Source organism: Lontra canadensis, unplaced genomic scaffold, assembly GCF_010015895.1.
Source record: "Lontra canadensis isolate GAN:19392208 unplaced genomic scaffold, GSC_riverotter_1.0 scaffold13, whole genome shotgun sequence".
Classification (NCBI taxonomy): Eukaryota; Metazoa; Chordata; class Mammalia; order Carnivora; family Mustelidae; genus Lontra; species Lontra canadensis.
This window is the reverse complement of record NW_022631007.1, coordinates 17895583-17956279: the sequence shown is the minus strand read 5'-3', so window position 1 is coordinate 17956279 and position 60697 is coordinate 17895583. Positions and strand designations below refer to the sequence as shown.

Below are 60697 nucleotides of genomic sequence, written 5' to 3'. Positions count from 1 at the left end.
TGGGAGAGGAGAGTTCATCAGGGCCGAGTGGTTGGGATGGGTGGTAGATGTTCGTGGAAAGACTCTTGTCCTGGCTGCTCCCTGATCCTGTGGAGCTGGCCTTGGCTGACAGCCCTCCCACCTGTGTCCCCATCAGCACAAGGGTCAGGATGGGCTGAGCTCCAGGCCCCCGGCACAGGGCTCTATCCCAAGGAGAGGCGGCTGCCGACAGGGCTCCACAAGGAATATCTGTGTTTCCTTCCACAGCAGGGCCTTTCACGTCCGCCTTCTTCAACCCTGCCCTGGCTGCCTCAGTCACCTTCCAGTGCTCGGGGTCCACCCTGCTGGAGTATGCCCAGGTGTACTGGCTGGGTCCTCTGACAGGTAAGGGTCACTGCGGATAGTTGGCAAGGCCATCCATGGATGGTGGCTTGGGAGGACACTCGAAGCATTCCTAGTTGACATGCCTGTGGTCCGGCTCACAGGTGGGGAGTCGATTCAGGGATGGCCAGCTCTGGGGTCCCTGATGTAGGTGAGGGAGACGCGGGGATCCTTCTCAGTTCCTGTTAGGGACATCAGGGGTGGGGCCAAGTGGCCCGTCTTGGTTTAGATGCGGTCATGAGGGTCTGGAACCAGGAAGGATGGGGGCAGGCCAGGGAGGGTAGCCTCATGGATGCGCCTGGGGGTGTTTCACAGATCCTGAGCTGGGGTGCCCATGGTGGGAACTACCAGAGCCCGTCCAGGCCACCCTGGCCCTGGGGTCTGCCAGCACCTGGTCTTAGCCCCTGGGCTTCCCGCCCACTCGCCATACTTAATGGATGGGTCTGTGGGGTCCATGGAGCTCTGGAAGGTTCCTCCACTTCCCTCTCAGGGAGCACAGCCCTGGCCTCCCCAGGGGATCCCAGGCAGCCGGCGATCCCTGGAGTGATGAGAAGGCTGGGGTTATGATTGGTAACTTCACGGTCCACTTGAGCGAGGTCTGAGACATAGCAGTCTCCCCCTGGGCCACACATCACCCCAGAGGTCCCTGAGAGCGGCCTGACTCGCCCCAGTGTCTCTACATCGCGGGTAGGAGGAATGCACTCTCCACCCTCCCTGTGGGGGAGCCACAAAGGTCTCTGCGCACACTGGATGAGAACGCGGGGGGTCTGAGAGTCCCACACAGCCCGCCCCCCACAGCTCTGTGGGCCTGGGGCCTCCTGGGGTCCCAAGGCTTGTTCCCCTGGTCAGGGACGTCTCCATCTCTCGTGCTCAGTCACGAATCCGACAGCAGGGTTTGCGTGGCTCTAGGGCTGTAGATGACTCAGGAATTCCTGGACAGCTCCCTCTTGGGGGACATTTTCCGTTTCTGGTCCCGAGTGACTCCTTCGTGGTGGAGCACGGCTCTGGGGGCCCTGAGAAGCGGTCCTGGCCACAATCTTGGAGACCTCAGTGTCGGAAATACGTGTCTCTCTGACCCAGCTTGATGGCGTGTCGGGCCATGGATTAAAGTCAGGGTGGGGGTCCCTCTCCTGCATGTGGGGGCCTGTGGCCTCTGCATTTGTCTCCTGGTGCCCATAGCCCCAAAGTGCTCGGCACGCAGTCCAGGTGAGCACTCAGACACGCGGGTGTGAGGTCCTGCTCTCTAAGGGCTAATGGGGCCCCTCCCTGACCTCCCGGTCTCTGGCAGTGGCCATCAGTCCCCTGTCCTGTGGCTGCACCTCTCCCCTCTCTGCCTGTCCTCACGTGGCATCTGCTGTGAGTCTGTCTTTGCGGCTCCTCGTGGTAGGACGCCAACCACACTGGGGTTTGGTCCACGTTTCTCCAGTGTGACCTCATCAGTTCAATCGCTTAAGGATACAAAGATGCTTCTTCTTCTTCTTCTTTTTTTTTAAGATTTTATTTATTTATTTGACAGAGAGAGAGAGAGATCACAAGTAGGCAGAGAGATAGGGGGAAGCAGGCTCCCTGCTGAGTAGAGAGCCTGACGTGGGGCTCCATCCCAGAACCCTGGGGTAATTACCCGAGCCGAAGCCAGAGGCTTTAACCCACTGAGCCACCCAGGTGCCCCAAGATGCTGTTTTAAATAAGGTCAGATTTGGAGGCTTGGGGAAGGACATGAATTCGGGGGGGACGCCATTCAACCCAATAGAGCCTCAGACTCCATAACTGCCGCTGTGAAGTCCAAAGCCACGAGGGTTTCCTCTGGAGGCCTCGTGGCGGGAGCAGGGAGGAGGCTGGGAGGGAAGCACCCTCTGTGCACATGCCCGCTTTGTCCTGTCCAGGGAGGGGACTCCCACGCTGGGGTGCTCCTGCTGCCCCAAGACCACAGCCTCTCTCTGCCTCCCTCCAGGGTTGGGATGGGAACTGCCATAGGAACAGGGCTCCGGGCCACTGAGCTTGTCACACACCATACAGCATGCCCTGCAGGTCAGCATGGGGTGTGTCCACATCCAGGGTACCTGGGCTGTGCCCTGCTGGAACTTGGGGGTTCTGTGGAATGAAGCGGGTTGCCTTCCAGCCTTCTGCATTGCCGGCTGGGGATTCTGCTCCCTGGGTCCCACTCACGTGTTGTTGTCCCCTTGCTTTTCGACCTCCCCTGTGGCATTGGTCTTTCCCCGCTGGTGGGCTAGTGCCCTTTACTGAATCCCTGTCCGTTTGGAGCAGCTGGGCCACCAGTGATGAGGCACGGGAAGTGGGGGTGGCTTCCTGGGCTGTGACTCTCCATGGACACATGTGCCCAGGGGACCCTGAGCTCATCACTCACCTCCCTGGGCTGTCTCTCCTCTGTAGCAGGGGTGGTCCCAGCATCCCACTGAAGGTAAGAGAGACGCGGTGAGTGAAGCATGGACGTGTGCAGGCCCGGGACCATTCTTGGGAGCCACGGTGGCTGGGCGTCCATGGAGCCCGGTCCTGGCCAGGCCACCCCTGACCTTCTCGGGGCCCACACACCACAGTTTGTGTCCTTAACGGGTTCACATGAAACTTCAAATGTGCTCCCCTCTCCTGCCATGGCCAACACCTTGCCCGTGACCGGGCCGGCCATTCGGGAATCCAGGATTCTCTGTCTGCAAGTTCTGGGAAGAACCTGGGAACCAGGGGCCAGGCCCTACTCCTGTCCTCAGCCCCCCTGCTTTTCCCCTCCTTGGTCCTCACCCCCATCTTGCCCACACCCCCAAAACAGCCATCCCCACAGATGACAGATCACTCTCAGGAGGCAGTCCTGGGAGGAAAGAGGTCAAGCAGGCCATGCATGTGGCTCAGGACATTGGTGCAGGGAATGCTGGGCCTGGGTCCCCAGAGGGTTGTCTGGAAGGACACGGGCTCCTGAAGGGCTGTCCCCTCCGCTGGGGAAGAGCCAGAGCAGACCAGGGCTCCCAGACAGAGACATGCAGGCTGGCCGAGGTCCCGATCTGTAGGATCTCCTGTCACACGGACAGTCTGGCTGGGAGGCCCCAGTGAGCCTCCCGGGCCAGTGGTCTGACCCTCGGTTTCTTGCAGGGATGGTGCTGGCGGTCCTACTGCACCATGGCTGCCTTCCTCGCCTTTTCCAGAGGAACCTGTTGTATAGTCAGAAGAACAAGTACCGGACTCCTAGAGGGAAGCTGGCCCCGGGACCGAGAGACACCCCGATGCCTGCAGGGGGGTGCAGAAGCCGGGAGATCACGCGTGGGGCGGGGCGGCAGCTACCAGGCTCCGGCTGAACCAGCATAGTTGACAGCATCCCTGGTGGGACCCTGGGGCCCCTCTGAGCTGAGGGGGCCCAGACCCACACCCCCCTCCTCCCTGGAAACTGTTTGTCAATAAACCGTTCATGAAACCTGCCTATCTCCCTAGTCTGACAGAGGCTTCTGGAAGGGCAAGCAGGGGTGAGACCAGTCCGCAAGAGAGCCTAGGCTGAGTCACCTCCGTGTCCCACAGGGTGTCTCTTGCCTCTTTTTTTCAGAATTAGAACCAAAGGTAAAAGCCGGGAGGGTAGGCAAGAGGTCCGGGGTGCGTCCCCCAGAGCCTGGGAAGACCCGAGGGGAGAAGTTTGCACAGAAGGTGCTGGCTGTCCTGGACACACCCCAGATCCCGCCGCTGGGGGAGGCTGGAGCAGCCTCCTCCCTCTGAGGCTGCAGGCGAGTGGGCTGGACACCCACTAGCACGCCACCCTCTCAGCAGCTTGGCCGTGGCTCTGCAAAGCCAGGCAGAGCCCTGCCCATGACGGGGGCTCCTTGCTAGGCTGAGAAGAGCCATCTCCTCTCTCAAAGACCAGGGCTAACCTGGAAATTTCCACCCCAAAAGGAGAACGTCCTCCTCAGCTAGGGCTTCCTGGAGCCCTATTCCGAAAGTGAGGCTGGCAGGGTCTCCAGCCCAAGGCTTTGCCCTCATCTCAGGCCAAGAAGGGCGAGAGACAGAAAACGGGGAGGTCCTGGGTGAGCTTTTCTCTCGTGAGGAGGCCATGTCTTCCTGCACTAGCTTCCCAGGGGATGGGAGAGAAAGAACCCCCTACTCCACTTCCTGTGGCTGCCCCTTCACTCCCTTTAAATCCTCTCCCCACCTACCCATCGGTCCGGACCCCAGCCTCCCCTGACCTTCCTCTGAGTGGCCGCCCTGGGAGGGGTCAGTAGGCCCCCTGGGCTAATCCTGACCGCCAGCCCAGTGTAGCTTCTGCAGGGCTTGATGGGGCTGCATGGAAGCTTCTAGAAGAAGGACCATGAGCACACAGGGGTGGTGCTGGGATGGGGACCAACCAGCTCCCCTCCAAGGGGATCTGTGTGGGATAGGGGTTTGGGGGGGCACAGCAAATGTCACAGCCCCAGGAAGGAGGAGAGGCTCCTCAGGGTACCTGAGACCAGAGGCCAATGGCACTTCTGTCCCCATAGAACAACCTTGCAGTCTCAGCACAAATACTTTCAGGTCAGAAGCTTCTTGTGCTCCCTCAGCAAATTCAACCAGTAAATTAGTACAAGACCAGCGAATGTGCAAACATTGCAATAAAGTATATCAGCAAATAATTAGAATTCTTGGAGTTCAGGATCTTTATTTTGGAAAGCATTGTAAAGCGAACTCCACAAGCTTGGAAGCATACATTAAATTTAAGGAACACTGCATTTGATGGAAAAGAACACAGTTTTTAATACGAAGCTTTGATGAACTGACAACTTAAAAATTACCGGAAAAAAAAAATGTTTAACAGGAAGGATGCAAGAGTGGTTCAATATTGGGCCATTTGTTCTTTAATATAATTCACCGTGTTAATTGACTGAGGAATGAAATCGTACAGTTATCTGCACCGACACTTAAAAGGCATCTGGGAAAAGAAAACATCCATTCCCTGTCCAAAAAGGAGGTGACAGATCATGTCTTAGTCACACACAGCACGTACACCCGACGCGGCACCCAGGACACGAGCTGATGCAACTGGATGAGAGGGAACAATGAGAGGAGTCGCATTCTTGTTGGCAGATCACACAACAGTGACACAGGAAACTGACGAGGCAAAATCTGACACGGGCTGTAAGAGATAGCTTGTTAATGTAGCAGAAGCCAACACTAACAGGCGAAAGACGTTCAGTAGGCTTCACAGAGCCAGCAATGAGCAGAAAATTAACAATGACAGCAAAGCTATAAAGTGCTTAGAAATTCATTTAATAAGGAAGGCACAAAGCCTGGGTCCAAAGGAAATTTTTAAAAATTTCTGAAAGACTTGAAAATAGGGAAATTCATTCTTTGTTCTAAGACATCCCAGATATCCAGGATATCCCAACATCCTAAAGATGTCCATTCTCCCCAAGTTAATATATACATGTTAATAAAACAATAATAATAAAGTTATTAGCATAAAATTATATAATATAGAATTATAAATATATAATAGTAATACTGTGAATTTTGTAAGACTGATGAATCACAGACCTATACCCCTGAAACAAATAATACATTGTATGTTAATAAAAAAATAAATATCTGTATTCCCAGGAAAAAAATAATGGAAAAAAAATAACAAATAATAAAGCCAAAGTTGTTTTTATGCGAAACACCAGTTCTTTTCCATCAAATGCAGTGTTACTTACCTGCAAAAACTTGAAAACAGAGTAAAGTTCTTTCTAAACTTGGGAGTAGGGGAGATCTTTCCAACCAGGACAGAAAATCCAGAAACAAGGAAAAGCATCGATTCCTCTAATGATACCCTAATAAAAAGGAGACTGGCGTAGGGCGCCACATCGTAACAAAGTCAAATGACAAATGGCAAACCAGGAAAAAACAGTTTGCAACCTTTGTCACAGACAAAGGGCAAAAATTAACATACAAAGAACTTTAAAATATATTTTCAAAGGGACGCCTGGGTGGCTCAGTGGATTAAGCCTCTGCCTTCAGCTCAGGTCATGATCTCAGGGTCCTGGGATGAGCCCCGCATCAGGCTCTCTGCTTGGCAGGGAGCCTGGTCCCAACCCCCCCCGCCTGCCTCTCTTCCTACTTGTGATCTCTGTCTCTCTGTCAAATAAATAAATAAAATCTTTTAAATTATTTTCAAAAACAGAAAGAAAATAAAAAAGCAAAACATGAACAGAGGGTTCACACAAAAAGGTACATGGGTGGACTTGGACACAGGGCTGCAGGCTCGAGATCGCTCATGGTGGAAGGAACGCAGGCCGTATTGGGTACCAGTTCTCCCTCCCACGTGGCTACAGTTGTAAAGCACCGAAGTTTCTCTGCATGGAGACGTCAGATCTCCGGGAGCACTCATGGTGGGCCTTGCAGGAGAGGCGAGAAGCTGCAGAGCAGCCTGGAATCTGGCAGGAGGATACAGCATCTGAATTCTGACAAAATCTTGTCCTCAGCCTGGTCATCATTTAGGAGCTATAGGACCTGACCCACCCTTCCCCGGGGCCCAGCCTGGGAGCAGGACTCTCTGTAGTGGAAGCTGGTCCCCAGCAGCTGAAGAGAGGCCCAGAGGGCTCCTGAGCATCCTTGAGGGGACAAACCAAAGCCCAGGTGGCCCTCAGCCCCTCCTGGCCCAAACTGGGAGTACGGTCCCAGCCCAGACCCCAGAGCTGGCATCTTGCCCAACCCTGTGGAGGCTGTGGCTTTCATGCAGGCCCTGAAGCCGCTGGGGCAGCCCCAAGACCTGTAGGCAGCTCTGGGCTGGACCCTGCAGGGCACAGTGGCACCAGCCCTGGGCCTGCCCCGGGGGACAGCCAGGCGGGCAGCTCTAGCCTGGGCACATGTTAGCACCTGAGGGTCACAGTGGCAGGGCCTCCCCCAGCACCAGCCCCTAGTGCTGAGTGCAGGCCATGTCCCCCACCACAGAGACCTTTCCTTGCCCACAGGGGCGGGCCCTCACGTTGAATGTGAGTGCACACCGGCCCTCCATGGCCGGGTCTCCCCACATTTCAGACAACCGACGTTTCACCCACCTGTTCCAACCCTCTATCAGACCATTACTCTGAGAAGTACGTTCTTCGGTCTGAAAAGATGAACTTGGCAGTGCACATCGATGTAGAACCTGCTCTCCTGCTGTCTTACTGCGCCCTGACCATCCAGCCCCCAGTAAGCAGAGCCCAGTCCAGGGTCAGGGTCTATCCTGGGCAGGACCCCCTGCAGCCTCCTTGGGGCCACCAGGCACCGATCTGCTTGTCAGCTCTGTGCCTGCAGTGCACCCCTCAGGGAACCCCGCAGCCATCTGCGGTCTTGGGCTGCCTCATTGGCAGACATTGTGGGGACTTTGTGAGGCTCAAGGGTACGAGGGGAGGGCGTCCAGCCTCTGACCCTCTCCGCGAGGTGGCAAAGCTCCCACATGCCCTCAGCTCACCGGCCAGGGACCGGGTCACGCAAGTGCACTGAGATTCGCACTTGCAGTTCCAATCACCTTCGGACACTGGAAGGGAGCTCTTCTATGAGCACCAACACGCCCTACTTGGATGAGGCCCGTAAACACCATAGATGTTTGCACAGAGCCATTTCTTTAACAGACCGGTTTTCCATCGTCCACCTGTCTGATCATATGGCCAGATCACCGGCCACCACCCATGAGTGAATAAAAACCCAAATAGAGAGGCCAACAGTGTGCAATTCTATTCATGGACTGACTCAATTTTACCTTCTTTGGTCAGAGTGGTGGCCCCAGATGCAGCCCGATCACCTTGGAACTGCTGTCCGCACACCGGGCAGCCCTTTGCTCACAGGGCCTGTGCACACGCAGCAGGGGAACCTCGCCACTCCTCAGGGGCTCCCTGCTCGCACATACGCATACCTGTTGGCATTCCCACAGTAGCACGCACCTGTCCAGATATGCAAGTTAAATGTCCACCTGGTGGACTCCTCTGGTCACTGGGCCCCCACTGCAGTGTTTCTGGGGCGTCACACAGGATGTTATGGGCATTTCGGGTTTCAAGATTCTGTCCTTCTGTCATTCGCCATCTTGATCACAACCCAGTAGCCTGTCTCTCAAATGGAAATTTTCTGGTCCGGTATCCCGGTGGTCGCCACTGGGTGGCGCTCACTGCCCTTGGCCGTAGTCGGTCGTCCTCCACCCAGGGCTGACTGGGAGAATCTGTCCTTCTGCACTCCAGCTTCTAAGGGGGCATTGATGACAGCGGCCATTCCCTTTTGGCCCACCAGGTGTCCTATATGCTTTCAAAGGAATGACCTCCATGGGCTTGGGCCATCTTACTGGCCCCCACCAAGCACACCCAATGAGTGTTGGCACAAGGGGGCATCGACATGCCTTTTGATTTTCCAGTATCCACGGGGCATCTGTCCCCACCGCACGCTCGGGGAGGCAGACACAAGCCGGTCACATCAACACTGCAGTATTCATCAGACGTCCACGTCAGTGCTAACCCCAACTTCCATTCTCAGACCCCCTCCCCACCCCATCTACCTCCAGCTGCTGTTGACCCTGCATCAGTCGGTTCTGGAATCAGTGCGTGGGGCTCCCGGGCCCACGAGCCCCAAAAGTGAGTCCCTCTGAGGGGCCCCACTTTCCCCTGAGTCCACTGCTGAAGACGCAGGACCATGGCCAGACCACTTCCTTTCTACTGAAACATCTTGATTTTTGCCTTCGGTGTCACTACTATTAAGTGACCACTTATGGCTCCCACCAGAACCTCGCAGCTTATAATTCTTGGACGATGTCCTCAAGCCACAAGTGACAGTTACGAGGGCTAGGGCATCATTCTGTCTGTGGGGAGTGAGTATTTTGTTTTTGTTTTGTTTTGTTTTTTTAAAGATTTTATTTATTTATTTGACAGACAGAGATCACAAGTAGGCAGAGAGGCAGGCAGAGAGAGAGGAGGAAGCAGGCTCCCTGCTGAGCAGAGAGCCTGATGCGGGGCTCAATCCCAGGACCCTGGGGTCATGACCTGAGCCGAAGGCAGAGGCTTTAACCCATTGAGCCACCCAGGTGCCCCTGGAATGAGTATTTTGTTGTTGCTAACACACATAATCTAACAACCCAGAAACACAGCCAGATTTTTATCCTCTTAAAGTAAATCCAATTTTTTTTTCTTTTTCAGTTTTATTGTTGTTATTAAGTGTACGATGTCCCAGAGACCCAATAAGATGATAATTCCAAGGTGGTGTTTTATAAATGTCTGTTCTACACGCGTGAATCTTAGTGAATAGTCTCCACCTTGGGTGGTTTCCAGACGACCCTAGAACCTGCTCTCACTGCTGTTGCGTGGTCTCTCCCACTGATCCAGAATCTGTGATACGCGGTCCCCAGGTAAAGCACGTCTGGTCGTCTCTCATTCGGACTCACTGCTGTGGTGAAGGGACTCTGCGAAGGCTCAAGGGGAGGCTGGACAGAACTGGAATTCTGGGGACAGCGGTGTGCACGCGGGGCGCCCTGTCCCTTCCCACAGTCCTGAGTCCAAGGACAGTATCTGGGGGCACCCGACCTTCAAGGCAGCAGACAGGAACTTGGATGTGGACTGATGGGTGCATTTGCTCCAGTCAGGAGACCGACAGTTTCAACCAACTAAATTTCCGTGAAAAAGCTGGGGAAACGCTGTCAGAGTGGGTCATCCTCGCCCTCAGCCTTCCTGGCGCAAGCATGTACGCAGCTGTGGGAGGCCTGCCCCGTGGCCCGGCCACCTCCCCCCTTTTGCCCCAGGATCCAGCTCCTGGTGAGGCTTGTCCTCCATGGGCAGCCCGCCTCCACCCTTGTTTCTGGGGGAACTCTTTCTCTGCCCCATTCTGACGGGACCCAGTGCCCCAGAGCACACTTCGGGGGTTCCCACAGGAATGAGGGGGCCCTGAGGGTGTCCAATGGGGACCTGAGGCCCGCCACGACCCCGAGGGCTCAAATGGGCTCGCTCTCCTCCAGCCCACCTCCCCTAGCCTCCTATGGGGACTCAGTCCCAACCTCACCAGGGAAGTGCCCCAGGCCGCCCTGAACAGAGGTCACAGGTCAAACCCGCCCCTCTTCAGCCAGGCCCACCTCAGGCAAACTGTGAAGGTCCCCAAGTTTTCCAGGACCCCTGACCCGCTTCCCTGCTCTCAGGTCTGGTGCTTGCATCAGTAAACCATCTTCCTGGTCTTCGGCTGCAGCCTCCATACCGGTGGCTGTTTTATCCACGGAACCCCGCTGCATATTGTGGGTGGCCAACCCTCCCTCTCAGCTTTTCCCGTCCAGCGCACTGTGGCAGCACTGTCACAGGGCCCTCCAGACCCCACCACACTTCCCCAAGTCTGAGGCAGAGCCGCCCCGGCATTTTAGCCCGGAGATGGTGAGCAGCTGGCCATCTTCTTGGACGGACCTCAGAGTCACAGACAGAGGGACGAGAGCCTGCAGTGCCTGGACCCACACGGCCTCCCAGGAAGCTCAGAGGCTGTTCCTCAGAGTCACTCAAAGGGAGAGAACGGGCAGGATGGGCCTGCCCTGTCCTCTGTTCATGTTAGCTGTTGGATGATTCCTCGAAAACCTGTGGGATGGCTAAAGGAGCACCCACGAAGGCCCCCCCCCACCATTGTCCATGGCTTGGGAGTCACCCAGGAGTCCTGGCCTCGTCCCACAGACGGCGCTATGGCTCAGACTCCCAGGGCTGGACCAGGAAGAGGACAGCTCCTCAGCCCTGTGATCTAGGGCTCGGGGCGGAGTTGGGGGTGGGGGGAAGGTACCTGGGACAGGCACCAACACCAGGCTTCAAAGGCACACATGTAAGCTTTAAATATCTAGACAAGCATGTGAGTCTCCACCTGTGGTCATGTCTGATGTGGGAAACAGAGGCAGAAGAAAAATTGTTAAATTTCCTTACTACCTACAGCCCACTGACAAGTCCTTGAAACGGGCAGAGTGACCTTCCCCTGGGAGCTCGGCTGCCTCCGTGTGGACACCTTCCTAAGGGCACAGGCAATCTTAGCCTGACCCCCAGGATCCTGTGAGTCTACTTTAACTATAGAAATTCCTTTGGAAACTTCCTTTATCACTACCCCCACAAGATACGTGTTGGCCATCACCCCCAAGCATATGACCCACCGATTACATCTGGAGGGTCTCATGACTGAGTTTTTACTAAACAGTAATAAATGACATTTCCCAGTAATAGTTAGCTCCCTCAGGATCCTGGAAACCTCATTGCCAAAATACCTGGGAGGCTTATGCTCTCCCTAACCCCCTCCCAACTTTACAGTATATAATGAGCCCCTCCTCAGAACCCTGGAGTAGCTCTTCCTGCCCACGGGCCCTGTCCCCAAGCTTTAATAAAACCACCTTTCGCACCAAAGACATCTCAAGATTTCTTTCTTGGCCGTGGGCTTCAAACTCTAATGTCTTTCCTACATCTATGTCCTAGTGCTAGGTGTGACCTTGGATCTGAGAGTCCTCAGGCTACAAGCGAGACCATTGAGGCAGAGAGGAAAACAGGCTGGTAACCACGCCCCCTGAATTTGCACTCCTGCTGCGGGGTGCAAGGACCACCTTCCTGACTGCTGGACCAAGGGCCATCCTGCACAGGCTCACTGGGCTCCTGGGCAGAGGCCAACAGACAGTGGCAGGCAGGCTTCCAGAGGCTGCCGGGGTCTGAGAAGGGGGCAGGTAGGGAGTAAAAATTGGAGGAGAGAGGGGTGTGGAAAGAAGTAGGAACCTCCTTGGTTAGCGTGTCCGGCGGCCAGCAGGGGGAGCTCGCCTGACCAGCACAGTTTGTTGATTGCAGACCAGCAAGTGACAATGCAAACTGACCAGAAAGAACACTAATAAAGGAAGAAAATAGTTTTATTCAAGCCCAGATTAGAACAGCTGCCCGGGAAACATGACCTTCACAGGGAAGAAAGGGTTCCAGAGAATGAACAGTTTTTACAAAGTTTATATACCTTTTTACATAAGGAGCCACAAATCGACAGGTCAGAGGTACATTCTTGTAAAAGTTCAAAAAGATTATAGCTTAACATATAGGCAGGAATCATGAGTTTTAAGGTCAAGGAATGCAGGGAGTACCAACATTGATCCCTATGTTAAGGACGAGATAGTTTTCCTTTAGGCCACTCATTTACAAAGCGAGTGTACAAAGTATGCTTGGCAAGCCATAAACCAGGTTTTTGGTTTAAACAAAGTTATCTTGAGGCACCCGGGGGGTTCAGTCGGGAAGCATCTGCCCATACCTTGGGGTGGGGGGTGAGGGGCATGTCCTTGAGAAAGACAGGATACAGCAGGCCACTTGGTTAGTCCCGCCCCCTTCTCCAGAGAGTGCTTCCCTGAGGGCAGATGGTCCCATCTGCCTCCTTGCTGCCTGGGTCCCTTTCTTCCTCCCCGCTGTCACACCCCTCTGCACCTGCACAGGGTCACCCTAATTCCTGGAAGCCCCCGCTTGCCCTCCTTAGCCCTGCTACTGCACAGTGCTGCACTGAGGCTTCCCGTGGCTGGCGGTCATCACGGTCCCACACTCCCGTGATGGCCTGGACACTCCATCCTAGTGCTGCAACCCATCACAGTCCCAGCCCCCACCACAGTGGCCCTGCAGGTGACAGGTGCAACCTGGGGTGCAGCCCGGAGGCCCTGCTGCTCTCATTCTGCCTGTGTGGCCGGAGACCTACCCCGAGGGCCCGCGGATTGGCCCTGCCAGGCAGATGGCTCTGAGGAGGCTGGGGCAGGTGGCAGGGGTGGGTGGGAGAGGGGAGAGGAGGAGGGTGGGGGGAAGGGGACAGGGGTCTGGGTCTCCCAATCTCCCTCTAGTCCCCTGAGGCTCTCAGGAGCATCCACATCTGCATCTTTGGGCCAAGTCTGGGGACCCCAGTCTCCAACATGAGCCTCTGGGGGCTATCTCTTACCTTGGCTTCTCAGTGGAGGTGTCTGTGCTGATCCTGTAGCTCCATTCCCAGGCAGGCCCTCGGGCTCCAGCCGGATGGGCACATCCTGATGGCCACAGCATTGAGGGAGAGCCCCTCCCGTCCTCCACTAACAGAGGGGGTCACCAGGCCTCTCAGCTTAGCCTGTGGGCGTCCCCGGGCCTGGCCCAGAGTGGAGAATGGGGCTGTGGGGTGGCAGCTGCTGCTGGTGCTAGGAGGTGTGATGTGTGTAGCAGAACAAGCGGCCCTGAGAAGCACCCCAAAGGTAGGGACTAGACCTCTTCGACATGCTTCCGGAACACAATTGAACATTTATTACAAAGGAATGTCTTTAAATTTAATTAGCTGTCTGTGTCTCTGTAAACGTGCGTCCCACAACCCTGGGATCCAGGCTTCTGGATCCTGGGCTTCTGTCTGCAGTGGTGTTACAGGCCTGAAGAGAGACCTTGGAACTTTGATAGATTTTGGTGTGTAATCATGATCTATGTGTGTTTTTTTAAACACCCTTCTCAGTACTTGCCAAGGAGTGCTACCTGGGTGCTCAGAGGGTCCTTCCCTTCCTGAGCACCTGCAGGGGTGGAGCACAGAGGTTGGAGGTCAGCCTAGCATAAGTCTGGGTCATTCTGGAGCTTGAGGGCTGGGGTTGGGGAGGGGGCGCATGCCGCAAAGGAAGCAGCCCAAGGGTCCAAGCCAGCAGAGCAGGGAGAACAAAGATCTGGGGGTGATCCTTAAATTCCTTGCTTAAATTCTACTTGCTGAGCAATAGTCCCCATCCCGAGGACTCATGAATTTGAAGCAGTACTGTGATCAGGGAGGCTGCTTCTTGTGGGTGCCATGGTCGGGGAGGGGACTGTTTCCTTGTGGGGGGCCTGTGCCGCCTGCTGCAGGGCCATGTGGGGTCCCTCCTGTGGGACTCTCCTTAGCTGCCCCACTGCAGACACCCAGGTCAGGTCAGGGTGGTCACCTGCAGGAGCGCCCCGCGTCCATTCCCGGAAAATCAAGGCCAGGCGGGCGGTCCCCCGCACAAGTCAGAGACGTGCTGGATGGTGGGGCAGGCTGCACTTGCCTGCTTGGCTGCAAGCTCGGCCACCAAGGCCACGTGCACTGGGAGGACACAGAGCACGAAGGTGGCCAGGTTGACAGCCATGATGTGGAGGGCTCTGGGGATGTGGTCGGCCCCCTGGGGCAGTGCCCGTGGAGCTGAGGCTGAGGGTGAGCAGTGAGATGGAGACCCAAGGCAGGGAGAAGGCAAAGGTCTTGATGGCCCGGGTATATCCCTGCCCGAAGTGGAAGTTCTCATCTGCAGGCAGCAGGGACACGACCAGGGCCACCGTCCCGGAGATCAGCAGCCAGAGGCCAGGCCGGTGAAGGTGGCCCGGCGGGGGCTGCGCCAGGCCTGAGCCTGCAGGGAGAGCAGGAGGTGGTGTCGCAGTCCGAGGGATGGCCACAGGGAGGCCCGTGCTCCGGTAGGGGTTGACATGGTAGAAGTCCCGTGGGACCCCACACAGCAGGCCTTCGAAGTCCCCTAGCTCCTGGCCCAGCGTGGGCAGGACTCTGGGCGGGCTCAGCAGCCACAGGAAGTCGGTCGCTGCTGGGTTGGCCATGTAGACACAGGTCTTCATCCACCCAGATGCAGAACGCCCAGAGCCCGAGCCCACTAAGGGGCAGCCCCAGCGCCGGATGAGCAGATGGAGACCCTGGTAACATGGGACGGCACACACCCAGCTGTGTCTGCTCTGCACCCATCGGAGCTGTTCCCCGACAGGTGGTGGGAAGCTAGTGACCAGCTTCACCTGGGGGCAGGGAGGGAAACGTCGCTGTCGCTGGTCCCCTCCTCCTTGACCTCCCCCCTCTCTCTCCCTCACCCACCACTTCCAGTAACAGCCCCAAGGGCTCCCTGTCTTGATCCCAAGAGGCTCCACTGAGGCCACCTCCCCTGCCCCACCCAGAGGGACTGGATGCCTGGATGAGGACAGTGGCCCCCGCCACAGAAGGGGGCTCCATGGGGGCTCCTCTCTGGGCTTCTCCACCAGCTCAGCCCAAGACCTTTGTGACTTTACTGTCCCTTCTACTCCCCAACATCCTGTGGCCCTGTCTGAGGACCATCAGCCCATGGCCCATGGAGCGGGGCCCCCACACTCCTCTGGCAGGGGCTACAGGCCAGTCTACAAAGAGGGAGGACCCCCCAGCCCATCAGGAGATCCGTGGGATCACCAGGCTGAGCTTGTCTTCTCTTCTGACTCTGTTGGTCTTCCTGCTTCTGTGTCTGCGTATCTCCCTCAACCCAGCCACCCCGCTCGGCCCTCCCACTCACTGTCCACCGTCCTCCTTGGGGCCCTCCCACTCACTGTCCACCGTCCTCCTTGGGGCCCTCCTTTCCCCTCCCTCCCACCAAAGGCTCTCTCCCAACCCCCATCTCCCCCATCTCCCCCATTCTCTCTCCTCCCCCTCCTCTCAGCCTCTGTCCCCCACTGACCCCCACTGTCTTTCCCTCTCTCTCCCCCAGCTCTATCTCTGTCCCTCCCACTGTCTTCCCATCTCTGTCCCCCAGCTCTACCTCTGTCCCTCACTCCTTCCCCCCAACTATCTTACCTCAAACAGATGCTAACTGTCCCCCCTTGCCCTACACCTGCTTGAGAGCGCAGTGCGGTCCTTGAGTGGGAAGCACGGTGCTCTATGCAGGCCAGCCTGGGGCCCTGCACCTGGGAGCCCTTGCCCAGCTTCCACTGGCCAGCAGGGAGAGGACAGGCCAGGGATCACAGAGTGGACAGCAGGGGCCACAGGCTTGGGGGGTACTGACCAGTCTGGGAGGCCTGGGGTCTTGGGGAGCTGGGCTGGGCCACTGTCTGCACAGCCATACTGGAGCCCAAAGCCATGATCACAGGCTCTGTGCTCTCTGTGCACAGGTATGGTCATGTGTCTGAGGGCATCTGGCAGGGGGACACCCCTGCTCAGAGCCCCCTGCTCTAGTCCCTGTGTGCCTGGTTCCCGCTATGTCTGCCTACCATCTGTGACACCCTGCACCACGTTGCTTCCTGACCACAGCCCTGGGCCACCTCTGCAGCCATCTGGAGCCCTGGGCCGGAGAGCGAGGGCACTTCCAGCCTGCAGGGACAGGCTTCCCACACGGGGCGGAGCAGGGCCTGCATGCGGCTTCCAGGAGGCCGGTTTGGGCCAGTTGGTGCCCCCCACCTCTACACATCCATGGTTGGCACAGGCTGGGGAGACCCTGGACAGGATACCTGCCTCCTTCAGGACGGGAGAACCCAGAGACCCTCGGCCACAGCCCCCTCCCCCACAGCCAAGGAGAGCTGCCTCTCAGGGTTCCAAGCACCCAGCCCGACAGGGTGGCAGGCTGTAGTGGACCCTGTGGGGTGCTGCCGGGGGCCCCCATAATGACCAAGGCACATGCTGCCTGCCCTTCCTGCCAGAGTTCACAGCCCAGCCCAGAGCCCCTCTGGACTTGCCCTCAGCAAGTGACACAGGGCATCAGGGACCGTGTGTCCGTGGTAACCTGTGTTCTCGGCTGTGTCATCTCAGCGCAGAGGCCCCACGGGTACGGAAGCTGATCCCTCGGCCCTCCCCGCTCTGCTAGTACCATTGAGGGTAAGATTCCCAAGCACACTCCTCGGGAAACCCCTGCATGCAAGCCTCCCTCTCAGAGACTTCTGGAAGCCACCCCGAGGCCGGGGTGTGAGCCTGCCCGAGCACCAGGGCAGCCCTGCCCTTGGCCGCACCGGCAGCCCCAGGGAGAGGGTCCAGGCCTGGGGCTGCAGAGGGTCTGCTGACCACCTGCAGGAGGAAGGGCATCAGAGGAAATTGAGAACTGGCCCCAGCTCGGGAGAGCCTGGAAGGAGGCAGAGGCATGTGGGGGAGCCCATCTTCCCATGAATCGGGGACACCTCACGGTGGAACAACATGGCCTGCGAAGCCATGATGGGGTGAGCTGAGGGCAGGTGCTAGGAGGACGCTGGGAGGGACGGCCCGCCACACAGACGTGGCGATGGGCGCCAGCACATCAGGCATCTTGTGTGCAGCAGGGTCTCTGAAAGGGTGGCGAGGACACCTCCGCTCTGAGAGGTGTGTGGTCCCAGTCCTGTGTGTGGGGGGGGTCTCTTGGTCGTCAGTGTCATTTCTGCCCTCCTGTGTACCCTTCCGGGGAGGCAGGAGCTGGAAGACCCCTTCACTGCCAGCTCATGAGATGGAGAGGCTGCTTCCCCCAGCGGGTTTCATGTGGTTAGACTTGGGGGGCCACTATCTGGATGGTCACTTGGGGAATGTGGGCAGTAGTTTCCTGAAGCACTGACCTTCTGGTCGGAGGGACACTGTATTCCTCTGCCCCCCTTACTGGGGCCCCTGGGGTGCCCAAACCCTGCCATGCCCCTGCACAGGGGGAGCTGGAGGCTGGGCAGCAACCCCACACCTGCACCTGTTCCCCAAGACCCTGCAGAGCCCCCTTGCTGTGGTACTGCCTCTGGTTGATACACCCTGGCCCCGTAGAAGATAGACACGTGTTCTTAGAGGTTTCTCTGCTGCACAGCAGTGGGTGGGTCCCCGATAACAGGAGGCCAAGCTCAGCTCTGCCCATGGGTTGCCAGCCTCCTCCCTTAGACTACTTTCTCTTGAGGCCAGCTGCAGCCAGGCTCCAACCCCCAGCAGGGACAGAGAGCCTTCATGGAGAAGCAAGCTGCCCCAGAGGAAAGAGCCACAGACAAGGGACATCGGCCGGATGACACACAGACTATTAGGAATCAGGTGTCACGGTCCCCCCAGGAGTACCTTCCTTCTGTGTGCAAATTCCTGGATATGTACAGCTGTGTCTCACGCAGCTCTCTGGTTGGACACACCCCGGTCCTGGGCCGTTCTCTGGGTCCCTCCCCATCATGGCCCTGCTCTCCATAGCCATCCTGATCTGTCTGCTGCTCGGAGACCACAGATGCCACCACCTCCTGCTTCATCTGCTGGAGGTGAAGGCACCTCCCTTCACTTGCTGCTCACACTTCCTCTGGCTGCTGCCAGGCCCTCACCAGCCTGTACCCTCCAGACCCTCTCCAGGTGACTATGGCATGGGACAGAACAGTGTCCCTAGCCAGATAAAATACCCTAGAAGTAAGCCTAGCAGAAGGAGAACAAACTGGTGTCCTCCCACATTCTGGGCCCTATACTCCTGTTGATGCAGCCTCAAAGTGAGCCTGCTTTCAGATGCCTGTTGCTTGCTAATTAATGGTGAGCCCAGTCCTGACCAGTGTGCCCAACTGCCCCGTAAGCCATCTGGGCCAGAGTGGGGTGGTGTTAGGGCAAATGTATTCCACGTGGTCTGGCCCGGCCCAGAAGTCTCTCAGAGTGTGTGGACCATGATTAGTGTCCAAAAGTCAGTTCTTTGGATGTTTAACATCTGTGATTTTTGCCTTGGCTCCTTTTCTTGCTCCTTTGGGAATTTTGTGAAAATCCAGCTGCCTGCACTTGCTGGGAGTCAGGAGCGGCCTGAGGGACAGAGGGTGCACCCATCCCCTTCCCCAGCCACAGATGGGGGCCAGCAAGGGGGAGCCATGGGGGCCCCCCTCAGGAGGCTGGTGTCCTGGGAGCATAGCCAGCTGCCTCCACCACCCAGCAGCTCCAGCCCCACCACCAGGAGACCCCACAGAGGTCTCCTCCCAGTGCCCCCGCCCTCCCAAGGACAGCCCTGGCGAGCCTAGAGCACGGGAGAACACCCGGGAGCTGGGCCAGTCTCAGCTCCGACCCGTGCAGCTTGCACTGCTCCCTGGGCCCAGAGTGAGGTTCAGAGTTCTTAACACAAGGCTCAGGAAGCTTCTGTCATGGGGCCCATCAGCCTTTGGTCTAAAGTTCTGTTCCTGTATGGCTGCTCCCCACTGGCCCTTGGGTGTCCCCCTCCTAGAGCCTACAATGCTGAGCAAGCAGGGAGCAGGGGGGTGGAGCTGAATCCCAGGCCCTATTCTCCCTCTCTCCCTGGATCCCCAAATCTGGCCAAGGACGGCCCTGGATGTCTACACCTGGCCCTGGCTCGCTGCTCAGCCCAGTGGTCATCCCATCCTACAGTGAGAAACCTTCTCTGGACCCTGTGGTCCCTTGGAAAAGGAGAACACTGGAGGGTCAGGGCGGTAGAGGTTGGGGCCTGGGAATTGTCCACTTGGCCAGACCCCCGGAAGGGCGGGGTTGTGATGAGGGGCCTGGTGCCAGGTGTGGAGGGTGCCACTGGAGGTCATGAGTGGGGAGCACTGGATGGGGTGAGGGGTGTGGGGAGTCATGGGGAGCCCGGGATGAGGTTGGGAACATGGGGCTAGGGGTGCAGGATGGGGGCAAGAGAGGGAGGTGGTCTGCCTGTGGGGGGTCGGCCCAGCAGTCCTTGCTCACACCTCCCCTGCTTCCACATGGCTGCATTCCCCCTGGCCCTGCTCCACCCAACAAGCCTGGACATCTTTATGCCTTCTCAGGACAGAGTGCTGCCTGGCCCGGCCCTGGTGCATGTCGAGGGGGCAGGGTCGGCACTCCCTACCCTAGGTGACGAAGGGCAGGGGTCCCCAACGGCAGGTGGGCATCTGAGCTCCAGCATAGGACAGCCGTGGATTGAGCTGCACAGGCCCCCTGAGCGCCCCATCCCTGAGCAGAGGTCCCCTGAGCGTGGACCTCCCTGAGCAGGGACCACTCCCCGCGGGGCCCCTGAGGGACTGCCTCAGCTGCAGGGGCCCAAAGCCAGGACATTTGGGCTCCGAGCACACAGACAGAAGAACAGGATAGGGAGGCTCTTTGGTGCCCAGGGAGGCAGGTGGGCTGGGGTTCGAAGCCAAGCCCTTTGGGCCAGCACCACAGGGGGCCCCTAGAAGGCCCTGGTAGTTCCAGCCTGAGTGGGGGTGCCCAGGCCCATGCAGGGAGGCCAATGAGGGGTTAGGGTACAGCTCACACCAGCCTGGTCACCCCCACCCCCGCCTGAGGACCTCCAGGTTCTGCAGCCCCCAGGCAGGGTCCTCCAGCTTCCCTGAAGAAATCATGAAGGGACCGTGCCCCCTCGACAGACCTTGGCCCCTTCCCCACTGTCCCCCAGCCCACCGCCAGCCCATTGCATCTGTGCAGCCCCTACAGGGGGTCGAGCGGTCTTGATTCTTCCTTGGCAGGAGGAAAGCAGGCCGTGGGCCTTTACCATGGCCCTTCCGGGAGCTGCCCATAGGCCCCTGGAGACCTGCAGATGGCTGGGAGTGGGCCGGGGGCTGGGAAGCAGGTGGGGGGGCCCAAGGAGAGCCCCTGGATGGAGAGTCCTTGAGATCCACCTAGAAAGACACCCCAGCCTCCCACCATGAGAGCGTGGGGGACACGTGCACTGCACTCACACAGCCTTGACAGTCCAGGCCCAGCCCTGGGGGACAGCAGAAGGCTGCCCACTGAGGCCTCACAGCACAGAGCAAGCATGCACTCCAGTACCCCAGGGGTACCAGACTCTGAGCGCTCCAGGGTTGGCCCTGTCCAAGATTGGCCTCACTCAGCCTTCAGGCCTCCTGCTCTGGTCCTGACCCTCTTCCATCCCAGGGGTTGGGACAACTCTGCCTCAGGGTCCGTGCCCGCACCCTTTCCACCCTGCCAGGCTCCTGGAGCATGCCCAACGGCCACAGTGAGTTCAGGGATGCCCCAGAAGGCAGGGCCTCCCGGAGAGCCTGGGACCTGGCCCATGTGTCCACGACTTGTTCTAGGCAAGGGTCACAGAGAGGGAGTTCTCATTCCTGTGGGCCTTGGCAATGGGCATCGAGGCCAGTGAAGACGCCTCCTGGAAATCCTTGGCCATGAAGTAGTAGCAGATGGCGTCCAGACAACAGTTGGCATCCGAGAGCTTGCCTGTGATGACGAGCGCATAGCAGATGGCAGAGGTGTTCAAGCTCGTGGCCACGACCACCATCAGCACCACGTGAATGGGTAGGAAGCAGACCACGAACACAGCCAGGTTCGTCCAGACTATGCGGGTGGCCCTCCGGGTCGCCTCTGCCTGGTCCGGGGTGGCTGTCGGCCTCTGGCCCAGGGCAGTGACCACGCGCAGGGAGCAGAAGACCAGCACGGCCAGCGGCAGGAAGAAGCCCAGCAGGGAGAAGAACATGGTGTTGGAGCTTTGCCGGGACGCATTCGAGAAGCAGAAGCCGCCCTCCTGCATGCCCAGGGCCCAGCGCAGCCCCAGCAAGCCGGCCACCAGTGCCCAGAGCGCCGCGCACACAGCCGCAGCCTGACGAGGGGAGCGGAGTGCCCGGGCACGTAGCGGGTGCCGCACGGCCACATAGCGGTCCACGGCGATGGCTGTGATCAGGCTGATGCTCATGTACCTGTTGGCCAGGTAGGCACCCTGGGAGAGCTGGCAGAAGGGCGTGTCTGTGGTCCTCTCCTTCAGGGAGTGTAGGAAGAAGGGTATGGCGCAGAGCAGGCAGAAGTCGGCCACTGCCAGGTTGACCATGTAGATGCGGGTCTCAGTCCACCGCCGCATACGGCTGCAGAACACCCAGAGCGCCAGGCCATTGAGCAGCAGCCCCAGACCCAGCAGCAGCCCCGTGTAGGTAGAGAGGACGGTCTTGACCAAGGGGGGCCAGGTGAGCTGTTTGGAGACACAGGTGCTGTTGCTCATGGTCCCGCTGCTGAGGGCGAGAAGCAGAGGATAAGGATGGCAGGCAGGGAAGGGGGGCGTGGGGTTGGCAGGGCCCCACCCACCTCCAGCCCACATCCAGGAGCCAGACTCACCTTCCCCAAGAAAATCATAGAAATCATCAGGAGCTGCGTGTCACCCTCCAGGCCAGACCCAAATCCCCACGCACTGGATTGAGAGGGAAACCCAAAGCTCTCAGAGGCTGGGTCGGTGGGGAGGGGGGGAAGCCGTGGCAGGGGGCAGGGTCACACAGCCAGGTGGCCCAGAGACAGAACCAGATCTCCTCCCCTCTCCCCAGCCCTCTTGGCCTGTGACGCGTCTGCTGCTGGGCAGAAAGGAGGGTGGAGGAGCTCACAGTGGTCAGTGTGCCAGTGCTCAGGTCCCGAGGGCCTGAGCCCGCTGAGAGGGCCCCTCTGCCCCTCCCTGTACCTAGCCACAGGAGGTGCTGATCTGTGAGCCACCCTCACACCCCCGCTGTCTCCCACCCAGCCGCTCCTGTCGGCAGAGGGCCAGGCGGCAGGGCTGCGGCTCAGGACGGCTCCCCAGAAAGCCTAGGACTCTGGTCTCCCTCCCATGCTGTTGCCCTACATCATCTTCCTGGGGGACAGCCGCCACAGGCCCCAGGCACAACCCTCTCACCGAGGCCCCGCCTACCCCAGTCCTATGCACCAGGGTCCCACTTGGAAGGGCCCCTTGAGTCCTCTGTGGTCAGAGCCTTGATGGCAGCCCTGCCCCTTCAGGCCCAGACCAGCGGGTCGGAGCAGGCCTCTGGGGAGCCCTGGGCATCCATCCCTGTCATCGTTAAGGCCACCATAAGACCTCACCCTCCACCACCCCGTGCAGCCCCCTCACTCCCCAGACACGCTCCAGGACACAGCCCCAGAGTCAGGGTAGACTTGGTCAGGGCTCTGACACCCACGGCATGGCCCATGATCTAGGAACTGGACTCTGGATTCTCCCCAAGCTGGGCGGGCCTCAGGCACTCCAGCAGAATGGGGTACTGGTGTCACACACGTGGGATCACGGGGCACCTGCATGGGTAGCCTGTGTGCCCAGTGTCTGGCACAGGGAACACTCCCATCAAGCACCCCCACCCTGGTTCCTTTGGCTGGGGGCCTGGGGGGACAGGGTGGGAGTGGCCGCCCCTCCCCGCATGAGTACCAGGATCTCTGGGGGCTCCCTGCTCTCCAGGAGTGTGTATGGAAGGGAGGGTTCCTGGGCGGGCTCTGCGTCCCTGCCTCCTCCCCACACAGGAAAGGGAGAAATATCCAGAACCATTAGGTTCATTAGTGCCTGGGGCTGGGCGGGTGGGAAGGGAGCTCATTTCTTCACTGCAATCCCCTTGGGACCTCTAGGTCACAGTCCATTAGGGAAGCAGGAGCACAGATTTCAGCCGGAAACAGAAATATTCTGCCAGATTATCCCACTTCATCCCTTTTGAATTTGAAAATGGCACACTTGCCAGCAATTAAAGATGTATGAACTGTTCACTGCATGTAAAGACTCCACACATTGCTAATGATACTCTCCTTTTTTTTCTTAAAGGATTCTGGTTTTCTCTCTGTTCTGACACCCAGATTCAGAGGCCCCTCAGACTACAAGCCAGCCAGGCTCCACGGACCCCCAGTGCCTACTGGAACCATCCATGGGGGTCCTTCCTCCTTGCCTGCCCTGCTCTCACAACTGCAGCTCACCCAGAAACACAGGTGACCTGCCAGGCGGGCTCTGCTCAGGTCCCCCCGCAGCCCAGGATCCTCAGAAGCTGCTGGGAACATGCCGTGATTGTGTGGAATCTGGGTCCTTCCATGCTGTGGGCCCTGCTCTGCCCACCTGCTCTGGGTCCAGGGCCAGTCCCTTGCACCTTGGCCAGCAGCGCAAGCGGCCGTGGGCTGGCTGTCCCATCGCACACTCCTAGGAGTGTGGCTTGCACGCAAGACTCAGTGTGCCCCAGGGAGAGGATGCAAACTTGGCAAGGTGTTGAGGGCACACACTGAGACTGGGGAGAGTTGCCCAGCTTCCAAGGCTGTCACTGTAAAAGCTCAGGAAATCCTGCCCCAGGGTCCAACCCAAGTGGCCTGAGGCCCCCAGAAGCCATCAGAGTCAGCACATGCCCCTGCCTGGGTCTGACCCTGACACAGGGATCTGTGCCCAAGGCAGGGACCCAGCGGGTCTTCTGCTCAGATATGCAGGCTTGTCACCTCCAGTAGACATTCTGTGGCCACCACCCTAGTGTCTGGGGCCCCATGGGCACAGGGCAAGTGCTTGGTAGCCAGAGGCTCTGAGTTTCCTGCGGGGGGAGGCTGGGGGTGGGTAGCACCTCCAAGGCCCCACTTCCTTCCTGAGGCTGAGCTCAGTCAGCTTCCCCACCTGCGTGGAAATGTGCCCTCGGTTCTGCGCTGACAGACCTTTGCAATGACCTGAAAGTAGCCCGTGGTGGCATTTGGGAGGCCCGCGCACCCCGCGGCCTCCGCCAGCCCTCCCTGCTGTCTGGGAGCGGGTGCCATGGAGTAGGAAGTCGGGCAGAGGGTGGGGTGCAGACCCCAGGTGCCTGAGCGCTGTAGGGGCTTCTGGAGCTGGTACTGCACACAGGAAATCCTCCAGGATCCAGGCTGGTTGTGTGTGAGTGAGATGGATGTGTGGCCAGACAGACCCCTATAGCAGGAATACGGCCCTCAGACACTTTCTCTTCTGGTTTCTCAGATCCTGGTCATAGCCCGCAAAGTGGGCTTCAGAGTCTCAAACGAGGTAGGAGTCTTGGGCTGCCTAGGGTAGTTTCTGGGAAAGGAAGTGGGAGCCAGCACTGCCTTCCTAGACAGAGAACCAGCATGTTGGGTGAGAGGGAGCGTCCTGGAAACAGCCAGGAGAGCAAGGCCAGCCAGTCCTCCCTGCCCGCACGCAAAGTAAGCAGCTGGCCCAGGTCTGGGCCCCCAGGGGCTGCAGGGTGGTGTTCCCTGCCTCCATGGCCAGCATCCCAGCAGGAGGGCCACCTGTGCACCGCCCCCCTCTCCTTGCACGGCCCCCCCCCACTCCCTTGGACAGGGGACTTCCTACCGCTCTGCTCCTCCCTCCCTTCCCCCAGGTGTCCCCTCTCAAGCTCACCTCTTCAGAAGCCAGCTCTCCAGACCAGGCCTCCCCCCTGCCCCCTGCTCCTCCAGGCCTTCTGGCCCTGCCCTCACTTAGCCCCAGGCACCTGTGGGCCTCCGTGTGGGCCCTGCAGTCCACCCCAGCATCTCTCCTGGCAGAGCTGTGAGGGGCGAGGGAATGCTCCCATTCCCAGAGGTAGGAACTGAAACCCAGAGGAGGGAGGGGCTGGGTGGCGCTCCCCTAGACCCTGCCACCAGAACTCCCTGCACAGAGGCTCCTGAAGAGGGGTATTGTCTCCACCCTCCCCCACCACAGTGGCCCTAGGCCCATCCCTCTAGGCCCAGCCTGACCGGGGTCCCAGCATGGCTCCTCCCTCTCTATCTCTCTGTCCGTCCCTGGCGTCCCCAGCCATTTTGAGCATGCCACTCGGTCCGGTTTTCTAGAAAGAATTTCTCATGGGTTAAAGTAGTAGGCTGTGTACTTTGTTCTAGCTCGGGTCAGGGACCTCCTGCTCTCAGCCACATCAATGCCTCGGTGCAGGGCACAAAGGAAGGCCCCCTGAAGTGTGCTGACCAGTTGGTTGTGGCCTGGAGGGGAGCACAGGGTGGGCTGGGGCCTCCGTGTGGACTGTGAGGCAGGCTCCCTCCCAGGGGCAGAGGCCCCGTACACCCCCGGGGTTCGCAAGGCCTGGGAGCACAGGGCTGGCTCCAGATTGCAGCCCAGGTCCATTCTCTTGCTGGTGGCAGCCTTGAACCACCAACACAGGCCTGGCAGAGCAGGACTTGCAAGCACCCCCACACCCCGTGGAGCCCCTGGGAGCCTCCTCCCCCAGTCTGCCCTCCCTCCCGGCCACCACCTGCGGGACTCCCAGGTCCCTCCCCTGCTTCGCACCTGCAGAGCCCACGTGCTCCCTCTTCCTCCTGGTCCTCCACCCCTCTGGACACTTGGGGCTACTCCGCTGATGACAAAATGTGCATCCTTGCCATGTGCAGCTGGGCCTTCTAGGGAAGTGAACTTGGCCGCTGAGTCACTGCACAGAGCTCCAGGCTGCAGCCCAGGGGCGGGCCCAGGAAACGCTGCAGCCTGTGGGCACTCCTGCCCTCCCCAAGCTCCCCTCACTCCCCTCGCCTGCTGAGAATGATGCCCCCGCCCACCTGGATCAAATGAGGAATCAAAGTGCCAAGGAAGAGGGCAAAGGGCCCTGAGGACACCGGGCAGTGCAGCCTTGACCCACCCAGGGTCAACTCCCCAAGCTAAAAGGTGCATCTGCTCTGACCTCACTGCTCCCCCTTTGTGCCCACCCTTGGGGCCCCCGCCTGGGCGCCGCACAGGACGTGGCAGTGGGACGCAGGCCACCCATGTAGGTGTGCCCTCATGCAGAGTGGGGCATGCACTCCCATCGGCTCCCTATTCCTGGGTGTTCACAGAAGGCAGACTAGGACAGGAGGCTTCTTGGAGGAGGCGGCACTTGAGCTGGGCCTGAATGGTGGGAGGAGGTGGAGATGGAAGGGCTTTCTGAAAGGTGGAAGTGTGCCCATGGGGCAGGGAAGGAGTGCGCTAGCCTAGAGGAGGAGGAGGAGGAAGGGAGGCAGCTTCTCTCCCACAGCCTGAAGCCCACAGCAGGCAGGGGAGGTGGCTGGCCGCCTGCTCTGAGACATGACCCTTTCTGCGGGTGGAGGGGAAGTCTGAGTGGAACTCCCCAGTGCTGGACAGGCCACTTCGGAGCCGGACTGGTGGCTGGGTAGAGGCTGGTCTTTCACGACCTCCCCTCCCTGCCACATTGGAGCCTGAAGCAAAAGAATACCAGTCCTACCAACCGCCCTTAGCACAGGGCCAATTCATGTTCACGTTCATGGAGGATTGGTGCCCTTGATTCTGTGTAGTCAGACATAGCATCAAAGCCCCGTCAGTACCCATGACTGGGTGCTGGCAGCCTCTGAGATGTTCGGCCTGAGGCCAGGGCCGCCCTTGCCGCACCCTGGCCCCAGTCCTGGCCCAGGCTCCTGGTGTCTGGAAACTGTGAGGCCTCTGGAACCTGGACTCAGCCACAAGTCTAGTCTATCTGTGGAGCTGAGCAGACAGAGGACCCAAGCTTCTGTCATCTCCCCACCATGGACACTTTCTGTTCTCCTCTTCCCAGAAACCTGGTCTGGGAAACCTCTTCCCCTCCCACCAGTCTGGCCAGATGAGGGTGCCACAGGGGGAAACAGGGGATGGGGAAACTTGTGGGGGAGGGGGTGCTGGGGACACCATGGGGTGGGAGGGGTCATGGGAGGGGTCAGTCCCACCTGCCATCCATCTCCTGAGTGCCCCTCCCCTCCTCAGCAGGGGGGCCCTGGCCACCCTCTCCTGCTCTTCCTCACAGACCCTCCACCCCCATCCAACATCCTCTTGCCACGAGAGCTCCTCCTCACTCTTGGCAGACTAGTGTCCCTCTCACGCACAGGAAACACTCCGGAACTCCTCCCCAGAATGGAACTGCTGCTGGCCTGTCCCTAAGTCACGCCCCCAGCACTGTCCCCCATTAGGAGGGCTTCTTCTCTCCAGTGTCCCCTGGCCCTGTGGTCTTCCCTTAGCATTCAGACCCAGCTCAACTCCCCAGAGGGAGAGGACAGTCACACCTTCCTGGCTACATTGCCCCCCAAGGCCTCTCCCCTCTGGCATCTACCCTGTACCCCAGGAAATGGCTGGGGTGCATGGAAGGCCAAGGATAAGTTGCCCCCAGCCTCCAGCCAAAGCCCCAGGCCCAGGCCTGTGGGGAACAGCCTCTGAGGGGGCTACTGGAGGATGGCTGCCCTGTTTCCAGAAGTTGGCACGCACATCTGTGGTGGCAGGAAGAGCCTTGTGGTCTGACACTCAGCTCTGACACTTCTTGGCCTCTAGACCTCTCATGCTATCTGTGACCTGAGAGTCGCACACGCCAGGGCTCGACACAGAGGCCACGGGTCTAGGACGGCTCTCTGGAGCCCTGGAGTCCTGGGGTGGGCAGCCCTGGCTCTGGTCATCCAGTGCTCCTGGTCTTGCTCTCTGCGCTTCCCCTCAGCACACCCTCGGAAACCTTCCCCCTGGAGCCCCTTGTTCCCTCTTCACCCTGCGCCCAGGAGGGCACTGCTGGGCCGACTGGGACCCCACAGCGCCAGACAGAGGGTCTGGTCAAGCCAGGCACCCAGACAGCACATCCACAGTCCTTTCCGGATGGAGATTAGCCCAAGCCAGGTGGGAGGGGGGGCTTTGCCAGAAGGGAGAAGCCACCATAGGACAAGGGACACTGGGCAACTTGGGGATATGAGGGCATCCTGAGGGGTCCTGAGAGGGTTCTGAGGTCCTAAGTGTTCCTGAGGTGTACTGAGGGGCCCTGAGGTGGTCCTGGGGTCCTGAGGGGGTCTTGAGGAGGTCCTGAGGGGTCCCTAGGTCCTGAAGAAGTCCTGGAGTCCTGAAGGGTCCTGAGATCCTAAGGGGTTCCCAGGTCCTGAGGCAGCCTGAGGTCCTGAGGTCTTGCAACTTTGGCTGGGTTGCTCCTGCTCCCACTGCTGGCATCCTTTGTCACATCACAGGGGTGGCTCACATGGGAACAAGGGGATCTGAGGGGCCGATGGGGGGTTGCTATCCTGTCCCTCCCACTCCCAATGCCACAGCCTAGCAGACTCACACAGGCTTAGCATGGGAGTTCCCTGGGCATTGCCCTTCCCTGTCCTTCCTTGCATCTACCCCATCCCCTTCACCAACAGCAGGGCGCAGCCTCCCGAAGCCTCTGCCCTCAGACACTTGGGACTAGGCTCTGGCAGCTGTCCACCCCCTTGCCTCCCACCCCCTCTGCTTTGCTCAGCTGCACCTTTCCCCCTAGCTGGAAGATGCCTCGGGGCATCTAGACACCTGCAGGTGACAGAAGTGTCCCCATCTGGCACATCCCATGCCCCATAGCTGCATCCAGCAGGGCAGGCTGCTGCTCTGGGGAGATGGCAGCAGGTGCTGGCCCCATGGCTGACCCCAGGGCCCCCAGCTGCCCTGGGATGGCTCACTCACCCCTGCACAGCTGCTGCTGCCCTCCTCGGGGCTGGCTCCTCAAGGGGCCGTCCTCTGGCCTCTGCTGCTGCTCGGAGCCCCCTGGGACCCTGCCAGACAGGGGTGGTGGGGTGGGGTGGTGCTGCTCCAGCTGCTTTTCACACTGTTGTTAACCTCCTGAACTCGCTCCTTTACTCTGACAGACCTCCTTCCCCTTTGTCTGCCCAAGGCGCTCTGTGGCTGCAAGGCTGGCCGCTGGCCCCATGCCAGGTCCCCTGACTATTCTCACGCCTGGGGATGAGCACCAGCACCAGCACCACCCTACCTCCATCCCCGGGTAGGCAGACACGGTGGTCCTGGAGCCCAGAGCCCACCCGGGAGCTGTCCCCACTCACTGCGCCCACCCTCCCCAGGAGGCCTCCTCTTCCAGGTGGTCCTCCCACCTCAAGCAACTGCCTGCTGAGACTTGCGGGGCTGGGCCCAGGCTGAGAGTGTGACGGGTGGAGAGCACGAGCTCACTCCACCCGGAAGTCACCGTGAATGTCCACAGCTGACATGGAGGGAGCCCGAGAAGGGCAATCTCCCCGGAAAGGGCATGTGTCTTCAGGAGGGGTCCCACCGCCCACCTCCCAGGGCAGCCGGTCTCCTGCCTGGGCTTCTCTGAGCCAGTCTGTGGGCGCGAGGCCCAAGGAGAGGCTTACTTTTCCAGCACCCGCAGAGATGCCCAGACAGGGGTCCTCAGCTTCCCCAGACCAACACTGCTGAGCAATTCCTGCTCGTCCATGTTATTCCCCCTACCGCTCCGAAGGACCACTTCCTCTGGAAGTTGGGCAGGACACCAACGGAGAGCAGAGAGGAACAGATTCACAGAAGAGGAACCATGAGCTAGAGAGGGTTCATTGGAGATCGGAAACAATGCTCAGCATATTCATGAAATGAGAAATAGAAATTAAAAGTGTCCTGCAGCACAATTTGTCCCTGTCAGATGAGGCTATATCCTGGTGTCTGACAGCCATCTCTGGGGGAGATAGCCTCGGATGTCATCTGTTGGGATTTAACGTGATATGAACCCCATCGGAGGGAACCTAGAAATCACACAAACTTAGAGATGCCTTGCCTGTTGACCCAATCATCCTGGTTCCAGGAATCTGTCCCACACACAGACCAGCCCAGTGAGGAAGAGGAGACTGGAGGGTCTATTTCTTGCCGTGCGGTAGGGTAGCACAGCCTGAAAGTCATTCAGACGTCAGAGGGCCTTGCATGCATGAAGTGCTTGCTGTTTACACCGCGGGGCACCAGGAGGTTGTAAAAAGGAAGGAGAAATATTCTATATGTTACTAAATGGTTTTCTCCAGGATAGATTGCTAAGTGAGAAAAAGCACTGATGTGTCTTTATTGATTTACAGCACGCCAGCAGCTTGTCTTTACAAATGGAAGGATAAGCCATTAAATTTGTTTTAAATTAAATTATTACCTACAGGGAATAGGCCGAAAGGAGGTGAAGGGAGACTGGATAGAAACTAGACTTCTATATATAGGAATATCCCTTGGTTTGTGGCTTTGGCTTTAGAGCTACATAATATTTATGTAATTACTAAATTACATTGAATTACATTTTAAAGGACATTTTATTTTTTTTAGATTTTAGATTTTATTTATTTGAGAGAGAGAGAGGGAGGGAGAGAAATTGTGAGGGGGGAGAGGTTGGGGGAGAAGCAGACTCCCTGATGAGCAGAGCGCCCAACGTGGGGCTCGATCCCAGGACCCCGGGATCATGACCTGAGCTGAAGGCAGAGGCTTAACCCCCTGAGCCCTCGAGGTGCCCCAAAGGAAATTTTTAAACTTGAAAGCAAGATAAAAACCAATAAACTTGCATTATCACCTGACAGCACAGTCCTAGCAAACTCTTCCAAGTGATTTTAAAATCCAGTATTTGACTGTCATCTGTATAGCCCGACTACGAAAAGGATGTCAAAAATGCTTCATTTTCTGTAATCATTTTCCAAATAATGTTAAAACCCAGTTTTGTCTTTAGATGTGCATAATGCAAGGATGTTTTTTAAAATACATAAAAGCATCTTAAACTGTTTTCAGTAATCACACTGTTGGGGATTATTTGGGGATTTGGGGATTATTGTGTTGTGAATAATTGTAAATGAATACTGACTCCGGGCATTGTTGAAGTTTCTGTGTGGGATAAATGAGACGGAGATGTATTTTCAAAAAGGTCCAGGGAGAAGCATGCAGATCAGAATCTGGGTGCATAGTATCAGTAGGTACTTGTACTGTGTCATTTCTTGGAAAGGAAAGTTAGTATCTTAGTTCTAAGTTCTGACTGACAAGACCTAAAAACCAGCACCCAGGCACCCAGATTTTGGTCTCTGATACCACTTCTCTTGAAGAGAAAGAGGGGCTCCTGAAGGTACCGGATGCTTGCAGGTCTGGCTTAGGAAATGTATAGAACACCTGGGATAGTTGTTCATCCTAGAGAACAAAGCAGATCAAGACTCTTGGCCAAAGTCTAAAGGATTCAGGAATTAACTCAAATTCGCTCCCACTGGCCAAAGACAAGATGCTTTGCATGGCAAAAAGTAGAACCATTTCCATGAATGGGGACACAAAAAAGTGCTTAAATCCATGAATTTGTAATTATACTTAACAGACAACCAGTCCCTTCCTGAAGAGGCTGGCCACAAAAACAAAAACAAAAACAAAAACAACAAAAAAACCCCACCTGAACTTGATTAAACCCCTGGATCTAGATCCCAGGGACAAGAGCAGAGAAGGCACAGAAGAGGACCCATGACATTCCAGGGGTGCAAGCAGCAGACTCCGGTCTGTGGACCACTGTGCAGGGCCGGGCATCAAAAACAAGAGTCATGAGGGGAGAGAACGAGATGACTGAGAAATCTCTCACTTAAGAGACTTGACCATGGGGCGGTCAGTGGGTCAAACCTCTGCCTTCGGCTAAGGTCATGATCTCAAAGTCCTGGGATTGAGCCCCGAATCGGGCTCTCTGCTTAGCAGGGAGACTGCTTCCCCCTCTATCTCTGCCTACTTGTGATCTCTCTGTCAAGTAAATAGATAACATCTTAAAAAAAAAAAAAGCAAAACAGAGAGAGAGAGACTTGACCGCATGTCAGTTAGTGGAAGGAAGGGACCTTAAGTACATCCTGTTAAGCGGCTGGTGTCCACGGACACTTAGGGTGCCGGGCCAAATCGCAAGTCACAATCTAGTGTCATAGCAAAGTCCAGAGATGGAAGAAAGGCAGCGGCTGCTCAGTGTTCCATTTTGCCCCACGGTTACACAAGGCAAGAGTCAGACGCCCGGTAGACGGGCAGGAGGACCATCTCACTCCTGAGGAACCCTGAATATAAGGCTCCCACCTGTGTATGGTGCAGGGGGTCAGGGGCAGTGGGGCAAGCCTGGGAGTGAAAAGCACTGAGTCAGAGTTGGAAAAAGAGCCTCAGCCAAGAACCCTGGGAAGCAGTTCTGACCGCAGTGCGTGCCTACCAATGCAGGTGTTCGAGGAGCAGAGCCCTCACCCCAGGCCCACTCAGATGCTATGGGGTACACAGACCGCAGGGCTGGGTTGGGGGTGCTGCTCCTGTGAGGCCTGAGGGCCACAGCTCTGTGACTGCCGTGGGCAGGTGGTGGAGAGCACACACAGGGTTTGGGCCTCTACACGGTCTCAGGTCCCAATCTAAGGCAATTATTTTTAAAGGTGTATATGACCACGGGGGAGAGGTGAAGACTGAATGCATGTCTGATAAAACTAAAGTCGTGTTCATTCTGGCTCAGGTGTGGCAATGCTGTTCTGCACGTGTGTTTTTTCGATCCTTATCTTTTATTCACACTGAAATTCTTGTAGATGACATGATATGATGTCTGGCATTTGTCAAAATATTCTAAGCTAGTAGATGGAGGTCAGGTGAAATAGGACCAGTCATGATTTGGTCATTGCTGGAGTTGGGGGTGAGGGCACATGGGGTTCATTATTATTTTATTTGTATCTGTTTGAAAATTCCCACAATAAAAAGTTCAAGAAAAGGATGGTCAAATACCCACTACAAGTTCTTAAGAAACAAGGAAAGGATCTCTGTGACTTTTCTTTCAACTCCATGGTAGTGTAAAAGGGGGTCTTCTCAGTGGTCCTAAAATGATGAGAAATCCCTGCCAAACACAGGCAGGAGGGTCAGACGGTAGGAGAAACCACAGACCAGAAGATGCATGCCCAGGAGAGGACTCCTGACACACAGAGGGAGGCTGAGGGCCGCCCCAGCGGGACGGCAGTCTGCATGGGGCAGATGCAGCTTTGGGGGGCACCTGGTACAACAGAGCCCCCTCCTCTTCCTCACGCACATGTCATGCATGTACACACACACACTTACACGTGTGCAAAACCATATGTGTATATGCACATACGCATGTATACACTCCTTTGTACATGCACACACCTACGGCACACACACAAACACACATGCACATACAAACACATAGACAAACATATACAATTACATATACATATACACTGTGAAACTGAATAAAGTAAAACTCTTTTAGAATGGAGTTGGGAGCCGCAGGGGAACCTCTCCAGGCCCCCCACTCATGGCCATTTGCAGACCCCACAAGAAGGGACCAAGTTGTAGGTGGATGGATACTACTTTACTACCCCACCAGCAGGAAGAAAGATTTCCTTCTGGCCCTGGCAACAGCCCTGCCAATGAGAGACAGTCATTGCCCAGCCAATGAGAGACAATCACGGCCCCGCCAATGAGAGACAGTCACTGCCCAGCCAATGAGAGACAATCACGGCCCCGACAATGAAAGGCAGTCATGGCTCAGCCAATGAGAAGCCGGTATACTTCAACCCCCTCCCGACCCCCTCACAAAAAGAAGCCCTCTCTCCTTCGTTGCTTGTCTGAAGAAGAACCGGCTTTGCTAAGGTGACTGTGTTCTGCTCTGAGGTTGACGCGACACATACACATGCTGCGCCCCTGCACAGGAGGACGCCGGGCGCACACTCTTCTCCGTGCTCGTGGGAGGGGCCCTCGGGTGGACAGGAGGCCAGTACGGCCCCCGCGGGGCTCAAGCCGTGTAGGGCACCGGCTGGGAACCGCCCAGCACCGCGGATGAAGCCCATTCCCTCGGGACTCGGGGATCGCGGCATCTGCTCCTCCTGGAGAGCTGCCTGCAGGGCTGAGTCCTCCTCAGAAGCAGGAGGCTGGGCTGCCTCCGCCAGCCCTGGGGCAGCAGGGTCCACCTCACGGGCTCCAAGCCTGCAGGGCACCGAGTGGGAAACGAACGCCCATGGGGGCAGGGAGGGGCTCCAGGCCGCGAGGGGTGCACAGAGGAGAGCACGGGGCTCTTCCCCAGGGCGAAGCTTAGGATGCAGCCCGCAGCCAGGACCGAGGCCAGGGGAGGAGCAGTGGCGGTGAGGGGCTGGAGCCGACCCTCAGACACCGGTGGCCCCGGAGGGCAGGAGGGCCACAGAGGCGGCGGTGTGGGGGTGAGGGTGATGGGAACCGGGAGAAAGGGAGGGGCCGCAGCGGTTGGGATTGGGTCTTTGGCTAGAGTGAGGGGGAGGGCAGGGGATGGGCGGGCTTGGGTTGGGCTGCCTTAGGGTAGGGTTAGAGCCAGGCCTTAAGGGGTCAACAGAGCAAAGCTTGAGTTTTTACTTGATTTGCTCACTTAAAAACTCTGGAGTTCAAAGTCCTTTTTCCAGAATCTTGTTTGCGTTGTGATCAGAGAAAAACTCCCTAAAGGCCTGATATACACGTGAAACCGTATCAGATTTCTTTTTAGACTTAGAAATCAGAGTTTGGTTCAAACCAAAAAGCTGATCTGTGGCCCATCGTGCCTGGGTTGAACACCTGCTTTGTACACAAACAGCCTGAAGGAAAATCATTTTCTCTTTGAGACACCGACCAATGCCCCTATCCCTGCATTCCTTGACAACGAAAGCCATGATTCCCGCCAGTGTGCTCATCTATAGTCTTCCGAGCTTTTACAAGATGCAAAAAGTACAGCCTGGTAAAAACTTCATTTTCCAGAGCCCTTTCTTCCCTATGCAGGCACATTTCCTGGCAGCTGTCCTAACCTGGGCTCAAATAAGACACTCTTTCTTCTAAAGATTCTAAAGGTTTGTTCGTTTTTCATTGACATTCCTCCCTCTCTCTCACACACACACACTCACGCACACAGTTTTTTGGTCCACGCTCTCTCACCCGCTCCCCCTCACCTGGAGCACCCCACCTCGGCTCTCGCCTCCCCAGCTGCCCTCTTGCACACCCACCCACTGCTCCCTACCAGCTCCAACCATGCCTGCCTGTCCACTTGGATTTCCTCCAGCACATACTTGCTGAGCACGCCCCTGCCAAGCCCTGGGCTGCGTGGGTGAGCCTCCTTCTCTAGTCAGTGGGAGTGAGGCTGCCATCAGGGTGGGGCAGTCACACTACAGGGTTGCAGCAGCCACACCGTCTGGTAGCCAGAGGCATGGTCTGAATGATAGGCCATACCTCCTTGGGGGGGCCCTGCTTGCTGAGCTTGCAATGACTCAGGTCGCAGGCTGTCCTGAAGGTGGTCCTCATGCAGACTCTAGCTCCTCACATGCCCTGCAGTGCCTGGGCCCTGAGGGCTGGGTCTCACCATGGTCAGTCCACCTACCGGGCAGGCACCTAACAGGCATTGTTGTACTTGACTTCCAGCAGCATGGGGCAGAGTTCTTCATTTTGAAGTGTTTTAGTGAAGCATTAGACCTAAGTGTCCAGCCAGGTACACACTCACAAATTAAAGAGTGGAATCTCCAATGATCTTTGGGAGCCCCTGCATCTTGCCCAGATCCCAAAACCCTCTCACAGCACCCCTCCAACCCCCACATCTAGCTCCTGAGCCACTGCCTTTCTACATCCAGTCAGTCATCAGTAAGTTACATATGCATACTGTAAACCAGTAGCAACCACTGAAAAAAGAGTTATAATAAATAAGCCAAGAGAGGAGATAAATGGAATATTAAACAAGACATTCAATCCAAAAGAGGGAGAAAAAAGATACAAAGAAAAGATGAGATAAATAAATAGAAGACAAATGTGAGACAGTAGATTTAACCCAAACATATCAACATTTCCATTAAATGAAATTGGTCTAATGCGCCAATTAAAAGGCAAAGATTTTCAAACTGGGTTAAAAAAGCAAAAAGTGGGGGCACATGGGGGGCTCAGTGGGTTAAGCCTTCGGCTCAGGTCATGATCCCAGGGTCCTGGGATCAAGCCCTGCATGGGGCTCCCTGCTGAGCAGGGAGCCTGCTGCTCCCTCTCCAGCCTGCTTCTCCCCCTGCTTGTGCTCTCTCTCTCTGTCAAAGAAATAAATCAGATCTTAAAAAAAAAAAAAAGCAAAAAGTGATAATGTGTCTAACTGACACATACTTTAAACATAAAGGTAGGTTAAAAGTAAACAAAATGAAAGAATGGAAAAAGATAGAAAATGCAAACACGAATTTCAAGAAAGTTGGAATGGGTAAATTAATATCAAAGTTAACTTCAATACAGGGAATATTACTAGGGATAAAAAGGGACATTTCTTTGATAAAAGGATCAACTTGTCAAGAATGTCTAACAGTCCTGAATGTGTGTTACCTAATAAGAGAGTCAAAATATGTGATGTAAATTAATATAACTAGCAAATAAAGAGAGAAATCCACAACAATAATGGGTTATTTTGACCCATCTCTCAGTAACTGAGAGATAACTGATAAGGGTATAGCTGACTTGAACATCAGTCAGCTTATCCAAGCTGGTACTTAGAGAATGGTGTGCCCAACAACAGCAGATTGTGTTCTTTTCAAGTGCACATGTGAACATTCTCCAAAATAGGCCATATGCTAGGCCACAAAAAAGTCTCAATACAATTAAAAGGAATTAAATCATATAGAGTATATTCTCTAAATACAACACAACTAAATTAGAAATAAATAACAAAAAGATACATAAGATATCTAAAGAATTCCCAAATATTTGGAACTTAAACACATAATTATAACTAAGTCAAGGGTCAAATAAGTAATCAAAGGGAAACTAAGAATTACTTTGAACTAAATGATAATGAAAACACAACTTATCAATATTTGCAAGATAAAGCTAATGCAATGTTTTGAGGAAAATTTGTAGCTTTGAGTGCTTGTTTTAGAAGAGAAAGTGTGTAAAGCCATTGATCTAAGATTCCATTTTGGGAACCTAGGAGAAATATAATAACAAATTAAACCCAAATAAGTAGAAGAAAGAAAATAAGAGAAAGTAGAAATTTAATATAGTACAAAAATAACCTATATAAAACCAATAAAATGAAAGTTGGTTTTTTTGAAAAGATTAGTTACACTGATAAACCTCTGGCTAGACTGACCAAGATAAAAAACACCGCACAAATTACTAATATCAGGAATGAAAGAGAAAGCATTAAGATCATATAGACATTAGAAGAACAATTAACATTATTAGTAACTTCATGCAAATATATATGACAACTCAGTTGAAATGCACAAATTTCTTAAAAGTCACAACTTGCCAGAATTTATATAAGAAATATAAAATGTCAATAGTCTTTATTTTTGTAGTCTATATCTATTAAAGTTGTTGAATTCATAATGTAAAACCTTTCCACAAAGAAAACTCATGACCCAGATGATGTCACTGGTGAATTCTATCAAACATTTAAGAATAAAATATTATCAATCCAAATACTTTCAGAAAATAAAGAAAAAGAACACTTATCAACTCATTTTCAAAGGCAAGCTTTAACCTCATTCCAAAACTGGACAAAGAGATTACAAGAAAGGAAGAATAAAGATCAAATCATGCATGAACATGGATACAAAAAATCCTTAATAAAATATTAACCAACTGAATCCAGCAATATATAAAATAAGTAATACATCACAAACAAGTATCCCAGGAATGTCAAGGTTTAACATTCCAATGTCAGCCAATATAATTGACTACATTAATTAATCAATCAAGTAATAAAGTATTTATATAATCCTCTCAATAGATGCAAAAAAATCATTTGATAAAATTCAACATCTATTTATGATAGAAACTCTCAGCAAACTAGGAATAGAAGGAAATTGCCTGACAACTTGCCAATGGTCTAACAAAGGGCATCTACAGAAAAAAAAATCACACCTAATGGTAAAAGACTGAATGCCTTCCCACTGTGATCAGAAACAAGGAAAGTGACTCTTGCCACTTTTATTCAAAATGGTATTAGAGGTCTTAATCAGCAGAAATAAGGCAAGAAAAAATGCATTCAGATAAGAAAGCAGCAGAACTTTCCCTTTTCACGTATGACATAATTGGGTATGTAGAAATTCCAAAGGAATTAAAAAAAAAAAAAAAAAAAAAAAAAGAAGCCCTAAAACCTAAAAACCAAAACAATCCAACCCCAAAACTATGAATAAGTGAATTAGCAAAGTTATAGGACACAAAATTAACATACAAAAATGTATTCCTATATACTAGCAGCAAACAACTGGAAAAGTGAAACCCAAAATACAGTATCGTTTGCAAGTGTCAAAAAAACAGAAGTAGTTAAGAAAAAGTGTAAAGGGTGCCTGGGTGGCTCAGTGGGTTAAAGTCTCTGCCTTCAGCTCAGGTCATGATCTCGGGGTCCTGGGATCGAGCCCTGCATCGGGCTCTCTGCTCAGCGGGGAGCCTGCTTCCCTCTCTCTCTGCCTGCCTCTCTGCCTACTTGTGATCTCTCTGTCAAAAAAAAAAAAAAATAAAGTGTAAAATGTATATGCTCAAAGCTACAAAATATTGCTAGAGAAGTTGAAGAAGACCTCAAAAAATGGAGTGGTATACCATGTTCATGGATTTGAAGGGATCAGTTCTCCTCATGTTGATCTATGTGATCAATCTAATTAATGACACATCAAGCATCGTGTTCTACTGCTTTTGCCTCCTAACTATACCTCAACACTGACCTCTTCTCTCTGCCTCTACCACCTCTCATCTGTTCAGGACACCATCATCTCTCCCTTGATGTCTGCAACAGCCTTCTGCTTCGTCCCCTCCCCATCCAGAGACTTCAACCAGAGAGAAAGATGTCAAATATACACGAATCAGACCCTGCTTAAAACTGTGCAGTGGCTCCCTACCATCCAAGACATAAGACCCAAGCTCCTTAAATGGACCTCAAGGCCCTTACCTACCTTTCCAGCCTCAGCTCCTGCCACATTTGCTGAGCCTCCTCCCCACACTGTAGGCACAGAGAGCTTCTTTCCATTCCCTGAGGGAGCCCAACTCCTCTGTCAGCCCCAGCCCTACACTGCTGGCCCCAGGCTGGTCAAAGATCACCCCCATGTGTCATCCATCCTTCACCACCAGGATTATCTGCATGACCTGTGTGCAGTCCTCCCGAATGGATCGTGCATGCCTCAGGGGCAGGGGTGCTGGGCCTCTTGGCCACATCCATAGCCCCCCACACATGCTCACAGAGGGGCTTCAGAATGAAGGCACGGGGGAGCAGGGTAGAGAGAGAGGTGTTGATGCCGATGGGTCTTCTCATTGGGGCTTGGCGGATGAGGTATGAGAGCACATCAATCAGATACACGCATACACACATACATCCCAGTGCCCTGATATCACACTTGTCCAGGCCCCAGGAACACACAGGGGACCAGGACTGACCTGACAGAGTCAGCCCAGCCCGAGCCAGGGCTGTCTCCATGTATATTAGCTTCTTCTCCTGGGTGATTTGTGAAGGGACAGGCAGCTGAGGGTGGGCACAGGCTGAGCCCTGGCCCTGTGTGTTCGGGGAGGGTGGGGATGGGAGGGCGGGTGCTTTAGGCAACTGTGCACAAGCCTGGTACTAACCCTCCATCCCTCGTGCTCCCCAGGACCAGAGCAAGCAGGCTCCCAGACCAGATGCGAGACTGTGCTGTGCTGGCACAGCTGGCACCCACTAGGAATCAGAGGACCAGCCAGAGGGTCCTAGCCAGAGCCCCGAAGCTCAGGTCCCCTGGGCAGGGGCTAGGCCCGAGCTGCAGAGCCGAGTACTCCTGCGGGCTAGAAGGCCCAGCCTGCCCCCTAAAGCCCCTAAAGCTCATCCTCAAAACGAGCAAAGGATATCTCCTGGAGAGAGCAGCCATGTCCGAGGCCTTGTGCTCGGGTCCCCCAAGCCCCAAAGCGTCCCCAGGAAAAAAGTGACTCTTGCGTTCATTTCAAAGGGCAGCAAATCTAGCTTCCATCTGTTAAATATTAGAGGAGAAAAAAAAATCTAGGAAGACCAAATGACGCAGACATGGGACTCTAAGCAAGAAGAAATGATGATTAATGGAGAGAGAGACAGAGAGACAGAGAGGAAGGGGCCTGGAGCATCTGAGAACCTTGCCCCAGCCAGGCTGGCCCAGGGCCCACTCACCCAGCTCCATCCTGCTTCTCACCCGGGAAGCCCTGCCCAGCCAGGCACCCCTCTGTGACTACTGCGCTCAGGGAAGTGGCATCTTGATACTCACCTCAGAATGCCTGCCACCCCTAAGGCTGACCCAGGCCTGGGGGCGGGGGGGCGGCAGGTGAGGCTGATGAGAGTAAGACCCAGGACCGGGCAGGACACGGCTCCCATGGGGAGGGCACAGCTCACCTGCCTGAAGCAGGAAGTGTTAAGAAGAGAGCCTGAACAGGTGGTGTGGGGCAAAGTCTGCCAGGAGGGCTGAAAGGGTACTGTTCGGCTGCATACACCCAGACCTGCCTGTCTGTGTTGGCGGGGGCCACCAGATGCAGCTACACAGCCCCCACGGGCAGGCGCACAGGACCGGGACTCCACTGGGGCCTGGCTGCTGGACTCCCTTGGCATAGCTGGCCACTGCTGCTGGGGTCCCTGGAGCTGCAGGCCAGGGCCACGGTGAGGCTCCAGTCCATACTGGTCAGCAGGGCCAAGTGGTGAGGCAGCCGTGGGCCCATCCACGTAGGGCTCTGTGGTCTGCAGCCCCAGCTTAGCCCGGTGCATCTTGTATGGGGCTTGGGAGTGGGGGGCAATGCCAGATCGCCAGATGTGAGAAGAGAGGTGGAGGCTGGAGGTTTCTGATGCATGGGAGGTCCCACCGTGCGGTGGAGGGGGCATGGGTCCACATTTCGTTGCTCCCTTTCTCAGCAGGATGAGCTAGGCTGGTACCCATCCTGCAGGCCAAGGACTCCAGGGCAAAGCAGAGAGCCAGAGCCTGGACATGGGACACACTGAGTGTGGTCAGAGCCCAGGCTCGGCTTCCACAAGGACACTGAAGCCCAGAGAAAGCAAGCTACTTCTGGAGGTCATTGGGCCAGAAGGGAGCGCCACCGCAGGGAACCAGGCAGCCACTGAGGATGCCCTGGGGGTCAAGATCAGGTGAAGGAGCCACATGAAGGAGGGGGGCGCAGACTGGGGGCTGCTGGGCAGAGGACATGCGTGCTGAGGCACTGTCTCCGCTGGCACCCTGCTGCCAGGGCCGGTCCCTAAGCCCAGCGTAGCTGAGGGCTGGCTGCCTCCTCCAGGCTGCCTTTTCACGGGTGGATTCTCTCTGTCCTCACTTGACCCCAGAGAATGGGTCACAGAGTCACAGCAAGGGCCACTTTCAATCCCACCCCATGCCACAGAGAGGCCAGCCCCTCCTTCTAGAGGCATCCTGCCCATCTGTGGAGTGGGGTGGGGCGGTGAGCAGCACTTTTCTCTCAGGCCCTGTGCCACAGCACCCTACCCTCCTTGGGAAGGGTGGCGCATTAGCTGGCTGCCCCGGGTGATGGTGACCCCATGGTGCTGGGGAGTCAGAGAGATGGGAGGTGAGGGAAAGAGGTCTGGCTGAGATCATGGCCTGCTGCATCCAACTGGGTAGGGGCCTGGGAACCTGCAGGGCCTCCCCCTTCCACAATAGGCAGCTCCTCAGGGTCTCACCAGGCAGCAGGGGTCGGGGCAGGGGGAGGGGGTAAGCCCAGCATGAACAGGGAGGAGGATGTGAGCCGTAAGCTGTGCCAATTCTCTTTTCCAGGCCACCGCCTCCTGCTCCTGTACCAGGGCATGTGCCCAGCCCTACTGGCCCTCCAAACCTCTCAGCACCGCTGTCTGCCCCCCAAATCAGCCGTGCCTGCCTCACAGGCCAGCTAGGCCCGTCCCAGAGGCCGTGGTCACTGGCAGCACACGAGTGGCTGGGCGGAGGGCCCCCAGGGCACATAGCATCTGGCTTTCCCCTCCTCCGCAGCGAGAAGACAAGACTTGTCTGTAAACCACTCAGTACTCATGTTTATTTATAAAGTTATTTCCTAAAAAGGCTGCACATAAATAGTTATCAACAAGATCGTTATACTCTGCTCTCGTCTGCTGTAAGGCCTCTCTCCAGAGCCAGGTGCAGGTGCCGTGAAGGGACACCGTGGAGGGTCACCGGCAAGCTCTGCGGCCTGAGCCATGAGGAACAGAGACGCCGTGTGTGCGGCTTCCCCTGCTCTCCCTGCGGCACCTGCTGCTCCTCTGGCCCTGGGCCCCGTAAGACGGGCTCTTCGCCTGGACCCGTGAGCACGTGCAGTCATCCAGCTCAGGCCTGGCTGCTTCGGCATCAAGGCTGGGGGCATCATGGGAGGGAGCCCCTCGGAAACCCCAGTTGCTAGAGCTGACATAGCCGGGGGTGGTGTCACCCGGTTAGGTTTTCATAACTGCCATGAAGGAGGCCTGCAGGAGGAAAGATGGCAAGGGCTGGGCAGCGGCTGCCCAGGATGGCAGCTGGGGCCTGCCCCCCTCGTGCACCGGGCTACACTGCCACAGCTGTGACTGTAGCTCCCGCCCCTCGGCCCTCCTGCCAAGAGACAAGTGTGCCCGTGTCCCAAGCCCCACACCTACCTCCCGGAGGAGCTGCCCCAGCCTCTCCTGGCTGTGGATGGAGCGCCTGCGGGAGAGAAGACACAGTAGCCTGGCTGGCCCCCAGCCGGAGGAGCAGCTGCGCTCGCCTCCTGCCACCCCCCTGCACGCTGACATGCCCTGCCTGCTGCTGCTCTGTTGGAACAGGTTGGAGCTGGGGTGGGTGGGCCAGAGGGTATGACAGGAAGGGGCACACAACATGCTGAGGAATCCCTCCCAGCCCTAGAGCCCCACCTGTCTATCCTGGTGGCGATGGTCACCGTGAAGGCCCCTTCCGTATCCGGCAGGTAGGTGGAGGGCACGATCCTGTAGGTCCCTGCTGACAGGTGGCAGAGCTGGCTCACTTCCTGGGCGTAGCGATGCGGCACACAGCTCAGCACAGGCTCCTGAAGCAGCAGGCCGGGTGCACTGCGGCTCCCCCCGTCCACCGGAACCTGGGGGACGCACGGGCTCAGACAGGGGAGGCCTGTCCACTGGGCCGCCATGGCCAACAGGAACGGCTCTCCTTCCTCAGTTTGGGCCTTCAATACCTGTCTGAGGCTGGGCTGTGCGGGGTCAGGCAAGACAGGGGCACTCTGCTTGGATATGGATCTCCCACATCACACACCTGCCCCTTCCCAGCGGGGAGACCCGTCCAGCCTGCCAAGCTGGGCCCACCGCTCACCAAGGCCCCATAACCCTTGTTAGATGTGCAGCCCTGCCTGGGGGACTACCACCATCACCACGGCCCAGGGCTCTGTCCCAGGACTCATCTGACCGGCTCCTAGCACTGGCACTTTTATCAAAGCTCCAGTTTTTATCGAAGCTCCCCCCCAGATGCCCCAGGGGACAGCCCGGGGCAAGCAAGACTCCACAATGAGCTCCCTGCTCTTTGGGAGCACGGTGGCTCTGTCCTCCCAAAGGTACACAAGCTTCTCAGAGACCTGCCCTATATCCACAGCCCAGGCAGGCTAAGTGTGCCCACCCCACCACACCAGCCATCATCCCAGCCCATGCCCTCCTCGGGCACCCGCTGGCTCATCAAGCCCAACTTGAGGTGGAGCCCCCAGGAGGAGCACACGTGCGGGTTGCAAGCCACTTCATTGCTGTGGCATCTGGGCCTGCGACCTCGGACCCTGATACTGTGTCTGTCTCCCTTCCTCCAACCACAGGTCTGCTCAGCACAGCACAGCCAGAGCTGAGGGGCAGGAAGGAGATCTGGGGTAGCATTTAAGATGTACAGGCCTGCCTGGGCCTTAACACCCGCTCCTCTTCACCCCATGACAGCTTTCTGACCCAAGAATTATCTAAGCCTTGCACTGGGTGGCATCTGTCACGCCACCACACCACCTTTTGTGGCCCCCTCCCTCCCTTTCCTGCTCTGCCTGGTGAGCCTGTGCTAGGGTCCCCTCCTGGACTCCAGAGGATGCCCTCTCCCTGGAAGAGTGGCCCCAGAAGGGTGGGGCATGGGGAAGAACGGGGCTACGTGGCTTTGGGGCAGCTCCTGGTGGGGCGCACCCTCGGGTCTCCTGGGCGGGAGGCACAGTTCAGGGGAGCAGAACTGACCTGACATTGCTGCTCTGAACTGGGGGAGTGGACGGGGGGCTGTCTGAGCTGACCCAGGCCCCCGTGAATTACAGACTTCAGGAAACTAGACATGGATCTTGCATGGGACCGGCCACCCAGCTGTGCCCACACAACCGAGTCCAGGCCTCTGTCATGCCTGGCCACCCGTGGGGACACAGTCCCTCTGAGAGCCTCCCTGCCCCCCGGAGCAGGAGGAGCTTGCCTGGAAGATGTGGAAGCCAATGGGATGGCACTGGGCGTCCTGGCAGTGCTGGCGCAGAGTGATGCGGACGCAGCGGGGGCCTGGGCCCTCGGAGACAGACAGGGGGAAGCAGGGGTTGCTAGGGTAGGAGGCAAAGTTCCTGCTGCCCCCTGCCGTCTGGCCGCTTCTCCAGGAGCCCCGCAGCTGTACCGTCTCCCACTCGCCCTCGGGCAGGGCCTCCCCAGGGGCAGGGCTCCCGGCCGCCGACTTGATGGCACTGCCCGGGAAAGACACACGGAAGGGCAGCTGGCAGCGAGCTCCGGACCGTGGACACACACACCCCTCCCATGAAGCTGCCCGGGCCATGCTGCCCTTTTCTCCTAGAGCTCCTCCATGCCCCTCACCTGAGGGAGATTCTCCCGCTAGAGAAGACCCGCAGCAGAAACTGCCCCGGCACGTCCTTCAGGAAGGTGCTGGGCACAGCCAGGTAGTAGCCCGGTGTGAGTTCGCAGCGGAGGTGGACCTCCCGGTCGTAGGCATGGCACACGGTGCCAGCAACAGGGGGTGTGGACAGGACCCTGGGCAGGCTGACCCGCCGCTTCTCCACCTGCACAGAGGAGGGCTGTGGGCCACCATCCCGAGAAAGGCCCCGCCACCTTCGCCCAGTGGAAGGGCCTCTCAAATGACTTCACAAAAGAGCACCTGGACCTGTGGGTCCTTCCCAGCATAGCGGGGGCCGGCGCAGAGTGCTCCCCAGGCCAGGGCTCTCACTCAACCCCAGGGGTCAGAGTCCCCCTGCTCTGGGAGACAGCAGACCAATCTAGATGGGGCTGGGCCCCGTTCCCTCCTGCCAGTCAGCCAATGGCTGCTTCTGCTTCGTCTCCCTTTGTCGGACAGACACGGGCCGGGCTGGGCGGAGCTGGGTCTGTGGGAGCCCCAGCAGATAGGTGACCCGGGAGGATGAGGCAGGTAAGGCTCCCGGTGGTCCCTCATGTCCCAGCACCCCCAGGCCCTGAGCAGGGAGGCGGGCCCAGGAGGAGTTACCTTCCAGATATGCAGGCCCACGGCCTGGTAATCCTCGCTCAGGAAGCTGGCTGGGCTCCTCGAGGCACACTCGCCCCTCGCCGGTGCCCGAGCCCGGCCTGCCCGGCCCATGGCGCGCACCCTGGGTCTCTGCAGGACGGCAACAAACACCTCGCTTGGTTCTGAGACCCGCAGCCAGAATTTGGGGTTGCTGGGAAAGCCGCTGTTGTTCCGACAGCCTCCTGCCGACTGCCCCTTGACCCAGGCCCCAGGCAGTTCCTGAGTGTGGCACAGCGCCTTTTCTAGGGGAGAACCAGCAGGCAGCAGCCTCAGGAAAGGACTCCTACTCAGGCTTCCCTGCCACTCTCACCAGCACCAGCTACAGCACCCTAGAGGCAGGAGCCCCGCAGTCTCCTACCACCTCAAGCCGCCTGGGATGGGAGGGGATGGAGCGCTCACTCGGCACACAGGGTGAGCAGAATAGGGCCCGGAGCGAGGGTTTTGCTGAGAGCCCCCAGAGGGATGCGGTGGCTGCTCGCCCTGACATCCGGAGGCAGGGAGGCTCTGAGAGTCTGTGCCGGTCGGCGTACCCCTACAAGGGCCTGTCCCAGGTGCAGGCCTCCCCCTTACCTGAGTAGAGGCTCTGCAGGTAGCCGGCCTCTGTGATCGGGAAGCCAACGGTGACTTCATCAAACTCCCGGAGGAACTCCTCCTCCTCCACCCAGAACTCCCCTTCCTGCAGCTGGGACAGCAACTCGGACTTATCGGCTGGGTCCACCTGGCTCCACCCTTCGCCCCTGGAAGGCAGTTTCCTTCAGCGGTGGCCCGTGACCCCTGAGCTGACAGCACTGACGGGGGGAGCTCCGTGACCTGCCAGTTTCTTGCTGGCCCAGCTCAGATTGGCTCTGCCCCGGCCACACCCCTCTCCCTCTCTGAGGCTCCTACCTCTGGACCTGTCTCTCCAGGGCTGTTCCCCTGAGCAGGCTAGTGAAGGCTGTGCCTGAGCTGCTGCTAGCCTCCTACACCCAGGAGGAAGGGTTCGGATCTGCTGACCAACTGCGGTTGGCCATGGGGCGTGGACCCAGGGCCCTCGCTCAATCCTGGTCCCCGGCATCAGTAAAGGTCTTAAAGCTAAGCTGCACACTGTGATTCAGGTGTCCCACATGTCCTGTCACCCACAGCCCAACCGGGCATCCACCAGTCCATGGGCATGCTCAAGATAGGAGCCCAGGGCCTCGGTCCTAGCACCAAGCCCGAACCAGCCCTCTAAGGCCATCTGGGGCCAAACGCAGGACCCAGGGGCCACAGGCAAGTGCCAGGGGGCCTTGTGGGAGACAACTGCACTGCGCTGATCAGCTACAAACCCGCACGGGCACACGCACATGGCTGCAATGGCTCTTCACTGCCGCTTGGGGCCCCAGACCCCTGCCCTCCCTGACAGCAGCACAGTCCCGGCCCTCAGCCACACTCACCCCTCTCTCCAGGGCCCCTGCCAGCACCGCCGGCCCCAGGGATTCTGAATACGCAGCAGAAGGAGGCTCTGGCCCGCCCGGCCCTGGAGCTCTTGCAGATCCGACACAATGAAGGCATGAAACTCCCCCAGCTCCCTGGCACCTGGGTGAGGAATGGCTGCGTTGTAGGCTGGAAGTCCCCAAACTGGGCACACGCACCGGTCTGTCTCCCTCCCCATGGGATGCACTAGCCCACCCGCCCGTGGCCATGGCAGCGCCTAGCTCCCAACGGACAGCTGGGTCCCCTTTCCTGACCACTGTGGACAAGTGAGCTTAGGAGTGGCCTGAGCCAGTGCAGAGCCCCGGCTGAGGACCTGGGTGTAGACTGTGGCTCGGCTGCCAAGGGCCCAGCTGGCCATTCCCTTCTCGGGGCCTCGGTTCCTGCTGGGGTGGAGGAGCAAGGCTGGCCAGCTGACAAGGCAGTGCAGGGCGGGTTCTCAAATGTGCAGCTACAAGGATTGTCAACAACAGGTCTGGGGCAGGTCTGGGACCTCCAAGAAGAGCAATCTCCTCCTGGCCAGGCTGGCTAGCTGAGTGGGCAGCAGGGCACTGCACGGCCAGAGACTGCGGGACCAAACACTGCTGAGGGGCAGACTGGAGGCCCAGAAAGGAAACAACCCTATTTGCCCAGAGTCCCTTGGGTCACACCACATGGAAGTGGAGGAGCCAAATGGTGACTAGAGCCCCACCTGCGGAAGAGGGGTGGCAGTCCAGAAAGAAAGAAATTTCTGGAATGTCTTTAAAAAGCTTTCTTTAGGGGCGCCTGGGTGGCTCCCTGGATTAAAGCCTCTGCCTTTGGCTCAGGTCATGATCCAGGAGTCCTGGAATTGAGCCCTGCATCAGGTTCTCTGTTCAGCAGGGAGCCTGCTTCCCCCTCTCTCTGTCTCTGTCTGCCTCTCTGCCTACTTGTGATCTGTCAAATAAATAAATAAAATCTTAAAAAAAAAAAAAAAGAAAAGAAAAGAAAAGATAAAGCTTTCTTTAGAATGGCGCTGTAGCCACCACTCTGGGTGTCTGCCCAAATCCCCAGAGCCGAGACACCTCTGCGGGATCCAGATGAGCGCTGGCAGCAACCCCTGCTTTGTCTGGGGGTTTCTGCAAAGCCTGGGGTGCTAAGAATGAGCCCAGCCCCAGCTTGGGGGCGGCTGGTGCCAAGCCTCAGGGAGAGTTCTGACGCCTCACTCTGCACAGTCAGCATGGCCCCTGTGGGCCTCCCCCCACCCCCTCGCAGAGTGGTGGCAGCCTGACCTATGCCCAGCCCAGTGGCGTTCACTGTCCACACACACTGTTTATTTCAATGTCTGTGTCCTTGGGCCAAAAAACCCATTATGAGAATCATCCTAAATGTGCAGGCTATTAAATACAGAAACATTCAGTAATTCTGTCCCTAATGTGAAAGACTGGAAAGCCCCGAAATGGGCGGTGTTAAGGGGCAGAGTAAGAAGACACATCAGCCTGGCTGACAGAACGAGATACCTGCAGTCCACACAGCGCCCGAGAAAGCAGAGGGACGCCTGGTTGTGGAAAAGCCCCAAGGGTCACGGAAAAGTCAAAACAGTTCCATGTGCGCGGTTTCTTCCTTTTGAGAAACTTCCTTTAATAAGCACGGAAACCACTCAAACGAAAACCTGAGTCTGATTCTGCCAGGGTGCCATGGGCCGGAAATGCCACCACCCCGGGTTCTGGAGTTTCCGGTGGCGGCCGCCCTGGCAGAGGTTCCAGCCTCAACCTACTCCCGAAGTTGGGGAGAAAGAGAAAAGTCAAGGGAAAAAGGGACCCTCCCTCTGGAGAAGGACAGGTGGCAGGGGAAGGTCACACACCAGACACCGGGTTTTAAAGACAAATGTCTTGTTTTCCACTCAGTCCCGATGAGGCCCTGAGAACCAGCCCTCGTGCGGCTGTGGGGCACAGGGGCACAGGCCCATACCACGGGCACCTGCCTGCCACCTCACCTGCTCTGGGGCTGAGCACCGAGCAGCTTATCAGACACCGGTCCTTGAGGCTGAGCAACTGCCGACAAGTCCTGTGCTCTGAGCCGCCGGGCCTGTCCTGTTGGCCACTGGTTCTGGCCAAGTCCTTCAAGCTCCACCTTTCTGCCAGGCCCCCAGTGAGGTCTACCAGGGCATCGGCCACCTGCCCCGCCCACAGGTGCTCGTAGGACCCGTAGACCCTGGGGAGACACAACCATAGGAAGTGAGGCTCTGGCACGGGGACACAGCGGCCTGCTTCTCTTCCATCTGCAACACCCTCAAATCACCTGACCCTCCACTTCAGTAGCTTCTCTTTACTCCTGCCTCATCCTCACCAAGCACAGACATCACTGGACTCTCAAAGGCCACACTGCACAGTGGGCCCAGCCCCGACCTACGGCCTCCAGCATGGACACAAGCGGGAGGCAGCATGAGGCGTGAGGCTGTGAACACGCACTGCTCCACTTCTCCAGATCGAAGCCCACCCTGGTCCTGGGATGGAGGCACTCGCACACACATCACTGCCTCACTCCCTTTGTGCAAAGGCCTGTTTATCACAGCGGCCTCTTCCGGCAGGCTGAGCACTACATTCTAAGAGGGTCATTTTCCCCTTCAGACCTGGGGTGAGGGGCACGGCCTTAGGCAGGACCTCGATAAGCAAGCACAGAAATCTGGGTGGCTTTACTCCTCCCACCTTACTTTGAAGTGAGGACAGGGAAAGAGGGAGTGGGTAGCAGGGGTGGAGTTGGTGGGGGGGGAGCGGAGACGGGCACTACAGGCCCCGTCTCAGAGTTTCTGTCTCTGGACAGGCTGGTCCCACTGCAGGCCTGGCTGCCAGGTTCTGGGGACTGAGGAGGGCGCTTAGCCCAGGGAGAGCGGAGACGTACTGCCCAGGAACGGCCTAAGGCTGCTGTGGCTCCCCAGCCCACCCCAGCCTGGCCCCTCCAGCCTTCGGCACGCGTACTTGGCATAGACTTTCTCCAGTAGGGGAAGCCAGAACACATCCTCTCTCTGGCACCGGGAGAAGCAGAGTCTCCCTGCAAGACAAGGCAGACGGTCATCTACGGTCACCTCCAGCCAGTGTCCAAATTGCCAGATTCGACAAGTAAAGGAGCCGCGGTACGCGTGGTCACACCAGCTCGGCTGTCCTGGAGGGAAGACCTACCACGCACAGGGAAAGGCAAAAGGAGAGCATGAGAGACAAACCATGCAGTGTTTCCCACGCACTGTCACAAGAGCCGCTCCACGCTACCCTGCTGCTCTGCCCGGGGCCTGACTTCGCTCCACAGCTGGATGTCCATGTGGATGCAAAACCCAGTCGCCACATAGAAAACTAACAGACTTTCCAGTAAAACATCTTAGGACCACACTGAGGGAGCCGAGTGTCTCTAAAACCTTAAGGCCAACAATGATGTCCTACTGTCCCAAATAAGCTCTTGACCTGAATCCAAAACAAACATGACTTTTACAGGCAATTCTCGGCAAAGCTGGCTGTGGATGGCGGTCACAGTGACCCCCCAGCTGCAGGTGGGGCGGGGGTCTCAGGAGTTCTGCCAGCGCCTGGACCCAGTGCGTTCACTGCAGGCTTTGGAGTTCTGACCCAGAATAAGACACAGGTAGGGTCTGCACCTACACAGGCTTGTCTGGTCCTGCTCTGTCACTTACTGACTATGAACATGTTATCAAAGGTTTTAGCGTTGTTCGCAAATGAGGGTCAAAGCCAGACAGGCCCTGAGCACAAAGGCCAGCAACTATGGTGTGATTAGCAGGGCCTGGGGACATGGGAGTAGCTCCAAAGGGGTCACTACTGTCAATGTTGCTGCTTTAATCAGTAACGTCCAGGCAGGAGCCAAACAAAGCTGTGAGGCTCCTGGAGAAGCCCGCTGAGCAAGTCTTTTATACGTGTGCTATCAGCCTAGCATCTGAAACAGTTTTAACCACCTTTTGCCAATTTATGTTCAAAACTGTTAAAAACAAAAAAAGTCAACTAGCTAGGGAAACATACTCCGAACCAGGGGCATAGGACCCGTCAGCCGAACCTTCCCTACTCTGGGTAGCTGTGCTCATCTTTGCATACCAAGCGCACAGCTTGCATGAGAACCCAAGGCTCAGAAGGGCAGAGCAGAGGGGAAAGCCCACGTGCTGGAACCCTAGGGACACCTCAGAGCCCCTGTGGCCTGAGCGGAGAGCTGTCTCTTCCCACCAGCCACACCAGGCAGCCACAGCAGAGCCCACAGAGCAGGAGCTTCAGCTGCCCTGCCTCCGGCTTCCTTCCTGTGCACAGCGGACAGGAAGACAGCGGAAGAGCAGCCCTGCCCGCCCCAGATACCTGGTCCAGGAGCTGCTGGCTCTTCTGCAGAGCGGCGCAGGCACAAAGGAGCCAGCAGTCTCCCAGCAGCCCTTGCTTCACCTGTCCCTCCAGTGGGTTATCTCCAAACAGCCGGGGCGTGGCACAAATTTCCTGAAATAAAGAATATCACCCAGTTACATCATGCCTGAAGACTAGTCTCTAAAACTAAGGAGACAGGATCGAGGCGACAGGCCTGGGGAGGAGCTCTTCTGGTCACCCATATTGCCTAAGAGGGAAGGGGAAGCAGCAGGCCTCCCATAGCCCCTCCTGGCTTTAGATCACTCCATCCGGTTTAAGTCCTAGGGTCCCTGTCTCTTTCTGTCTACCTTCCTAAAACGGCAAAACTGCAACTCTAGATAAGTCCTTCTCGAAACAGCTAACTTGCCCTAGAAAATGGTTTCACTTTAAATTCGTAATGGCAAATCTCAGACGGATCCTGCTTAATTTCCCCAAACCCAGACTACTTTATACCTTCCCCTTTCCCCTCCTCTTAACACTTCCATGCCCCCACCCTTTCCCACAGCCCTCTGAGCTGATGACCTTATCAGAAGCTTCCTCAGAAGCAACCCCTGCCTGACCCCCTCTCCTGCCTTCTTTAGAGCCAGCGTTCCTCCCATGACCCCCTCCCTCCTCCACCCCTGCAGGGAAAATGCCACCAGCATAAGGCAGAGAGAACCCCCATCTTCTGTAAGATACTGCCTCCCCCTGCATTATCTCCCCTTGAGTCTTCCCTTCTCTGACAGACTTCTTGTGAAAGAGCTGCTTCCTTACTTCCTCCATCCTGCTCCCTAAGCACGGGCCCCTCCAGCCTCTGGGCCAGTCACCTCTGTGTTGTCAAATTCAAAGGGCTCACTCTGTTCTCATCTTTCCTGACACTTGGCAGCATCACAGAACAGTGGCTGTCCCCTTGCACTCCCCCACAGTCCCCTCTTGGCTCCCATGGTTCCACGTGTTCCTGGCTGTCCTTTCACCTCACCGCCTGCTGGTTCTCCAAGCTACCTGCCAGGACACCTGCTTGAACCCTCTAGGGAATGTTAGGGGCCCTCAAGGCTCAGTTCCAAGCCCTCTCTTCTTTTTCAGACCCACTTTCTCCTGAAATACTGTTTGGGGCCCTCGGCCCTGTTATGGGTCCCATTCCCAGATGTCTGGGTCCTCTAGCCCAGAACTTCCTGAGCACCTAACTCTCAAGCCCACCTGCCTGTGGACAGCTCTGCTCACACCTGTGCGAGCAAAGTGGAATGCCAGAGTTCCATTCCTAGCTATCCCCCACCTCCCAATGTCCCCCAGCACATCAAACAGGACCACCATCTACCCAGGTGCCCAGGCTACAAATCTGGAAGTCGTTCTTGATCCTTGCTTCATCCTCACCCTCTACTTCCAATTGGTCACTAAGACTCATTAACTCCCCTCCAAATTATTTCTCAAATCCATCCACTTCAAAGCTCCGTCCTACTGGGTGCCATGCTACCCTAAGCCCCTGCACCTCTCTCTAGGACCACTGCATTCCTGCCCTGTCAGTCCACTTCCTAGCCAGCAGTAAAAGTGAGCTTCTTCAAACATAAACTCACTCAAATCCCTCCTCTACTAAAACCCTCTAAAGGCCTCCCACTGTGCCTAAAATGCATTTTTAATCCCAATTCCACTGGCACTTTCGTGCTTCCCGAGCACCTCTGTGACCTGAGCCACGCTGCTCCGAGGGCTGGTGACAGACCGCAGCGGTCTCCACCAAGACCGTGTACTTGCCGGCAGGGGAGGGCTCTCCCCGAGGTCTTACTTATCAGATGAACCATTTGTAAAGGTGGTCTGCACTAGTGCACGCAGCACTAGGCCAGAGCGTCCCTCTCCATGGACAGCGTCAAGCGTTCCCATGCGGAAATGCCGGTGCACTCGGTGCGAACAGCCTTGCCTTCCAGAAAAGCAGGAGCGCGGTCCATCCCGGCAAACGCGGGAAACAGAGCCGGGCCGCCTGTGGCCGGAAGAGCCGTGCGGCCCAGAGGCTCGGCCGGCCGGACGCCCGTCAGAGAAGCGGGGCCAGGCTGGCGTCTGCTGCACCGGACTTCTCGCCCTGCCCGAACCGCCTTCGGAACCGAGATTTGCGCTGGCTCCCTCGCGGGGCACCCTCCCCCCACCCCGCTCCTAAGGGCCGCAGCGGCACCCCGCCTGAGGCAGCGCGCGGGGCCCGACCCAAGGTTCGAGGCCCGGCCCGAGGTTCGGGACCCAGCCCGAGATTCGGGGCCCTGCACGAGGTTCGAGGCCCAGGTCGAGGTTCGGGGCCCGACCCGAGGTTCGGGGCCCGCGCCAGCCGCCCCACCTGCGGCCGCCTCCATGTGATGTCCTCGCGGAACTGGGCCAGCGGCGTGGAGAAGCTGGAGAAAAGCGAGGAGTCCGAGGCCGGGAAGTCGGCGTCCCGGAAGAGCTCCCTGGCCGGCGCCCGCATCCTGGGCGCCCCGGGCTCGCATGGGCTGCCCGCGCCCCCCGCGCCGAGCGCGGCCCCGGAAGGAAGGCGAGTCCACCGCACGCCCCGCGCGCGCCCGCTCAGTCGCCCCGGTAACCGCCGGACCATGTGACACCGCGGCCCAATCGCACTCAAACGGCGAAAGTGCCCTCCCCCCGGGGAGGCGTGGCTCCCGAGCTCCGCAGTCGCGGGTCTGTGTAGTCGCCCCGGCTGCAGTTCTCTTTCCGGGGTGGGGTCTGGGGGGTTGAGTGGGCCGCTACTGATACCCCGCGGGCCAACGGGCACCGTGTGGTCGAGCCGGTGCAGCTCGTTCCGGGGCGTCGGGGCCGCTTGGGGTCGCGGGCTCTTGGGGCTGAAGGGACCTGAGAGGCCTGTCCACCGAGGTCGAGCCGCGGACTACAGGTCCCAGCATGCAGCACCGCCTCCCGGAATGCTCCTCTCCTGGCTGCGGCGGCTGCGGGTCGGGCCGCCTGGTCAGGGAGGAGTCCGTGAGAGGCTCACGAGGGAAGGCGGCGGCGAGCCGCTGCGGTGGCCAAGGGCTGGGCTCTCGGCTGCAGCTGGCCGCGGGGAGGGCCTGTCGGGCTTGGGACGCTGTCTCCTTAGCGGGGCAGACGACGAGGCGGCCGCAGATGTTAGGATATATGGCCCTATGGGCGGGACAGTGAGGGACCTGGACGTGCGGTTACGGCTTCGGGCAGGCAAGGACAGGGATCCCGGGCCCTGCCTCAGTATTTACACTCGCTGCGGGAACCGGCATTTCCCCATTCCTGGGAAGGACGGAAGGCAGGCTTCCGGAGGCTTGTCCGCCGGCCCCGCGAAGCCTGCTTCAGTGGCATCGGAGCCTTCCCAGAGGGCTGGGCAGGGGAGGAGAAGCGGCCTCAGCCCTTGTCGTGGCAGCTCTCCGCTGCTACTGGGGTTACTCACATCTTGCGTTCCAGGCTGCCTTTACCCAACCCCCAGACAGGAAGAGTAGTCCAGTCTGAGGGGTTCTGCTATGGAGCGGACAAGTCCCTGCTGCCAGGAGAGAGGGAACCAGGTTCCCGTGACAGCCGCAGCTCCTCCCTACGACGGTGTCACACTGTGGGAGCCCCACCCACCAGGCTCTTTTGGAGGCCTGGAGGGCTCTGTTGAGGTTCTGGAAAACAACTAGGTATCTCAACTCCTGTCTCTGGGATGTTAGGACTTCACGACTGTTCAGCATTCCTGTAGTGTTATCTCCTGCAGAAGATGCCAGAAGCTGGCGGCTGCACTGGAGCCGAAGGGAATCTGGAAAGGCCTGGACTTGGCTTCATGTTAGTTTCTGACGAAGTAAGTGACGTTTCCTACGTGCCCTGGGTTGCTGGACTGTTCTCTCCAGGTAGCACACTGGGGAGAGTCCTAGAGGCTTGGGTGTCCAGTCCACCATCTGGAGAGCAGGCAGCTTCCTGCGGACATGTGCGACACATGTGACCATTTCCTTTCCCGAGCCTGTGGGTGTTAACGGGTTCTATGGAATCTGAGCCCTGCCTCCTCCCCTCCAGCCCCGCAGGTTATCACTACTCTGGAGTTTTTGTGCTCTGTGACTTTGCTCACACTTATGCCCAGATAACTCCCTGTTGTTTTTCAAGGGATAGTCTCTGACTTCACCACTTGGGGCTGGGGGTTGTCTCTTCTGAACCCCCACATCTCTTCCTTGTTCAGTGGGCAATAACCAGGCCCTGTATTCTCATGGGGACACAGCGAGTAGAAACCTGATTTAGTTGCTGCAGCTGAAGTCATTTGGGGAGTCCAGACCTCTCCTTAGCTCAGGGCCAGAAGTTTTAAAAGAGGAGCACGTGCCCCAGCTCAGAGCAACAGGACACAGGGAACGGTCCTCTGGGGGGGGGCGTTCCCCCAATCTGCCCAGGGCACTCAATGGCGCCTTCTTTTGTAGCCAGCTTTAGCTGCTGGCGTGTGGAGGGCTGGTGACAGAGACTGCTGCAGTCAGCTCGTGACCACAGGGGGACAACCCAGAAGACAAAGGCCTGCACACGGAGACTCCAGAGCAGAAAGAGCCCGGTGATGTCCCCGAGCCCCTGATCTTGTTGGTCCTAGGATCGTCCATCTTGGGATTATGATTTCATAGATAATAAATACAGTTTTACAGTTTGAGTAAATTTTGAGTTGAGTCTTTTGTTTCAGCCCTGTACACCTCGTCCAGAGGCCTGTATGCATTGACTACTGCTGTGAGTCAAGTTGCCCCAAAACTTAGAAACTTAGACATTTATTAGGTCACAGTTTCTGTGGGTTAGGAAACGTGGCGGCAGGTGGCTAGTTCTGGCTGAGGGTCTCCGGGCATGGCAGTCACAGTGTCGGCCAGAACTGAGCCAGCCGGAGACTGGCTGGAGCCGGAGACCTCCACTCCTTGTCATGTGGACCTTTGTGAAGCTGCTTGAGTGTTCTCACCACTCGGGGTTACTCCTGGAGCAAGCGATCCCAGGGGAATGGAAAGCGGACGCTGCGGGGTGGTTTTTATTTTTTAAAGGTTTTGTGTATTTATGTGAGAGACAGTGCACAAGCGAGAGTGCACAGGCAGGGGGAGCTGCAGAGGGAGAGGGAGAAGCAGACTCCCCAGTAAGCAGGGAGCCTGATGTAGGACTCACTCCCAGGACCCTGGGAGTGGAAGGCAGACACTTAACCGACTGAGCCACCCAGGCGCCCCTCCAGGGTGTTTTATGACCCATCTCGGACGTCCTCCATTGTTTCCACCACGTTCTCTTCAGTGCAGTCTACACTCAAGAGAGGGAGCATGAGAAGCTGTGCACATGCGTTAAGGCCCCTGTAGGCCCTAAGGGGTGGGCTGGGAGTATGGTTTGTGCAGGGACCAGATGAGCCGTGTGGAAGCCTGGGAAGGGTGGGGGTGGCTGCCCAGGGCTTTTACTTTGAGGGATCACGCGTTGTGAGGTGGGCTTGGAAGGGTCTTTGAGGCTAGGATAGAAGAGTGAGCCCAGGGGCCCAGGTTTTGAACCAGCGAAGGAGAAAGAGATTTAGTTTCTTTGAAGGTGCTTGGTGACTAGTCACGTGAGTCAGAGAGAGGGCGGGTGCTGCAGGATGGTGGTGCCAAGTGAGGCAGCCCTGGGGGCCCTGTGGACTTGTAAGAAGGACTGGCTTTGTGCCCCATCAGTTTAGGAAGCTCATGGGACTCCTCTCGAAAGAACGGTCTTTGTTCAGGGACATGCCTTGACGTGGATTAGGGCAGGCATGCTCTCTGTCACATGGCCAGGCCAGGTCTGAATCACAGGGCAGTTTCTGGCCCACAAAACCATGCAGGCCCTGGGTCCCACCCCCAGCAGCCAGAGAGGGGCCCAGTGTCCTGGTCCTGAGGGCAACAGGGTACACTCCGGGCAAGGCCTTCTCTCTGGGAATCTCCAAATGAGGGAAGGGTACAGGTGCGAGGCTCCCCGGCCTAGCCAGGTCCACAGCCTACAGGAGCAGCCCCCTAACATGCCCGTCCGACAGCCAACTCTGCCGTCAGACCGCAGAGATGACGGGAACCCAGTCAGCCACACCAGCAGGTCCAAAAACTGTCTGGACCAGCAGCACAGGGGCCCAGAGCCTGGACTGCTTTAAAGTCACATGAGCAAAGATTCTCCTGACTGCTCTTGGCCTCTGTGTCAACCACAAGCCTTGTGGTACAGAGTACCCAGGGTGGTCGTGACAATTAAGTGAGAAAGAATGCAAGGTACATTGGCTGCCCTTGGCAGGTGGGGGGATGGTCATTGAGGATGATAGTCCTGGGTCGTGGAGGGTGGTCAGTGAGAACATGGACTGCTTCTCTGTGGGATCATTTGAGGTGGAGTAGGAGTTGGGTCCTAGAACCTTGGGTCTCTGTTCCCCAGATGGAAGGTTCGAGCTGAAGGAATTCCGAGGCAGGGCTGGAACAGGGCCCTTTCTGCCATACTTGCACCATAAGAAAGTGGGTCCCACCGCTAAGGGTTCGAAGGGTCGAACTAATTTGAAACACGATGAGTGTTGAGTTTGTGTGGTCCTTGCCCATCCCAAAAGCAGGTATCACTGCCCCATATTAGGACAAGGAGGCTGAGCTTCAAAGGGAGGAGGTGGTGGGCCAGGCGTGCTCTGCTGTGGGGAGCACAAAGACCGCACCCCAGCCAGCCAGACCTAGTTCACTTTGCTCACTGCAACAGAGGAATGGCTTCTTTTCGGTTGGTGTTATAGGTTAATATTTTTTCCAAGCACCTAATAGGAATTTTCCCCCCAACTCTTGCTCTGGAGGGTCCTAGGGGTCAGGCATTCAGTGTTGCCATGAACACAGTGTCGACCATCTCCACTTGACTCCAGTGCCCTGCGGCTGGCGAGCCATCTGGGCTGCAAGCTGTTCTCTGTGTCTGGGTGTGTGCCGTCTTCCCCTTGGCTTGCTCACCTTCCACCAAGGAGAGGTCTCCCCTGGCCTGGGTAGGCGGGTGGGCGGTGAGCTCCTGAGCAGCCTGCCCCGGGCCTGTCAGAAGCCCTCCCATGGGCTGTGCTGGGGGCTGGCCAGCACCCGACTGCCCTGCCCAGGCCTGTGTTTCGTGGTCATTTCCCTGCTCTGGGGCTTTTGCTCTCCCAGGGTGTCTGGGCTGGGGGCGGTTTACCAAGGAAGTGGGCGGGGGGGCAGGGGCAGCTAACATTAGGGTTATGTTGGCAGAAAGACAGTCTGTGCTGGGTGTGCAGGGTAAGCAGGAGCAGGGCCAGGAGAGCTGATGGGAAGAGTGGCAGAGGGGAGCAGCGGGGAGGCAATGCTAAGGAAATGAGGCTGGGGTCCGGGGGGGCCCGCTGTGGATGGAAAGGCAGGCTACAGGCAGAGGGAGGACGCCTCAATTCATGTGAACATTGTGTGGCTTTGTCTCACTGTGACCACCTGGTCTTGAGGATCCCACTTCACATTTCCTCTGTACTTACCCTTCAGGCTCCTTTGCTAACTCTAGAATATTCTTTGTCCCGTATTCCAGCCCATGAATCCTCTCTGCATCGTGATCTTTCTACTGAGTGTTCTTTTTGGGGGAGAGAGAGGGGTCATTTTTTTATTGTAGTGATGGCTCTTTAAAACAGTTTCCAAGCCTCTGACTGGTTCTTTTCCATGTGTCCCAGTGTCGTGCAAGTGCCCATCCCTGCTTTATGGCATATTTCAACCCCCCCACCCCCGCCATTGTGGCTGAAATTTTCCTTCCACGTGTTGTGATGTCGTCCTCTGACCACTCCGCTTGCTGTTCCCTTGGGTGTGAATTTGGTCTGGCTGGTGCTGACCCGCTCCTGGGGGTGCCGGGCTGAGCGATATCTTTAGACCTGAAGGTGTGCCCCAGGCACCTGGCCTTAGGGGAGGGGCCTACCCCCAGTGAGTCCCTGAGAGAGTGGGGCGCACTTCGTAGGCAGGCTGGACCACACAAGACACTGCCTGAGGGACCCTAGGACCAGAGAGGCTCCCAGCAGCGTGGGGCACCATATGCAAACCTGCAGCCTCCCTCCTACCTTCCTCGAGTGTCTGCTCTCCTCACAGGCCCACGAAAGCCACTGCTGGAGGCCATTGCCATCCTCTTTCTGGACATCATGCCCCTGGCTCCCTGGACACCGCTCTCCCACCTGGCTGGCTGCTCCCTTCTCCATCGCCCAAATGCAGCTGTTCCCCAGAGTTCTGTCCTCAGCCCTACAGGGGTCACTACTGCCACTTGCCACCCCCTTTAGTGCACGTGGTGGGAGTGGCTATGCGGGCCCCCTAGTTCGTGCCCTTGCCATGGACAGTGTGAGCCCCTCCTCAGCTCTCACTCATCTCTGGCAAGATGTCTGGAATGTTCCAGATGTCATCTCCTTTGTCAGCACGGGTGGCCCCGAGGAACCACAGAAATGGGAAGCCCACCCCACTGCCCGCCTATAGCAGGAAGGAGAAATCCCCCTTGTTGAAAACGTTGGTATTTCAGAGGGTTCGTTGCTGAAGAGTGACTCCACCTGTGGCCGAGAAGCTGGTCCTGAGGAGGGTGCCCCTCGATCAGAACAGGGGACACGTGTGCCGTGGTGTGGGGCGGGTGGGGCCGTGACTGAGCCAAGCTGTTGTGAGGCGGTGGCGCGACATGGTCAAGGCCAGCCCTGGTGACCCACGGGCAGATGGTGTGGGAGACGGTAGTGGGTCTGGCGGGAGCAGCGGTGTGTTGGGCACGGGCGGCATCGAGCAAGACAGTACAGGGAGGAGCTGGGCCATGATAGTATTCCGGGGTTTCAAGCAGCAGGGAAGAGGAGTGGCAAGAGGCTGGGAATGCAGGGCCTCACAGGGCTGGGAGCACTGTCCTCGCCCCAAAGGGTAGCTCGGGGCCAGGACAGACCATGACAAGGACAATGTCAAGGATATGGGCATCCCTTCCGCGTTGTGACAGCTGGGAGTCGCTTCTGCATAGTTGGGAGAGCGCAGGCAGGCGCAGCTGGGTGGGAGGGAAGCCGAAGCCGGGGTCTTGCAAGGCACCATGGCCTTGGCCGTGGAGCAGGGAGCAGATCTGCGTTTTTGAGAGTCAAAATGCCGAAGAGACCAAGAGCCCAGGACTAAAAAGTGTGGAGCAAGAGTCTTGAAAGATACCTTCCCTTTTGCGGGGCGGGGGGGGGGGGGGAAGCTGAGAAGGCAGCTCAGCACCCTCAGGGCTTTTTGCTTGGATACTTGGTTCAGGAAGAGAATGGACCCTCCCAAGGGCGGAGCCAGGGCCACAGAGAGCCTGGGACCCGGCCCCTACTGGCAGGACTGGGTCCCTTGCAGGGTGCTGGGATTGCTATGTGGGGGGCTGCTGGGCGCCTCCCATGTTCTCCCTTCTGCAGGTATGTTGCT

The 60697-nt window shown here is 57.1% G+C and overlaps 3 protein-coding genes and 1 long non-coding RNA gene across 12 annotated transcripts in view; 2 read left to right on the top strand and 2 right to left on the bottom strand.

Moving 5' to 3' along the window:
- LOC116867830 (aquaporin-12-like) overlaps nt 1-3662 on the top strand; it is a 6084-nt gene extending 2422 nt beyond the window's left edge. The window contains exons 2-3 of the mRNA XM_032857690.1: nt 247-363; nt 3460-3662. Coding sequence (XP_032713581.1) covers nt 247-363; nt 3460-3662 — 320 coding nt within the window. The remainder of the gene's footprint in view (nt 1-246; nt 364-3459) is intronic.
- A 16811-nt stretch (nt 3663-20473) lies between these two features.
- On the bottom strand, nt 20474-29111 carry GPR35 (G protein-coupled receptor 35). Of its 3 annotated transcripts, none has more exons than XM_032857671.1 (2): nt 28970-29111; nt 20474-21854 (listed from the first exon to the last, which is right to left on the bottom strand). In XM_032857671.1, exon 2 carries the CDS (start codon nt 21842-21844, stop codon nt 20927-20929), a length of 918 nt encoding a protein of 305 aa, XP_032713562.1. In that variant the 5' UTR covers nt 21845-21854; nt 28970-29111; the 3' UTR covers nt 20474-20926. The 3 variants fall into 3 exon arrangements, with proteins under 3 accessions (XP_032713562.1, XP_032713561.1, XP_032713563.1); XM_032857670.1 differs by lacking the exon at nt 28970-29111 and adding an exon at nt 25838-25993; XM_032857672.1 differs by lacking the exon at nt 28970-29111 and adding an exon at nt 25838-25993 and having other exon boundaries at nt 20474-21851.
- A 13079-nt stretch (nt 29112-42190) lies between these two features.
- Nucleotides 42191-53923, bottom strand: CAPN10 (calpain 10). 7 transcript variants are annotated; one of them, XM_032857664.1, is made up of 13 exons: nt 53734-53922; nt 51402-51533; nt 50037-50233; nt 49055-49272; nt 47064-47205; nt 46222-46388; nt 45613-45893; nt 44973-45175; nt 44590-44684; nt 43056-43255; nt 42804-42849; nt 42602-42635; nt 42191-42367 (listed from the first exon to the last, which is right to left on the bottom strand). In XM_032857664.1, exons 1-13 carry the CDS (start codon nt 53857-53859, stop codon nt 42271-42273), a joined length of 1938 nt encoding a protein of 645 aa, XP_032713555.1. In that variant the 5' UTR covers nt 53860-53922; the 3' UTR covers nt 42191-42270. The 7 variants fall into 7 exon arrangements, with proteins under 7 accessions (XP_032713555.1, XP_032713557.1, XP_032713553.1 ...); XM_032857663.1 differs by having other exon boundaries at nt 42306-42367; nt 44590-44845; nt 53734-53921; XM_032857666.1 differs by lacking the exon at nt 42602-42635 and having other exon boundaries at nt 44590-44845; nt 45613-45741; nt 46222-46333; nt 53734-53923.
- Nucleotides 53924-55121: 1198 nt separating this feature from the next.
- LOC116867825 lies at nt 55122-56012 on the top strand. Its single transcript, XR_004382668.1, has 2 exons — nt 55122-55185; nt 55790-56012. It is a non-coding gene; the product is annotated as an uncharacterized LOC116867825 (long non-coding RNA).
- Nucleotides 56013-60697: the final 4685 nt, after the last annotated feature.

Bases quoted from the DNA above. Each gene is read 5' to 3' on its own strand.
- GPR35 (XM_032857671.1), bottom strand. From the start codon at position 21,844: ATGAGCAACAGCACCTGTGTCTCCAAACAGCTCACCTGGCCCCCCTTG.
- CAPN10 (XM_032857662.1), bottom strand. From the start codon at position 53,859: ATGCGGGCGCCGGCCAGGGAGCTCTTCCGGGACGCCGACTTCCCGGCC. The intron at 45,894-46,221 runs GTAAGGGGGAGG...GTTCTCCCCTAG, and splicing joins CCTGCAGAGCCTCTACTCAG to AAAAGGCGCTGTGCCACACT. The intron at 43,256-44,589 runs GCAAGCTCCTCC...TGCGTCCCCCAG, and splicing joins TTGGCTTCCACATCTTCCAG to GTTCCGGTGGACGGGGGGAG.